Below are 72089 nucleotides of genomic sequence, written 5' to 3'. Positions count from 1 at the left end.
GGAAGTGACGATACTTTGCTTCCGGACCACACAATTTTGGGTACCATCAGGTACAACCTTCGACCACGGAAATAGAACTACGGCACGAGTGTCGTGTATCTGGAAAAGGAAGTGATTGGAAAAATTGTCTTGTTATGAGAAAGTTTTGTTGAACAAAAAGGGATTCTGCTGGCTAGGGTTGGGAAGGACTAAGAAATCACGCGACCGTAGTGTCGCCAGCAACGAACATTGGGGCCGTCGATCGAGGAACTATGATGCCTGCCAACTTCACCGCTGCTCCCCGCACTGGACTTTTAGATAAGGGGGTGACCAAATCGAACAATGAACAATGTGCCTGGGCCCCGAAAACGTACTGTTGTGTTTTGATAATGATTATTGTTATTTTTGCAACTGCTGCTGTAGGACTTTGGTATTTCGAAGAAATCTATCCTTTGAAACCTTTATTACCGACCAAGATCGTACCAACTGTTTTGACTCCCTCTGTACATCTTCACACTCTGTCCCCTAGAGACTCCCAACATAGACAGAAGTATCATAATAACACTCTGATGATAGTAATGAATGCTACTCATGCCATTTTTAACAAGAGTAATTGTTGGATTTGCACTCATTTACCGCAACATGGGAACAAGGGACTGGGATGGTATATACATCCTCTACCTTTAACGACTGCTTGCTATGCCTCTCTTAGAGCACTATTCTTTGGCCGATGGAATGATAGCATCTCAGGGAACTTTGATGGAACTAATTTAAATGATTTTGAGAAATGTGAATTGACTCCCCTGGGATGCTCGCTTTTCGCGAATAGAAGTAAACCTAACGTCGCTTCTATTAGGCCGTCTGACAAACTATCTCTTCCTTTTCAAACTCTGATCTCCTTTAAAATGGCTCCGATAGGCAATAAGGACGCTGTACCTCCTTCTTATTCTATAAATCACAGTCCTGACTCAGTTCCCTTCTGTGTACAGAGAAACGGCACTAGGCCAATGGGAGATTTTGAAGCTTGTAAAAACATTGTAAATTTGACTGGGGAAAACAGGCCTCTGTATGTAAGGGGGCCTGTTTATTTTGTTTGTGGTAGTTCTGCATTTGCCTGGTTGCCCAAGGATTGGCAGGGAACTTGTTATTTAGGAATATTATTACCCGGGGTATTTGTAGCAAGTACATTAGAGATTTCTAAGGCTCGCCCGCGGCGATACGGCAATGGAGATACCCCTGGGCAAGTATTGGGGGACATAGCGAAATCAGTTGTGCCCTTTTGGGGACAAATAGCAAACTCGGAGAACATTAGGGGATTAGCAAGGGTACTGGAGAGAATGATCAACCGGACCACGGACATACTCTACAATATGACCTTAGAGCAAAAGGCAATAAGATTGGTAGCACTCCAAAATCGGATGGCATTAGATGTCATATTGGCAGAACGAGGTGGAGTATGCAAATTAGTGGGGTCCGCTTGTTGTGTTTTCGTACCAGACTCCTCACCAACAATTTTTAAAGCAATTCAGAACTTGCATACTCTCAGTTCTGAAGTCCATATCCCTGTAGGAGACTGGAACCTTAGTACTTGGTTTTGGGATTCTTTGCGATCTTGGGGTTGGAAAGTGCTTTCCGTTGTTCTGGTTATTTTAGGGATCCTGTTATTCCTTTGTTGCTGTTTTCAATGCCTCCCAAGTATGTGTGGAATGATAGGAGGGTGTTGTGCTCAAGCAGTGAGCGCAATAGGGCATAAAATATATACCCCAGATACAGCATTTAAAGAATTCATGTTACAAGAGGTTCTTATGAACGACCTTATGGCTATAGACATTACGGACAATGATGCGGAATCTATGGATGATAATACATGGAGTTATGTTCGAAAGTATTAGGGAAGATGTTTAGCACTTGGCATAGGCCAAAAGGAGAGTCTGTGGAAATCGAAATAATATTGTACCTCCTATCGCATTGTTTGAATGTATGTTGGCCTACGCCAAGTTGTCTAAAAACATTGTGTACATAGATTCCGCGGCAAGGTCTTGACCTTAATGTATTGTGTAAATCGCCATCTTGGATTTAGCCGCCATTTTAGGTTCTCTTGTAGTGTGGAAGTCGCCCTGAACAACAAAATGGAGGCCGAATGACATTTCGAGTGGGATTCTGGCCGTTGTGACCTCCGCACACATGAATAAGTAATATGCCCGCAGGCCACTTGTTAGGGTCGCGAACTGAGACCTTGTCCTATCCCTGACCTATGTGTAAATAAACAACTGTATCAGCGGAACTGATCAAAAAATGCATACATTATGGTATTGACCTGGCAACGAACCCTAGGTCTGGTTCTGAGAATGGTTAACCCGCGAGGGGGGTTGGCCAGAGCTGGATAAAAATTATAAAAACCTGAGTATCCCAATGTTCGGTCTCTCACACTAACACGGCAAACTACCGTTGATGGTACATTCTGTTACTCTGAGGGCCGAATAGCTATCCGTATGTCAATTGACTTTTGGTAATAGTTGTATCTTTGAATAAAGTGCTTTGTATGTTCTTTGTAACCTGTGTTGGTGTGTTTCCTTTTGGGCTTCCCAGCCTCATATCAATTTTTCTGTTTCCACAATACCTTCTTATTTTTTTTCAACAGACCCCAAAGAATGCCTACCAAAAAGCGAGTCCGTAGAAAGCAACGCAGAAAAAGAACAAATGAAAATAAAAGTGTCCAAAATAAGCATTCATCTCTACCAGAGTTTGTACAAAACATTCAAACAAAACAGCTAATATCTCATCAAAATGTAAAGCGAAACAAAAAATGCTTAACAAGAATTCAGCTACCGCTACTGCAAAAACTGCTCCTATAAATCTTGATATACTAGCAAGTAACCATACCAAAAAAGTATTTTAGCAAAAATGTTCCACCACAGAGTCCTTCAGAATCTTATAAAAACAGGAGAGAAATCATGCACAACCCTTAAGACCTAACGTAGAAAATGTATCCTAGACGCTCTTGTAGACAGTGCAATCCTTCTCAAAAGGAAGTTATTTATTTTAGTTTTAAACAAGATTAAACCACTAACAAAACTAACTACTAAACTACAAAAAAAACTTCTCAATAAACGGAATGTCAACAAAAATAACTTCTTAAATATCTGTGGAGGTGAATGGAGTCACACCACGAGAACAGAACCATATTTTAATGAAGAAGCACACAAACAAAACCAAACAAACACAATTGCCATCCATAGCAGTGGGCAAGGTTATGAATTACCTCTCCATTCAACTGAACCAGAACATCCATTATACAAATGGCCATGCACGTCAATGTGTAACATTCCTAAAACCTAAAAAATCTTTCAAATCTTTACGCCAGTTCCTCAATCAGTATGTGAAAGGTAAAGACAAAATCAAAATGAAAGTGCTGCAACATATGGATACCTGTCCAGTGCGCAAATACACAGGACTACGAGGACATTCATTAGCCTGCATTTCAGGACCTATTTGCAAAAGCACCTTCCATCATATCAAAATGATATCAACACATCATTCAACTATAAGAAATCTAGTCTATAAACTGTACTATGCTAAAAGTCCTGCTTTAGAACTAGCCAATTTAAATAACACTCTTCTACATGGTACACTCAAAGACCTACAAGAAGAAATTTACCGTATCTAGAGAAAATATTTTGGAAGTGAAAGCCACTTACAAAATGCAATAGCTTTACAATAGACTAGCAACAATTCTGCACATGGCAACCTTCTACTACACACAAACAAAAAAGAAATACTAAAATTTAAAAATACATCCGCTGAAATACCAAACCATGTGTGTGTGTGTTGCCGCAGAACTTTTTACAAAAGTAACACAAAAACTATAGACGTAACATACAAAATAGAAGACAATGAAGATTCCAAATGGTTAGAATTAGCTCTCTACCGTGTAGCAGAAAACAAATACGAAATAACTGACCACTTAATATTTTGCAGTTACTGCACTACAAAACTTGACAACAACCAAACTGCTTCACGTGCTATCACAAATAACTTGGACTTATTCCCACTACCATAACCCCTGCAACAAATCAATTTATATGAGAGCATCATAATTCAAACAGTGCACCCATTTCAAGCAATAATACGCCTTCAACTAAAAACAGCAAAATTACCTCCCTCTGAATTGGTGAAAGGCATTTGTGTCAAAGGTGTTTATTTACCATTAGATCTGAAAGAAAATGTGCACACTCTAGGAGTGCAATGTCCAATAGAGCAATCATTAATTGTCTTAGTAAATGGTTAAAGACAAAACAATTTGGCAACAACTCGTGGACTTACATAAAGTTAGACAAGCCTTGCAATATCTAAAAGACAATAATGAATACAACAAAGAAATAAATATTGAAGAAAACCTAAGGGAAACAACTGAAATAATTCAAGAGTCACCAGAAACTGGTCAATTTGAACTTTTAGATCCTGCTATAGTATCCAATGTTTTAGACCATTATACAATTCATCCATCACACTCTAATGACACCATAGATGATGCACTAGAAACTTACCAAATGCGACAAACCAAAGGATCACCAATGAGCATATGGGAAAAAAGTATAGAAGCACATGCTTTTCCTCTACTCTTTCCTATTGGCCAAGGAGGAAGGTACGATGATAGACCCAATCAGATAACAGCATCAGAATACTGATCATTACGAATGTATTCTGAAGATCCCAGATATAGACAAAATGTGGAAAACATATTCCATCTACTCTTTGAAAGTGAACTAGCAACTCTATGTTACGGAGTTGCACACATATTGAAATCAGGAACCCACATTCTAAATATGTCAGCTACGCAATTAATACAAAAGGTGCAAGAAAAAGATGAGGTTTTACAATCAAGCATTACAAATCTGTTTGCAAACATGCCTGGTATGAAAGAGTACTGGTTCCGATGTCACAGAGATGTACGTTATATGATAAGAAACCTTGGCCCACCCACTTGGTTTGTTACATTAAGTTGTGCAGAATATGCATGGGAAGATTTACATGATTTCCTACGCATATCAAACAGAAACAAAACAAAAATAGATATACTAACACCGGGAGAACTTTGCTCTCTAGATCCTGTTAATGTTTCAAAATATTTTGAAAAACAATTTACTAGACACATACTACCCGAACAGGAGTACCACTTTGGAAACCATGTGTCTATACCACATAGCTCAAAACTTTGCATTCAAAAATAATATAAAACCTGATGAAAATAAAGGTAGATATAAAGTGACAGATTGTGAAGGCAGCTTAGTGAAACTTACCAAACGAAGCTTAATTAATCATATCAAATTGTCATTAAAAACTCCTCAACAGAAAGAACTATATTACATGTCCCTGCTACAACTTTTTTAAACCATGGAGAAAAGAAGAATAGATACTAGATTCAAAACAAATGAAAGCACTATCACCAATGTAAACTTAACGCAGTACAAAACAATGTTGCACAATGAACCGCAACACGAAGAAGAACTCCAGGCCCAACTAGATAAGGACACTCCCGACAGTAGTCAACCTTCTGAAGCCAAGAACCACTGGGACAGTCACTAATAGCAAATGAGGCAGACTTAGCTATGACAGAAGTAGAAAACACCATGTGTCACTATGAAGAAGATACAGAAGACTTAACTGTACTACAATCAAAACTGAACAAAGAGCAGTGCACCATTTTTGAAGAAGTAACAAAAGAAATTGCACATGGTGTACAACATGAAAATAAAGAATGTACCTGCCAAAATTACAAACATATACTACTGTACGTCAGTGGTGAAGCTGGGTCAGGCAAAACATTCTTAATCAAAATCATCAGCAAGTTCCTTCAACAATTGACAAACAACAAACTGTCAGCTGTTCTAACTGCCCCCACAGGTTTAGCTGCCTACAACATAGGCTTTGTCATTTTACACCGATTACTACTCCTTCCAGTAGAACACCAAAACAAATTAGACTATTACAAACTTTCTACAGAAGCTGCAATGGAACTACGCAGAGTGTTAAAACAAATGAAAATGCTACTAATAGATGAAGTGAGCATGGTCTCCAACCTAATGTTGGCTTTGATTCACCTCAGATTGCAAGAAGTACTTAAAACAAACTACGAAGAGCTCTTTGGAGGAAAACACAATATTGTATTCGGAGATCTTCTTCAATTGACACCAGTGAAAGGTGAACCTTTTTTTAAAACTTTAGGACACAAACTCTGCCGTAAAACTATTGGCAGCATAGGAAATGTCAACCTTTGGCAACATTTCCAATGCCGAGAATTAACAGAAAAAATGTGGCAATCTGCAGACCACACTTACGCCAACATTTTTAAAAGTATTAGAGTTGGTGTACTATCTCAAGAAGCACAAGCAATAATAAAAACCTGGCACATCCATGCACTTTATGGTGATAACTCATGTGCTACTGATGTTACGGAACAATTAGCGCACAAAAATGTAAATTGTATGTCCTTAATGCCAACTCTTGCAAGCTGTTCCAAATTCAATGAAACAATGTTGAAAAAAGAAAATTAACCAATAATTGAAATTTGTTCCACAGACAAACTGGACGTACATGGTTTGACACTACCCATGTGTCAACAAGCAACAACAAGACTTGACACAGCTGGTTTGGAGAAAATATTAAAATTATCCTTAAACTGTAGAGTAATGCTTAAACGACCTTGACGTGAAGCGAGTACTAGGTAATGGAGCACTGGGTACAGTTGTTGGCTTTCAAACATACCCACGTGACAACAACATTCAGTTTGTCAATATTCTCTTTGACAAACTTTCAGAAGTAAAAAGGACAGGGCACTCAACAGCTTGATTCCCTCTCTTCAAAGACATGTATGTTTGCAGAGGTCAATTTTCTCTAACTCTAGCATATTCAGTCACCATTCATAAATCACAAGGTTCTACCCTAGTCAAAGCATTGATAGATATTGGTAACACAGTCTTTAAAGAAGGCATGAGCTACGTAGCACTATCATGCCTATGTACACTTGACGATCTATTTCTAATCAACGTTGATGCAAGTAAAGTAAAAGCTGATATTCCTTGCATTTTAGAATACAATAGCCTACGTTCACTATATAGCCCCCATCTAAAAGCATATCCTGTTCCACAAAAAGGAAAACGTTGTAAAAGAAAACTAATTCAAAAAGAAATGCAACAGGATCTGACTGCAAATCCTCCAAAGAGATTAAAAGAAGCTAATACTTCATCAATTACCACAACCAAAGAAGAACCTATTACTCAAAGTAACTCAGGTAATTCTTCAAAGAAGCAACACACACTCCGAAAAAATGACTTGGACACACAACTATCTGGTCCATTCAATTTTCAAATATAACTGGTGTAAGTTGCTACGCAAATGTAGAAATGAATATTCTATTTCAATTGCCACCAATTGTTGACAACATTTACTTACACAGTACAGACCAATTGTGTTTACAAATGTTAGTCTTTCATAGAAACGCAACAAACAATCCTGATAACACGTATATTGTTCATGGAATAAGACAAGAATTGGACTACTCTGCTGGAATTATGAAATTCACCATGAACTCACAAGAAGATCCACAAGAATTTCTAATGTGGAAACATACATGCACTCTCTGCAACAATGTGACACAGGAACAAATCCCTAATGAGCGCTTCATGTATGTATCCATACCTAATTGTGAATCCATTCCATTTCAGCAACTTGTACAAAATGCAAACCATGGTAGATTATGTACTACCTGCAATTCAGATAATCGCTCCACCTTACTAATACAAACACATAGTAACTATGTAATACTAATGCTTCTACATTACAATGCAGATGGTACCAAAAACAACTGCAAGCTGACTGGATTCACACACGGTCAAGTATCACTTGATAAGAAAACCTTCACAATAATAGGTATAATCTACCACGCAGGAGCCACAACCAATGCAGGTCACTACACTGCATATATAAAAAGAAATGCGGATGGTTCAAATGTAATGATAGTACCATTACTCTAAAGCAGAGATTACCAGCAAATCTTACAAACACTTGTTTAATCTCCTTAAAACCAAAATTTAATAACTAATCTGTACTTAAACATTAACAAAACTTCAATTAAAAAACTATAAACTGTTAGAATACGCCAACAGGTATCTAACTGCCCCAAGATTCTATAACAACCAAACAGATAAATGAATACCACTAAATTATAACAAAAAATAAACAGTTAGAATATGCCAACAGGCATCTAACTGCTCCAAAAATCTGCAACAAACCAACAGATAGAACATTAGCCAGAAACAACAAGTGAACACTGAAAACAAACAAACAAATAGACTGTAGCATAACAAAAAAAGTTTTTTTTAATCCGACATGGATTTATTTTTCCACAGACCCAATGATTTGAAAAAAATGCCAGTGCACTTTTAAAAAACAAATGATCTTTTCACCTCATTTTTCACACAGAGACTACATTATAATGTTAAGGAGTTAGAATTAGTGATTAGTAATTGTTAATTAAGTCAGTCAGTTATATAAATAATGTAGTTTTCTATGTATGAGGTATTTAAAAAAAATTGTGCACTTTATTCTCTGCAGTTTCACATTGATCTTTTGCTGCGTTATGAATTCTGTACCTTGCATGCCACCAGCAACATATTCACATGTTATACTGGCAACATAAAATAACTTATGTGTGTGCCATATTATTGCTGGCAACAACAACAAAAATGCCATCACTTTTATTGAAGCGCTATACATTCTTATAAAGTGCTATATATAAAGCGCTGTATATATATTACTACAGTTCTGTCACTGAGCCAATTTCACAGTACATTGATAAACATTTACAGCTTCTAGTATCAGACTTGGCCTCCTATATAAAAGATACAAAACATGTAATCCAACAGTTAGAAGCAATAAGTTGGGAGAAAGACTACAGACTCATCAAATTAGATGTTTCTTCACAAGTATACTACATTCAAAAGGACTAGAAACAATTATCTATTTCCTTTAACCAAGATCAGACTCATATTACCGACACAATGAAATGATACTAGAAATGTTGGACTTTATATTGAATAACAGCATTTTGCATTCAATGAACAAATATACAGGCAGAATCAAGGAACGGCCATGGGCATCAAGTTTGCGACCGCTCATGCAAATCTCTACATGGGTCATTACGAGATCGAACATGCTTGGCAACACACAGCATTCACCACAAACAATAACATAATTTATTGGGGCCGCTACATTGATGATGTTTTGATAATATGGAATGGAAACTTAACAGCTTTACAAGATTACTACGAATATCTGAACAATAATTCATATAATTTGAAATTTACTCTCACTGAAAGTACATCATCTATCCATTTTCTGGACTTGGAACTTTATATAAAAAATGATACAATACACACAACTCTATTTGTCAAGCCTACAGCAGGTAATACAATTCTACATGCAAGCAGCAATCATCCCAACCATGTAATTCAAACCATCCTGTATAGTAAACTACTCCGCATAAAGAGGAACTGCACTGAGAACGAAGAGTATGAAAAACATGCTAAAGAATCAATCAATAAATTCAAAGCAAGAGGCTATGACCAGCGTCATCTTCACAAAACATTTCTAAAAACTAAAAATAGCACAAGAGCGGAACTACTCACCAGCAGATGCAATCCAGCATTTCATAATAATCGCTGCAAAGTAAGATGTATCACTGCGTAAAGCTCCAATACTAAAGACATCAGATTGTCCCTCAGGAAAAATTGGCATATCCTCAAATTGGATAATGATATCACAGACTACCTAGATGACCAGGTAAGCATAACCTTTCGCAAAGCATAAAGCCTGCAGGATGCTTTGAGTCATTCACACTTCTCTAACATAAAGAAGTCAACAGGCCTGTAACAATTATGGAACACAAAACCACTTAGAGGAAGTTTCAAGTGTGGAAAATGCATAATCTTCCCTAACTCAGCCAATGGCAAACACAAAATTGCACTACCCAATGGAACCACCTGAAAAATGAGGCACTTTATCAATTGTATCTCAAAATACGTGGTTTACAGCATTGAATGCACATGCAGCAAACTATATGTAGGATACACAATAAGAACATTACACATGAGAATTCAAGAACATTTTAGAACAATTACAAAGGAAGACACAAGATTTCCCATGGGATACCATCACCAACAAGAACACAGAGGAGTACCAAAGAACACCATAGAATTCTATGGCATAGAAGAAATAAGTTTGCCACCAAGAGGAGGCAAAATAGAGAACATTTTGAGATCCAGAGAGGCATTCTGGATATGCCTGCTGGACACGTGCCATAGCGGTCTCAATGATGATGCTGAGATGATTAATTTGCTTTAAAGAACTCTTATAATACCAAACAATCCACTGATAGACAGTTCAGCCTCTACTCACATCTATATAAACTGTTGTAAGAAATATTGTCAACTTTTGATTGCAATACAGTCTCACTGGATCCATTTTAACTAGCAATGCATATTATTTCTCGCACATAATGTGTATAAGTAACACTGCAAAATGCTGTTTATAAAAGAACTCTATTGGACTCTGGACTAACTGTCCCAAGCAGACTCAACAATTACGGATGTTATTCATGATGTAGTCGGCATTCTAGCCCAACAAAAGATGGTGGGTATGTGATGACATGATTACGCTTTATATGCGAACACGTCATCAAGCAGCTACAAATGAGCGCCAATCTTGCAAAAAATTGCAGGTTGTCATGCCGCGATCTGCTCCTGAAGTTAGAAGAAAATATATGTTGTAGTCACCTAAAGGTAAGCAAAGGGTTTGGGTAACCAATGCAATAAGCTGAGGCCATACTCCAAATGTAAAGACGCACATTTGGGTAAATTACAGCAAATCCGGTAAACTAACAACAGTCTTTACACACTTAACTTTAGAATAACTCCTTGCCGATATTGGAAAATTTGTCAGAAGTAAGAAAATCTGTTACAATCAAGCTCTTGCACCAAGAAATGTTGGGAAGCCACCAAATCACACAAAATAGTGAGTACCATTTTGATTATTTAATAAAAACAAAACAGTCCAGAGTCCAATAACATTTCAATAGCATTCATGTAATAGATCAGAAATAACAGATCATGTAGCAAAAACATGCTTATTTATTATTTCGTTCTCCATTTTTCAGGCTTTATTATGGATCATAGTCTGAACTTAGACATTACCTTCCTGAAGAACCGGTCGAGGGAAACAATTCTGTTAGTTACCCCAAAAGAAAAGGGCTACAATTTTGTTATTTACTGGTGTTAAAAAATGCTGAAATTAAAAAATTAAAATACTCAAGGAGAAATAAAATAAAGGTTTGGTGCAAACATACGGATCTCCAACCTTATTCTTTCACTGTACTTCTAAAGATTCTGATCAGCCTCAGAATTAGCATTCCATCTGCAGCCAGCCTAATATCATTTAACTGAACCTAAACACGAATATTGAGGGATTCAGGATTGCCACTAGTTGCTGTCAGGCTGACAAACCTACAAAGGTGCAGCACACTGCTGCATTTCTCATCCCATGGCATTAGTTTAATTGGTGAGGCGGTCCAACCACCAGTGGTCAGGTATTCCTTACGGTCGGCCGACAGCAGGTTGACCCTCAGGCAGAAGTCATCCCACCGCTTATGGCAGTCACGTACTGTGCAGGGTACGGGTCTCATGGCTGACACCTTCTGTGCCACCTCCTCCCAGATGGCATTTTTTCTGAGTTGGGTACTGCGCCGGTGATCCGTTGAAAACAGCTGTTCAGTATGTTCTGCAATTCTGTCTGTCAAGAAGGTTAGTCCCTACTCGGAAAAGAATGGCTTTTGCTGCCGTCTTTCAGGGATCCGAGATGCAATGCGTGCTAGTGAAATGACAGTGGGCCTCATTACGAGTCCGGCAGTAACCGCGGCGGTAAAACTGCCTGGTTACTGCCGGACTCGTATTACCATTCCGCCTCCGTGACTCCCGGAATTACCAGGGCATTACAGCCCTGGTGTCCCGGGAATTCCGGAGGCGGAATTTGGTAAATCCCCATTCCCATTGAGTCCCATAGGACTCAATGGGAATGGAGAAGTGGAAACACCATCACCATCTCGTGATGGTGCTGGTGTTTCCACGTCTGCCTGCAGGCGGGAGGTGTTCAACCCGCCAGGTCAGACCTGGCGGGAAGATCACCTCCCGCCTGCAGGACTCGGGATCTGGCAGTCCGGAATTAACAGTGGCGGCGGGTTTACCGCCACTGTTAATTCAGGACAGCCCGACCTGTAATGAAGCCCACTATCTGTGTGTCCGGATGGCAACAGGAACAGGGGGGTGATTTTAAAAGGATTGTGTTTTCCAAAATGGCCACCAGCGAATTTCTAGTTCCAGCAGTGACATTGTTTCCAGTGCCAGTTTTTCTGTGAGTGACATGCCGTAAATGGTGCGGCCGGCAATGTTGCTGGCAGTTCCACTGATTTCATCATGCGATGACGGTGTTTCTGTCACACTGGACGCACCATTTCCAGCATGCGGAAATGCGCCAACGGATCCACAGAATCAACGGCGAAATTCTGGCTCACTTGTAATGAAGGCACTAGTTATGGTTTCTATAGTATACTTTATTTTCCGCAAAACACCCTCAAAAATGTTGTGTGTGCAGTAACAGTGCTTACGCTGGCTTCATCAAGTGTGGATAATTATGTCCTTTTTTATCCTTGTTCTTGTACGCATTAAAATGTATGTTCATATTTTTAAGCATGTATTTTTATGGATGCAATCTATCTGTCTCTGCTAACTGTGCTTAGGTTATCAAATTGATCTGTTTCTGTGGGTGCTTTCTGTTTGAGAATGCAATTGCAATTATTTTTTTATACATTATGTACTTTTTGTCTAGAAAACGCTTTAACAGTATGTTTAATTTTGTACAAGATTTTCTGTATTGGAATTATAGAATGAAACCATGTGATGCATTGATTATATTTGTGGTAATAATTGACACTTGAATGCAATGCTTTGAACAGTTTATTATCAGAAATATAACATTAATTTCTGGCGATTTAGTGCACTTAAAGATGTTTTTACATCATGTGGTGTATTCAATGGATAGCAAGATATATTCATATGATTTTTTAAAAATGTTATTTAATACAGAGTCGCCATCTGTGCAAAGAAAAGAACCCACATTCAGGCACGGGTCTCTGGTGCATCCAATAACTCGGCTGAACTTTTTAAAATCTCCAGGGATCTAGCCAATTGCTCCGCAGTCTCCTCCTCCCCTTCTCCTTCCCAGACCCTCTGCAACACACTGGCCTCACACTTAGCCACCAAAACTCCAGACATTCTGACCACCCTCTACACTCTCTCACAACCATTTCCTACAACCCCCACCGCACTCCCACCTATATCCTCCTTTTCCTCTTTCTCTCCTGTCACACCTGAAGAAGTTATCAGAGTTGTCCGCTCGTTAAAGGTCTCTTCTAAACAGGTCTCCCCTTGCTCAACCAGGACCATCAAGGATAACATTGGCTCTCTTGCCCCTTCTCTCGCTGATTTCTGCAATCATTCTTTTATCATTGGATTTTCCCCCTCCCCCATAAAACCCCCCTTGTGTGCCCACTCCTGAAGAAAACATTCCTCTGACCCTACCTGCCTTGCCAGCTATCGCCCTATCTCCATCACCACCTTCCTGGCAAGCTACTTGAGAGTCAACTCTCACCGTGAACTTGCTGGTGGCCTCCATGTCTACTAAACTGCATTCCGAGCATACAGATGCACAGAAACTGCTCTTCTGAACACCTGTGAAGAACTGCTTGCATCTCTGGGCTCCAACACCCAACCTGTCCTTATCCTTCTTGATCTCTCCTCTGCATTTTATACAGTTAATCACTCCATCCTCATACAAAGGCTCCACGATACACTAGGTATCTCAGAAATGGGCACTGGATTGGCTGTCCTCTTTCCTCACTAAAAGCTCTTCCCAAGTCACCCTGGTCCCCTTCTCCGTATACTTCCATCTCTGCCTATGGTGTCCCACAGGACTCTATACTCTCCTCCTGGCTCTTTAACATCTACCTTGCTCTTCTTGCATGCCTCATCTCCTCTCTTTCCTCCAATTTCCAGTGTTATGCAGATGACAAACAGCTCTTCTTCAGATTCACTGCTGACCCTTTTGCACTTTCCATCATCCCTGAATGCCTAACTGCCATTCAGTCCTGGTGCGCCTCCAATGATCTCTGCCTCAATGCCTGTAAAACTGAGATCCTTCCCATTGGGACCCCTGCTCACTCCTTATTCCCCTCACTCTGGCCTTCCTCCTTGGACTCTCCCCCTGTACCTACAACTGAAGCCAGAAACATTGGAGTCATCTTCAACTCCTCTCTTTCCTTCCTCCCTCACACTGAGGACAAGAAGTCCAACTATCAGCTCTTAATTCTCAAAGGAATGTTACCTTTTTCTCACTTTCCCTCATAGGCTCAATGTGACTCAAGCCCTGGTTCTCTGTAGACTGGACTACTGTAATAGCCTCCTCCTGAATCTGCTTTCTTCCACTCTGCAACCCTTTCAGCTTATCCAGAAAAGGGCAGCAAGACTTATCCTTGGCCTTAAGCCCAGGGACGGCATCTCTCCTGCACTAAAAAGTCTTCACTGACTCCCGGTTGCTACACGGATTAATTTCAAATCCTTCTGCATCATCCACAAGGCTGGATGGGCCCTGGGACCACACTACCTTCAACTTTATCTCACTAAATCCTGTCCCTCTAGACCTCTTCACTCCTCTGGCACCAACTCTTTGTGTGTAAATCATTTTGCTAAACAGAGGGCAGGGGGCCGCTGACTTTCCTCTGTGGGCTCCCTCCTTTGGAATAACCTCCCCCTGTGCCTTAAGCAAGATCTTCTCAAATTCTGGAAGCTCCTTAAGACTTTCCTCTGTTCCTCCTCCTTCCATCCTTCTCTCCTCTGCTAATCCCACAGTTGCTGAATCGGTGTCCTTGGCCGTTATGCATCCTTGGGGCCTTGACCTCCCACACCAATTCTTCCCAGCTCCTGTCTTTCCACAGCACTTTGCATCTGTACACCCTTTGCTTTGGAAACTCGCACTTCAACCTCCTGCAGGTCAGGCTGTGTAGCACTCAACACTTGTAGCACTACGTACATGGCTCAGACTCCCCAGCACGTATGCCTTCTTCCCTCTTTCTTTCTGCACTTGCACAATCTGAATACTCACAAGGCATAGTAGGTTTGTCCCTCTTCCTCTACTCTCTATGCTCTTAAATATTTTCTCATAATGTATTTCCCACCCTCGCTCCCTCCCTCACCTGTGGGCACTTTGAAACAGTATACTCTTATTGTATTAGCGCCTAACAAGCATACAATAAATGAATAAATAAATACCTATGCTATTAAATCAGTGTCATTTGAGTGGGCGGTGCATTTCACAATTGCCAATGTCACTGGCATGCTGTCTGATCACTGAAACCCTCTTCCTTTCCAGTGAGACAGTCCTGAATGTACTTTCGAAGTTACATACCCTGAATCAGAGTAGATTCTCACCTCTCTGTAAATGTACATTTCTAGTGCTGTTATCAATTACACTAGTTCTGTCTCTTGCGTGGAATAGTGAGGCAGTGATCTTTTCCTTGCCACTACCTCGAGATCTCCATCTTCACTGTGTACAATGGATGCTATATTAATGTGTTCTTTTTTTATGTCTTGTGTAAAGTTTAGAATTTAAACTATATCACAATAAATAAATAAATAAAACAATGGATGCTCCTGAGTCTTAATCAAGTGCTCTGATCGATCATCGACGAACTGTCAATTAACACAATTTCTCCAACCTCAAGTTTATTCTCCTTAGCTTGGGGTATGTTATCATATATGTCTCTATATGTGGAGCACAACAACACATAAAGAGATAGAGGGTGGTTGTGAGGAGTCTCAGGTGGACCCTCATCAAAGGGGGCTAACCCTTTACATTTTGAAGAATGGAGCCTGTGAAAAAACTTTTTCTTGTGTACACTGGGGGGGGAGATGTATCAAGCCATCAGCATCTTACCAGGAGTGCAAAGAAAGTTAGAACATTACTTCATTTGATAAAGAAAATACATATTTTAATTGTTATTTTCATTAAGCAGTTGATGCAAACAGTTTTTTTTATAAAGTTATAATTTCGAGACTCATTCAAGAATATATTTACAGGACTAGTATGCTACTAGAAGTTCCTGTGAATATTTTGGATTTCAAATAGCAATGTGTATAACACCCATAATTGAGAGCCCACAACATTGTGGCTCAAAACATTAAAGTGACTTGTGTTGTTCAAAAATCACAAGGACATGCCAAAATTATTCACTCATCCACTTCAATCTCATTTATACCATTCTCATTCACCTATTAATTCAACCATTGTAGATAAAATCAAACTTAGTTAAAAATAGCCCAACATGTTTCTTTCCTAATACTTTCGGGGTTCAATTCCTCGGAAATTCATCAGGGGCAATGGAAGTTAAGGTTATTATACACAAGAAGATTTCTAGGGCTGCATTGGCTAGGCTGACATCATACAATGCCAAGAATAGTCCATTAATATTCGAGGCTATTTGAGTCTCCTGATTCTGGAAATGATGTGCCGTGGGCTACAAGAGGTATCTTCCCCTCGCAGCCATTTGGAAGGAACACCGTAGTTTGTCGGGCCAAGTTTTGCTCTGTTGTTGCTAACTGGTTGCTGTTTTCCGGGCATGTCCTGGACTGAGAATTTTCTTAAATGCCACGCGGCTATTTAAATTGTTGCGTGTTCATATCCCAGGATAGGTTGGTATAAGAAAGTGTCTGGCACCGTTATATCTCTAGTGCATGTGTTCCTCCGTTAGTAGATAAAATTCTCTCCACATCTAATGTTACAGAGCAATGGTGCTTCTGTATATGGAGCAGTCATGTACATAATCTCTTTCAGCTACTGACTTGGCGATGAAGGTTTCTGGAATCACTGTGTGTCACCTTACGACCTTAACTGCAGGCTAGGTATTATCAGTTCATATGCTCGCGGTGTCATTAGCATTTATTTCATGTTTTGCAAGATTGCGAATAGGGTGTGCTCCACATACAGCGTCACGGCACAACCCATCGTTATCATTGCTGTTTTCTCAATAGCAAAGACCGCTGCAGCCAATGCTTGTTCACATGGGAAATGTCCCTTCATCACTGGGTCCCAAAGGATCACTCTAATATGTAATATACAAGGTGTTGTACCCCAATAAAGTTTTCTGTGTGAGGACAGCCGTCACATGCCCATTTGAATGGGAAACTAAAAAGAACTCTTATTCATAATTCGGTATTGCTAGCAATGGGGCAGTAGTGATTGCATTTTTCAACTCAGCAAATGCCTTGAGTCCACTAAGGGTAACTTCATCTTTCTTTTCTTCCTTGAGTGCTTGCAACAGGGGGCCTGATGTGTGTAGTATAATTGGAGACCCACGATTTGGAAAAATTGCACAAACCCAGAAATGTTGCATTTCTTTTACTGTGGTTGTTGGGGCATATTGTGAAGTGTCTGTGCTCTTTCTGGCATCACCTTTCTCCCTTCTTATGATATTATTTGTCCCAAATAAATTACTTCTTTCTGGCATACTGCACTATCTCCTTGTCCAGATTGCATCCCTTTTCTGCTAGTAATGTTAGACGTAAATCTGAATCTTGCCTGCATTGCCCCTCTGTGTTACTGCACACCTATAAATCATCAACATTCTGTATGCAATTGCTTTATGTCTGTATATTAGCCAAATCAATTTGTAATACTCTGTTAAACACATTAGTGGATTCACAGTACCCGTGAGGTAATATTGTGTGTTGAAATCGTTGTATGGGATACATAAACGCAGTCAGATATTGTGAGCCTGTATGCAATGGAATGGAAAAGATTTTTTTTTAAGATCAATCACTGTAATATGTGGTGGTGATGGGTTTGCTAAACAAAATCGTAGCTGGGTTAGGGACCAATGGAAACTCAGCCTCCAAAATATTATTCTAAGTACATACATCTTGAATTCATCTCCACAACCTTCCCTTTGATTTTTTAACTGAGTACATGGGCATGTTGCATGGTATTCTGATGGGATTATAATGACTTGCTGAAATAGCGCAACAATGGTCTCATATGCTCCTGCATCTGCTTCTCTTGACATGGGGTATTGCTTTACTTGAGGTAATATCGCCCCTTTCTACAGAGTAATTTTGACTGCTGCTATGCTTTTGAGGAGTCCTACATCATGGGGATTGCTAATTTATAGCTTGTTTGGTACTTTCTCAAAATCTTCCAGAAAATGCAGCGACAATTTTTTGGCCAATAATATACTCTGCACAACCTCTCTGTGTTCTACTTTTAATTAACATGTGACATATATCTCAAATATGAATTCATTGTCATCGTCTTGATCCTGAAACATTTGTTTGTCAGTCACGTCAATCACAATGCTGGATCAATAGCTAAAACTACATGCCAATCAATGCCATCTTCGTCTGTCCCATGCAGTATTACTCTGTCCTCCCTTACCACTGCTGCTTCTAACTGCACTATAATCACTGTCCCATTTGCAATGTCTGTTGGTACGTTGGGTCTGAACTGAAACTCTGTTGGTAATCGTAAATATTTGTCTTGTATTCTGGGAACTCATCCTAATAACACATGTACTCCATAGGAGAACAAATCTTCATTGAGCGGCACACATTTTAAACCTCTTTGGCCACAAAATGTCTAAATGAATGGTATGGCCGGGATGTAGTGAACATCTGGTGTACAGCACACTATATGCTTTTCCGTGAATGAAATGGTCAAGTTCAATGTACTCATCAAATCTCTGCCTAATATATTCATTGGTGTATTTTGTGAATATAACAAGGGTGCTAGCATTGTGTGTGTTCCTACTGTGACCAATACATATTCTGTGAAAGGAACCGCCATCGTGGCCCCATGATCATATCCTACAACGGAAACCCCCCTTCTCTGACACAAGATATAGTCGCACCTGTGTGTACTAAGAAAGAAAATGTCCTGTTTCCTATTCTCACCCCCTCCCTGAGTTCCTCTTCCAGGCCTGGAGTTACTGATAGTACTGGACATGCAGGAGCCTTCTGTGGGTGACCCTATTATGGGTATATACTTGTACCTGTAGATAGAAAGGGGTTCCCTCCAGTAAAAGAAACACCACCAAAATGTAATGTAACACCCGCTGGTATTACATTCTTGTCCCATTGTTGTGTTGTTTTTGTGATTGTATTTTCAAGGCGTGTGGTTGCTATTGCTAAGCAGTGGCCAACTGCTAAGCTTGGAAATTTCTATTGCTGTGCATAATCAAAAGTGTTTGTCGGGGTGTATTGCATCTGAAGTGCTTATCTGCATTATAGAGATACTGATGTTCAAATCCTCCTCTGAATGCATGTCCAAATCCATTACCCTAGCGTCTTTGAGAATTCACCCTTCATCTGAGGTAGTACATCTGTTCTCCCCTCCCTGAATTATACCCCATTGGTCCTGCATGCTAGTAACCTTGAACATATTGTTCTTCTCCCACATTTGTAATCACTGCCCGTCTAATGCAATCTTTGTCAATTTGTTTTGCACCAATAAAGCTTCTTATTTTTCCCTCTCTTCTACTTTCTTCCTTTCCTTCTCTTCTTTCAGCCTACAAATATGGACAGTGTGTGATTGTATTTTGGGCCACTGTTTCATCTCAATCCCGACTACTTGTGCCTGTACATCTTCGGGAAGACCCTGGCATTTAATATTTCAAAAAACATGGCCATTTTTGTGTCCTATGCTTCTCTTTTTTCTAAGCGCCACTTTTCCTTCATCTCCTGAATATATTGTGTGGGGTCCTCATCTATTTGTATTTCCCACGTCATAATTGTGCTCATGTCTGATGTGTCTGGATACTTCACCCTTAATGCCTTCCACATATTCACCCTACAGTTATCAAATGATGAACGATTGTAATGGTTACTATTCATGAATCCACTTGCCTGCACCTGCTGTGAGGGACGGTAATGTATTAATTAAATTATGCCTATCCATCTGCGGCCACAGGACAAACTGTAATAATCCAGGAACCCTTTTGTAACAAGGGACATTGCATTCTCTTCTGTGTCTACCTTTACGTATCCTGTCACTCTATCCTTGTCTTCATCAGGGGGTATAAACTGGGGATTGGTATATCCCGCAGCGGGCAATGAAGTGTACTATCTGGGCACGGTCGATACTGGGGAGCATTGTGGAAATGGAGGAGTCGTAGGCAGCACACAAATGTAATTGTGTTTCTTTTCATTGCAATCAAACTTGCTTTCCTTCTCTTCCTCAAACATTTTCCAGAGTTTGAGAATGCTTAACCTATTTTTCAATTGTTTCCCTTTATATGTGGCTGTTAAATGTGTATACATGAGCAGTAGCACCTCCTTCATGTGTGTTCCCTCTATGGGCCATGGCCTAAACATCTTATCCGTGGTCTCACCTACCAATTCCTTATTATATTTTACTATTTTCTGCCGATATTGGGGGAGTGACTTACACATGTGTGCTAGTGGTGAATTCATCATACAACATATTTATCAACATAATATGTATTACTTATTGATTATAATGGACAATCACAGGCAGGCAGCCCATCACACCAGTCCATGCCCCGCAGGCAGCCCATCCACCCTCCCCTGCCCCGCAGGCAGCCCACATGGCACCATGCACTTGGGAGCCCTGACACATGGCCCCCCACCCCACCCCCAGTGATGGCAACAGAGCCACACAGTGGCAACACATGACTGAGGCAATGCTCATAGAGACATGCACAAAACCAATGAGAGTACACAACACAAATAATGAAGATATATGAAATGAATTCAAAAACGTAATGAAAAAAGATAATGAAAATTCAAACTTGCAAAATTAAGAAATAATGAAAGCAACAAAAAAAAAGGAGAAAAATCCAATGTAAAACAAAAATCCACAAAAGAGAAGTGGTTCATTGCCAATGTCCAAATAAAGTACATAATAAAGTACATAAAAAAATAAAATAAACCATTGATCCATGGGATGTCCAAAGAATGAAAGTATGTACAAGTCCGGAACTATATACAATGGAAGTCCAAAGGGTCCATGATCCCCAAACAAAAGGAAACCTACAAAAAAGCCCTATGAATAAAAAACTATATACATAAAGTGGAGCAAAGTCCATGAACTCCAAAAAAAAGATAAAACAAAGGAAACCTAACCCTAAAGAACTATGTACAAAGGAGGCGGGCAAGTCCTATGGCTCACTTTTTGATGTTCCAGGCCAGGGCATCCACGTCGATGTTCTGGAGGCGGCCCTCTTCCCTGGCCTTGAGGTCTCACAGGGATGGAGCATGCCCTCCTCCAACTCCCTGCGAGTTGCCTCGAGGCACTCAGCCCGCCTCAATGCCCTGCACATGGATTTCTCCACCCTGACTATAGTGAGCCATGCCTCCTCAGCCCGCCGCCACTCCGCATGTATCTGCTGGCCCAACCACTGCCACACGGAAGACACTCCCAATCCCTCTGGGGCCGATGCCTGCCCCTGTGATGTTGATGGCCCCGAGCGATCATCGCTCCCACCCTGAGCCTGCTGCTGCCGTGCATGTGCCCTGCCTGTCGATGCCTGCATGTCCTCCTCTTGCTGGGGTCCAGTTGGTGTGGTGGCCACCCCTGCTTGACCTCCGACTCCTGACTGTGGCAGGGATGTGTCCTCCACCAGCCTGGCCCCTGGCTCAGGGGCAGCTACACCAGGAGCCGAGGAAATACTTGGGCAGGAAGATGGCATGGGGGACGATTGGCGCATAGGGGTTCAGTTGAGGAGGGGGTCGCTAGAAGATCCAGCACACGGAGGAACCCAGCGCTGGTGACCTGTCCTAGTAGGCTGACGTGGTCAAAGAGGGATTTGAAATGACATGCATTGTCCAGACGAGAACCCTGCACGTCATCCCGAATACCAATTTGACGCAACGCCACCCCAGCTAGGACAGGCTCAATCCGGTCATGGATTGCAACGTCCCCAGGGAGAGGAAGGCCAGTTGTTGTTTGCGCATCCCCTCCCTGAAAACTGGTCTGGACGAAGGCATCCCTGCTGGTGCAGGATGATGCAGTCACAGGATCGGGGACAGGATTACACACAGGCACCTCCGCGGTGGCCTGTGCTGCCTCCTGTCCCGGCCCCTGGACTGCACCACTAGCACCACGAAATCCCCCCTCCAGCCCTATGCGTGGGCCTTCCACGGCCTCCTCCTCAACCAAACCCACCACCAACCTGGATGACTCCCCTTCTGCCATCTTCCTTCAAAGACCCTGTGTGGGCTCAGCTGCCCCTACTGCTGCGGCCATGGACGTGGCACCAAACTCCTCACTCCCGCAAGAGATGATTACTTGGGATGAGAGCTGGGCCTTGCGTCTCCGGATGGCGATGGGATCCCTGCCGCTGTGCTCCACAGCACCATCTCCACCCTCTTCATCAGTCGACGCTGCAGACAAAGAGAGACAGAACACAGGCATCAGGACACTGTACAATGGTCGGATACACACATGACAGTTGCACATGAGTGGCAGTGTCAAACTTCACAGATGGCATCACACTCCCCGACACTCATATCATTTGAACCCACACACATGCACAAATTAACAGGACATCATGCAGCAAGCAGCAGCATCCATACACACACAACAGCATGAACATCTGAAGGTTGGCATGACATCATAAGCAACATGGGGAGTGCCTAACACATGCACACACGCCAACAGACAGACATGCATCTGTACATATCCACCACCTGTCACAGTGCAATCATCGGCAACTACGTCACATCTGCCAATTGGGTTCCTACATGTCTGTGTCACATGCATCCATGGTGTATCACAGTTGCACACATGTCAAACACGCACATGTATGCTGTGCACATACATGAAGGTGGAACCAGCATCCATGTGTAACACCCCAACCATGCCATAGTACATACACAGAAATGCTAACATATGTGCATCTCCACATGCAGTTGTACATCATGCTTTGGAACACATACACCATTGATGTGCATCACACATGACAGGACTCACATACAGCACGGTCATGTCCCTGCACATGCACATCCATACATGGGCCTTTTCAGACAAATGTCCAAGCTGCACACTTCTGGCACACCTCAACATGCACTGCGTCCAATAAGTACGCATGGACACTTAACGCTCGACTCCGGACGGGTCTGCCTCTCGAGGACCTGGAGGAGAAGTGCTGGGTTAATACGTTCCAGGACACTCATGTCGTCGGTGGTAAGGTGGACCCGGCGCCTCACTGCACCCGCTGCTACCAAGTTGCGCCGGGCCTTCCTGAGGGTCCTGGAACTGATTCCTCGCAGCGCTTACGGACGTGTGGTAGGTCACAGGTTGCCACCCCCTCCACGTTGATGGCAACCACGGTGTCCTTCCAGATCCTCTCCGTCCATCCTTCTCGGCGCGTGTTCTTCTGTAGAGGGCATCAAAATGAACCAGGACTTGCTGCACTAGGATACCAACTTCTCCGGCAGTGAAGCTGGTAGCCCTCTGCCTCTCAGGCTGGGGGTCACCAGTGGTCTCCGATGGTGTTTGCCCCGACATTGGCAACCCCCGAAGTAGGTGTGGGTGGGCAACTGGGTCCTGGTGCTGGGCTGTGGAGTGATGGAACTGCAGTTGGGAGTCTTCTGTTCCAGCAGGGGTGGTCATAGCAACTGGACCCCTGCATATGGCCGACGTGCAGGCACCAAATAGCAGGGCACCTGGCCAGCAGGCAGGCAGGCAGCAGCAGATGGCTGGTCAGAGTCGGCTCAGGTCTCTGGGGGCCAGGAAAATGGCCTTCTGGGCAGGAGCATGGTCTTCCCTGTGTTGTCGCGTGGCCAGCTTGATACAGAGTGATTTGGCATGTGAAAAAACAGCACATCAGCGTGTAATTGGAGGAAAGGCTCTTAGCAGCGAGTAAGCGTGTAAGTGACGTGGCACGGATGGGCATTTCTGTGCGCAGTGTTTAAAGGTCCACATAGGACGCAATTTTCTTGTAGGGGCTTTTTGTGGAGAGCGAGCAGGTGATACTTGTACTTCTTGTCGGTTCACATGCAATTACTTTTCACACCGGTTGCAGTGCATACTCCTTGTTTACTGAGACAGCGTTCAATTCTTCTTTTGGCGGGGGTGTTGCCAATGCGCCCATGCGTGTCTTTTTCACGTTATTTTTCCAGGCAGACAGTGAGTCGCGCACGTATTTTTCAACTGTGGTTGCCCCCGTGTGTCGCGTACCCATTCAGAGGTCATTGTAGCTTGCATTTAACATGTTTATGCTTTTTTGTGTTTCTGGGTGCCACAGCGTACTGCGGGTCCTTAATTCCACGCACGTGGGCTACCGAGGGGTTGCGTGCACATTACATTTTGTTTTCAGTGTGCCTGAGCGTTGTGTGACCCGTCATCTTCCCGCAGTGGTCACAGACAGCCTTGCTAGAGCACAGGGGTACATATTCCATCTAGTACCTTGCCCCATTCACCCCAATTGCCAAGGACAATTGTTTACTGCACCTCCCATTCGCACAAGAACATCAGTGCTATGGTTGGGAGGCGACCAAGTGGTAAGGGAGGCAAAGGTGGCCGACCTCCAAGAGGTGTCCGCGATAGGATACATGGCCAGGATGAGCAGGGTGGCCCAAGAGGCCAGTGTGTGGAGGACCAATCAGGGACACCTATGCCCCCACCCCCAATGGGTCGGGGAGATGCAGCTGACAACATCCCAGCTCAGGCCCTGTTAACCCAACTCAGATTGGTCACGGAACTGGTACGTGATGACTCACAGGCCGGCTTCCGTGTCACAAAGTCAAAGCCACGTGTGGCAGTGAAAGTTGCTGTCAACAGACCACGTGGATCTGGGGCAGCAATGTCATCTGCTGCCCCAAGTAGCCAGGGTGAGGAGGCTGCAGGGGCAGCTGCAGCTCAATCCACCCTGGCTCTGAGTCACCCAGCCGGGACAGTGTTGGTCCCAGACCATCACACCAAGGCAGTTGTGCCGCTTGGTCCTGGCAACAGCACCCAGCAGCCAATGCCTGCAGTGAGACCTTTGGTCATCGTGCCATTGCCTGCTTCCAGTGCCCAGTCCACCTGCACTTCAGCCCCTACTGACCAGAGAGGTGTAAGCCACTCAGGGTCTGCACCACCTCTCAAGAGGAAGAAGCGTGCTCTTGCAGAACAGGCTGGGACCCCAGACACGGCTCACCCCTCCGGCTCATCAAGGAAGCATAGTTTCAATGATGTGGAACTAGACGCACTTGTGGGCTCCGTGTTGGCCATAGCCGCGAGATGCTGGTGACTGCAGGGTGCAAGACTATGACTGCTCAACGTAGGGGCCACTGGCAGTGCATCGCAGACCAGATTAGTGCCCTTGGATTTATGAAGCGCACAGCTGATGATTGCTCAAAGTGATGGAATGACCTCAAATGCCAGTCAAAAAACAAGCTGGCTTCCAATTATGCCTCTACTCTTGTGACTGGCAGTGGGTCTCCACCACAGGAGGATGAACTAACAGAACATGAGGCAATCGCTGGAGGGTTCAATGCAGAGGATCAGATCCAAGGCGTGGGAGACCTACAAGATCTTGAGGAAATGTCTGGTGAGTGGCCATGCGTGTGTGTGCAAACCATGTGTATGTTGCTTGGGTGACATATTCTGATTGAGTGCCAGGTCAGGCTGTGTAGTCATGACTGCTATAGGTCACCCATGTGGTGCCTCCAAACCATCCCCCGCCCTTGGGTTTGGATTTCACAGTATCCCTACTGACCGCAGAAAACACTTTGCACCTGATGACTGCACTTGCCCTTCAACTGGCATCATGCCACAATATTGATAATACTGTTTTTCTTATCATTCTGCCTGATTGATGGAATCATTTGCATGATAAACACACATTTTTGTGCCATTCTGGCACAAATTCACCATACTTCAGACATAGATTTCACCCCACAATGCATTTGTTGACTTTTTATGGAAATGATTTCATCAATCAGGCTGAATGACATTTGTGCACCTAAACATGCACTGCACACGGTCACTTTAGAGCCCTGTTTGATTGTTCAACATGACAATTGACTTGTGTCATGTCCAAGTGACCTACCATTGATGTATCCATGTGCCCAACTTCACTGTATTTGTAAACACTGGCGTAGTTGCAGCGTGTGACACATGTGTGTTTTGTCACACTCTTTTGCATGTTCTATTTCATGATGTGCGTCTCACATGGATGGGGGACAGTACTGATTTACTACCATCTGGGTGTCCTTGTCAATTCTGCCATGGCTATGCTGCGTGCCATCTGTGTGCTGGCATGTGTCAGGTTTGTGGATTGTCCATGCCATTCACAGACTAATGTGTGATGCAGGTGCTATGCCATATGCAGCACATGTGTTGCTTTTCAATTTTGGAGTCCTCAGTGTCTGGTTTTAGGGTCCCCTTCCACTTCATTGCCAGTGCATGCATGCCAGAGTTAGTATCATGTGTGACATGTCTCATTAATGTATTCGATGTGCACATTGTGATGCCTATGTGTATCGGCTATGCTGTTCATGCTTGTCTTCATTACTTTTGTTTTATTTTTGTTCAGGTGATGAGGCACTAGATGCTGTTGAGGAGGAGGAGATGGTGCAAGGGCAGGAGTACTCAGAGCACCAACCAGGCACCAGTGGAGGACGTGGGATGGTGGTGCAGGAAAATCCATTAGTCCTACAGACCATCCTGCCTGCGGGTGTCTCTGGGTACACCCCAGATGACCTCTATCGCTCAGGTGCTGAATCGGACATTGATACAAATGTCCCGTCACAGGTGAGTGTTTCTGGCAGGGATACTGTTCTGTCCAACTCACCTGCACTGGGGCTGGACCCCTCAATGGGGCATTCAGTGTTGGAATGTCCGCCTGTGGCGGTTACGGATGCAGGGTCACACTCCACTATATTTTCTCCTGTTCCTGGGCCAGCAGATCAAAGGAGGAATGCAGTCCTGCAGCCTCAGGCAGTGCCAGCACAGCAAAGTGCACATCACTTGGCCCAAACAGCTGTGGTGCTTGCCAACGCGGTGGCCGTGCGCCACCAGGCAATACTGTGCGGGAGAACTCCATGTATACTATTGCAGCACAACAGGGGGCATTGTGTGAGATGATGGCTCAGGCCGTGCATAGGGTGGCCACTTCCATTATCCCCCCTGAAAGGCAGGTGGAGCTCCAGCAGCAGGCAATGGAGTCCACGTGCCGCTCACACAGGGAGGACATGTTGGCATCCAACAGAGACTGATGGGCTGAACTGGAGGCTCTGCGCACAGCCATATCTGCAGAGTCACAGGCCCACAGGGATGCCCTGAGGTTAGAACACAGGTCCCTCAGGGTGCACTTGAGGTGTCCCAGAGTACAAGGTCAGAACAGCAGCTGGAGCAGCTAACACGCACAATCTCAGCTGAGCTCCAGGCAACCCGTGAGGAGATCCGGGCATCAAGTGAGGCCTTGCAGGCAGAAGTCCGTGCTACCCATGAAGTGCTGCATCGGGATCTCCGGACCATCATCCTGCAGAACCAAACCTTTCAGACCTGTATGCTTGCTGCCATAGATAAGCATGCCAGGGCTTTGCGTGGTCTGCCTCCCATACCACGCACAACTTATAATGTACCACCAGAGGGTGATGACAGTGACGGCATTTCTCCCACTATAGGGTAGCTGTGCAGGCCATGTGCCCATGGACGGTTATTTTTATTTTTTTCCTCAACATCCACGCATGTGGGTGTTGGGGTGCACCCTGTACCTCCTCCCTCCTGGGTGCCCCCCCCTGTCGACACATGGCCATTTATGATTATTTTTTTCATTTTTCTTTTTGATTTTTCATTTTAAATTAGTTTTTGATTTTTTAATTTTCATTTTTTCTTTTGAGTTTTTCAGTTGATAATTTTCATTTTCATTTTCTTTTCATATTTCATATTTTCATTTTAATTCGTATTTCACATTTTCATTTTTCATTTGATTTTTTTCATTTTACTTTTCATTTTATTTTAATTTTAATTTTAATTTCATTTTTTAGTTTACATATCCTTTTTTGTTGATAACTATTTTATTTCAGATTGTACATTCATGTTACAGTGTGTTGCTTTGTGTGGCTTCCGTAGGCATCCACTGTGTGTTCTAGCTGGACACATTTAGGCTTGTCCTGTGTTTGATTTCAAAACTTGGGTTCATGGCACATATGCCACTCCTGCTTTCCCTTTCCATGGGCTCGCAAGGTTGTGACCAAGTGACAGTAATTTACATAGAGGCATTGGGCTTCCATAAGTTGTGTGGGCAGTCTGTAGTCCAAACTGTGCATACACCCCTATTGTGGATTGGTGATGATTTCTCCACTGCATGGTTGATTTGTATATTGTATTCCATACAGGCCATTATGCATATTTGCATGTAGCTTCTTCATGTCTTAACTAGCCTGTCTCCATTGCAGATGCAGTTTATGTTGTATGCAGTACACTACCACATTTTCCTACCGGCAACACACTGGAGATGGAAGGGGTCGATGTGCTGCCTTTGTCAGGTTGTGACACTTGAACTGCTTTCATTTTTTACTGTCATGCGTTGCCAATGTTGGGTCCTGTATTAATGTTTTGTCTTGCTGGTAAGTATTTGTTCATGTGTGCTGTTTCTTTTTCATTGGTGAGAGGGAATTGTCTCTGGCCTGTTTCCATTTGGGACGGTGCACCTTGTGCATTCATTTGGTTGCTTTCACATTGCATGCCATGCCATGGTGTGTTGGGTAGCTGAGATGGGGTTAGGGAGGGGTTGGGTGACATGCCACTATTTGGGTGTACTATTTTGCAAGGGGGTAGTCCTTCATGCTGCATGAATCTGTGCCTTCTACTGAGACAGCATTGGGTCTGTTTAAGTAGCTAGGGATGCACACAATGTAGCACTTCCAGGAAAACAATCTCAGGGTGGTATGGTTGTGACAGTTGACTGTCCCTTTTGTCATCATCATCAATTGTGTGCTGATATCTGCCAGACCTGTGTGCACTCCGCAGGGGTGGGATTTTAGGTGAAGTAATTTGCCACAAGCTGGGTACGGGCTGCCTCACCACATGCCCTTTCTCATCCCATGCGCAGCAGCCATGCATGTGGTTGGGGATGTGGAGGCACCGCCATGTCCACCAGCACGCCCCACCGGTTTGCAATGTTGTGCAGGACACATGCTTCCACTATGATCCTGCACACCTCTGGGGGCGCATATAGCAGCTGCCTACCAGAGTGGTCAAGGGAGCGAAAGCATGACTTGAGCACTCCGAATGTGCGCTGTATTATGCCCCGGGTTGCAATATGGGCTGTGTTGTATCTTACCTGGGGTGGTGTGGTGGGGTTCCATATTGGCATCATCATGTAGGTGCTCAGAGGGTAGGCACTGTCCCCTGGGGAGGTGATAATGGTTGTCATTAGTTGGGTTTTCCCATTTCTCAGTGTCTGACATGCATGCATGTGCAGAGGCATTTTCACTCACCAATAAGCCATGTGTCGCCATGCCTCCCAGCTTCCAGTTCCCCGTTTAGGGGTGACATTCTGAATATAAAACTATCATGGCTGGACCCCAGACAGTTGCCATATACTGAGGTGATGATTCCCTTGGAATCACATGCAACCTGCATGTTGATGGAATGCCAGTGCTTGCGGTTTCGATAGATGTGCTCAGTGTCCCTGGGAGGACGTAGAGCCACATGGGTGCAATTAATGGCACCTAGCACTTTGGGGAAGTGTGCCACCCCATAAAAGTCCTGTACCACGGCCTGCCTTTCTGCAGGTGTTCTGGGCATGTATATGTGCCTGCGACTGAGGGGCGTGCAGTCATGATCGGCAACACCTGGCGTAGGCAGCGTGACTGCGTGGCCTGTGAGATGCCCCCAACTAAGGCACTTGTCTGCTGAAATTACCCAGTAGCCATGAAATGCAGTACATTGAGCACCTTTTCCAAGGGACTCAGTGCTTGGGAGCACAGGGTGGGTGATGTGAGTTCATCCTCCCACTCAGCAACCAGTTCTATGAGGATTTGGGGTGGAAACCTGTACCTCCCATACACCTGGTCATCAGGCATCCCAAAAAGGCTGGTCCTGGGTAAAGAAATGCAGGGCTTGGCTATACTCCTCCTCCTGCGGTGTCCCACGACCACTGCTGCGAGGAATGGTATATTCATCGTAGCGTATGAGCTTGTTTGTTGTTTGCGCGCACTTTTATGCTGCGTGGGGCCGCTTAACCCTGCTTCCTGCTGGCGTACGTGTTTCCGGATTAGCGCGTCTTTTGTTGTGCGCGGGTTTCCCCTGTTCGATTCCATGAATATGTGTTTTTAGTGCGCCTGTGGGCGTTGTGAGGATTTAGCAGCGGTACTTCCCCCGTAACGCCCACATTTTCACATGTTGTTCCCCATTCCGCATGTTCCGCCCCCTTTTTAGGTGTGTGTGCGCTGCCCTGTGTGCGCCTTCACTGGCCGTCTCTCGCACAGCCTTCGGGATGTCACAATGACGTGGGCGCCACATGTAGATTCAGCACATATCTCAGGTAAGCCACGCGCAGCGCATTCCATGAATCGACAAACGGATGCGTGCGCGGCTTTAGCACGCATGCACTGCGATTTTCACGATTGCGCTCCCCTTTTCAGCGCACATTAATTCCATGAATTACCCTGTACATGTATTCATCTACTAAGCAAGAGTTTGTGGAAACTTAACATTATTTTTATGAGTAATGAAACTTGTCTGACACTGGAACAATCCAAGTGCCAAGTGGAAAGCTCATGGAGGGAAGAAACTTTGTGTTGGCAGAAAAACCTGGCTACTGAGAGGAACTTAGTATTTTCTTTGAAACTGAACTGTAATACTGAATTACACTGTATTGACTAGTACTTTGAGTTGGGAAGTCCTGTTTTAATCCTGGGGAAGGGGAAACCAACCCTGCTTACAAGGATATACTGATCTAAAGTTCATGTGGTAATCTAACTATTATTCTGTTGAGTGTGAATGGCCAAATGATACCTGCATGATTTGTTGTATGTATAAGTATGAGGTTCAAAAAATGGGCTCCTGGTTATGGACCTATTCTACCCAGGAGGGTTACTTTAAGACAAAAATTACAATTGAATAGGTACAAAGAAGAGTGCTCTAATGAAAACACACTGTTTCACCCCTTATTACCCTCTGCATTAAAGGAGAAAAAGAAAGAAACTCACTTTTTTTGTTGTTTGGAGAAAATAATAGTTTGTTTATCTATGCAGTTGTAAAAATCAACATAGAGTGAACAGTTCTCCAAACAACATAACATCACACGGTATAATGAAACCAACCATACAGGCTTATAGGATATATTTACAAACACATGGGGTCACATAGTTTGACACAACAGTCGTGTAAGTAATACAAACTCAATCAAAATACATAGTTTGTTATGGTGATTCATATACTTCAGTATAAAACAACACAATTAGACAAAGTAAGCAACAACAGACAAAAAAAGGGGTTCGTGAATTGACAATTGGTAGTGGACAGTGACAATGCACTGTTGTTCGGGGTGCGTCTACACCAAGGTGTTTTGGCCGTTTAGGTGGACCAATTATGTCCCAGCATATGTACGGCCTTCATCAGGACGAAGTGCTGCACGGGGTGGAATAGGTGCTGTGGATAATTATTTCCACTGGCACGAATTTCTAGTATTACGCCAGGCGTGGGAAGGATCTTAGTGTAATCCTCACTTGTGAGGATCTTGGAGTGGGATGGACTCTGATTTAAATATGCGGTCCTCTCGCGGGAACCTTTGTGCATGAATCACGAATAGCGGGCCAGTGGAGAGCGCTGTAGGGATGTGCTGACTCACTCCGGGGCTCGAGCACATCCCTACAGCGCTCTCCACTGGCCCGCTATTCGTGATTCATGCACAAAGGTTCCCGCGCGAGGACCGCATATTTAAATCAGAGTCCATCCCACTCCAAGATCCTCACAAGTGAGGATTACACTAAGATCCTTCCCACGCCTGGCGTAATACTAGAAATTCGTGCCAGTGGAAATAATTATCCACAGCACCTATTCCACCCCGTGCAGCACTTCGTCCTGATGAAGGCCGTACATATGCTGGGACATAATTGGTCCACCTAAACGGCCGAAACACCTTGGTGTAGACGCACCCCGAATAACAGTGCATTGTCACTGTCCACTACCAATTGTCAATTCACGAACCCCTTTTTTTGTCTGTTCTTGCTTACTTTGTCTAATTGTGTTGTTTTATACTGAAGTATATGAATCACCATAACAAACTATGTATTTTGATTGAGTTTGTATTACTTACACGACTGTTGTGTCAAACTATGTGACCCCCATGTGTTTGTAAATATATCCTATAAGCCTGTACGGTTGGTTTCATTAAACCGTGTGATGTTATGTTGTTTGGAGAACTGTTCACTCTATGTTGATTTTTACAACTGCATAGATAAACAAACTATTATTTTCTCCAAACAACAAAAAAAGTGAGTTTCTTTCTTTTTCTCCTTTAATGCAGAGGGTAATAAGGGGTGAAACAGTGTGTTTTCATTAGAGCACTCTTCTTTGTACCTATTCAATTGTAATTTTTGTATAAGTATGAGGGACAGACACCTTTTGATGTTTTTACCGCTAGCCTTAGTTCAAAAGGTAGGGAAATTCTTGTTAGGTTAGGGAAAACAGGGCTTTTATCACTCCTCATACAAGCTGTTAAAATGGCTACTTGTGAAAAACCTCTATCCAGTTGTCCCGTGTGCATTTCTGGTCCCTCACAATTGTTAGGAGACCAAGCAAATGATATTTGGAGGAAAGTGGCACGCAGGGGTACAAATGAGCAATCATACTCATAACGGAACACACGGTAGCGAATGTCACACGAAGGTATGGACTGCCTTAAGGGTGGCGCATCCTGACACATCATATATAAATTCCATTATGGTGTGCAATATAAAATCAAATGAAAGAACCACCACAATATATAACCCAAATTCAGGAGCTGTGGATGGCCAGGACAGGGGGACAATGGGACAAAGACATAGCAATATTTCACCACATGCTAAAGATCGCAGTCCCAAAGGATGTACAGAATCATTTGGACAAAGTGGTGGAGAATGAGATTAAGGGATGGGCAGAGATTTAGGCAATAATAGTACACTTTTGTAGGCAAAGGCAACAGAAGGATAAGGAAGTGGTTGATAACACACAGAAGGCTGAAGCTAAGGTGGTGCATAAGAAAGTAGCAAAATGGAGTTAGAAGGCACAGTGATTACGAGCCCTCCTGTTGGGCAGGTGGACATGCGCGAGGCACCAGAGTGGAGGGAAGCGTACCAAGGTAATCCAGATCACAAAGGTAATCAGTGAGGTTATCAACCTAGGAAGAGGAGAGATTCAAGGAGGATGAGGAAGTGGGGGAGGAGGATATGGATGAATGAGGCTGGGATCTGGAGGGCTGGGACCATGTTGTTCATGAGGGAGAATAGGGGACGCGGGAAGGTAGGCCATGTGTTGTTGGCGGTGTTTTTCGATGGGTGACCAGAGAGAAATGTCTGAGAATTGTCTTTATTTCCAGCCAATTTCAGAGACATTTCCCTCTTTCCACTCACCGAAACACGTCGCCAACAACAGATGTCGTACCTTCCCGTGTTCCCACAGGTGTCCCGACGAAAACGGTACCTCACATGTGTGGGTGCACCTATCGGGGCGCAAAAGGAAAAGGGTAACCCACTGGTAATCCCAAGTCTTTCGGCACAGCACATTTTGTTCATGTGGGCAACCTACAGATTTGTGCCTAAGGTGTCAAAGCCAGCAAGGAAAACAGGGAACCCCATGCATTTCCCAAAAGAGGACACCCGTGGGAATCCACAGTGGTCTGACTTACGCAAATCGGCCTTGAATGTATTACCCAGAACCCCCGGCAAAGAACCACATGGGAGAAGGGTGCCCAAGGCCAGGGATATTACAGCCAACTTTTCTGGAGCTCTGTCTGCCCTACATTACAGCTTCTCCCCACCAGGGAGTCCCGGCAGTGTGCCAATATCTCCCCAAAGGGAAAACCTGTAATGCAGCCCAGCCGCAACTCCAGGACGGTTGGAGGTGATGTCCCTGGCCTGGGACATCCATGTACCACGTGGGTGTACCGTTCCCTAAGCACAGCGGCAGCTCCAGGGACCCCCGGCAGGATCCCCATTCCTCCCCGTAGGTGACATCTTTAATGTAGCACAGCCAGAGGTGGAGCCTGGACTTGCAAATGGACAACCCACATTGGAGGCATCCGCTCCCAGGGAAACACCAATGTTCTGCTGGCATGAGTGCAATTTTTGGCCTGCCCCTGCAATTGTGTCCCAGCCCACCAAACTGTCTGCCCAGATGGCCCATTCCCACCCACACCACCAACAATCCAGCCCCAGTCTCACGCACCCCACTGACAGTGGGCCCTAACCATAGAATAATAAAAAACAGTACTCACATAATGTTGCAGCTGCTCGCGTAGAAAAAGATGTAAACAAAACAAAAAAATGTGTTACCTACGGTCACCCCAGCAAAAACAAATCTACACTCATACTTTCCAAGCATGCCGTCCAACCTTGCAAGCCATCCCTGGTGGTCTACTGAACCTCATCCCCCAGTGGCAACACATTTGCCCCTTCCTATGGGAAAATATCTGCCCCAGGGAGGGCTGCATGAGGTGCCCCCCGATACTCCATTTGGGGTGGGGGGAGAAGCCCACCCCAAAACGTCAGCCATGCCCCACAATGGATGGAGCAGTAGGGATTAGGCACCCTGGGGCCAGATTGGCACACCAATGTGCCCCTCTGCAACCTTCCCTGGGGCAGATGATCAGCCATCTGCCCCAGGGTTCTGCACATATGTGCCCCCATGCTTTGGGGTTGGGGGAGAGGGCTCTCCCTGCTTCTCAGACAGATCCCTAGTGCCTAGTGGACATTGCTGGGCGCAGATTGAGCGCTCTGCGTCTGATCCATGCCCAGCAATGCTTTCACAAAAGGTGTCGTTGGAAAGGGGAGAATCTCCCCTTACCAACGACACCTCCCTCGATCTCCAGCATGAAATACAGCCGGAGACCGATGGGGAGAAAGGTGGAGACTCACCTTTCATTTTCACTGCGGCAGCCCGAAATGGCTGCTGCAGTGAAAATTACTTTCACTTTTGCGTCGGCATGCATTACGCATGCCGATGTGAAATTGAAGGTAATCCAGGCCCCTGACAGTGAGTGGGGACCTCCCCATCACATAGCCCGGGTGTTGGATTACGGTGCCAAAAAGGATGAGCTATCTCGTCCTTGCCACTATGGAGGTAATGTCAAGGACGAGAAATCTTGTCCTTGGCACTTAAGGGGTTAAATTCACATACCCATTACAAACTATCTTCCATAGAGTACTGGAAAGGGTTAATAGTTATCCCTTTTTGTCTGTTTCTCATGGAACATTATTTTGTCCCCCTTTCTTTAAGATTTGGCTATTGGCAGTGGTATCTACCATTTTTTCCCTACTGTGGACTATGAAAATAGCATTGGTACTGTTTTAGGCTAAGTTAGTACCCTCGAACTGTAATCCGCTGGACCCCTTTTAATTTAATTTGGTTCCGGCTGGTTTATTCGCCATTTCTTTTTGTAAAGGTCTTTCTCGTGTTTTTCTCTGCGCACCAAACCAGGTTTGGCTCCTTTGTTCACCGTCCTTTGGCGGGTTTCTGCACAGAAGCCCTTCTTAGGCGCCTGAGAGTCTAGGTAGACAGGATGTGAGTCGCACTCTTGTTTGATTGGCTAGTTGACTGTCCTGCCAGGACAGCCACCATGCTGTATTATCGACAGCCAGGCTGTGTGAATGGGGGAAAACTGCATAAAAAGCAGGTCTCTGGGACTTGGAAGGCAGAGTCGCCACTGGATCGAGAGAACCAAACAGAAGCTGAAGGAAGAAGACTACTGCAACTACTGAACCTCCCGGTGAAGCCCTGCTGTGGGTCCGAATCTTCTACACTTCCACGACAGAGAAGATCTGCAAGGAATCCTCTTCCCATGAGCTGGTGGGACCAACCAGTTCGCCAAACACCAAGCAAGGCCTCTCTCCCCTGGTCGAATTTGCTGTGCATCGCTGCAGTAAACCGGATAGCCAGGAGGACCGGACCCTGTTCGGGTTTTAAGCAGCGCACCTTTTATTCATTGCTTTGCTCTGCTGCTGGTTTCTTCCCTGGGCAGTGCAGGACCCTCTAGTCTTCCTCCTTCTTGTCAGTCCGACAGTTGCTTCCCGCTGACTGCGTTGGCATGGTGTGATTCCTGCATTAGCTTCACCCGGATATGTGTCTCCTAATCAGGTACAGGAGCGACAGTGCCTTGTGGAGGGCATGGGGAGCATGGACGTCAAAGGCTGCAGGTTGTCTCCCCCAGGACAGCAGTCACTGCCAGATCATGAATAACTGAAACAACATGGGAGAAGAAATTACAACAGGTATAGTGAAGTACCTTTCACACAGCACACATGTGTCATGGAACACAGAAACCATATTTACCTGCACATGCCATCCTGTGCACCACCATACAAACGTGCAAGTTGACCTCACTATGCTTGCCTGCATGTCCACCACTGCAAACCTCATGGCCTTAAGATGTTGACAGCACACCTCAAGGAATATATCAAATATAAATAAAAAACAGGAAAGGGCAACTCAAAAATAAAATGCCAAAATCCGTCCATGGGATGAACAAAAGTATCCAAAAATAAAATAAAATAAAAGATATTTAAAAAAAAATGTCCATCATGGACCAGGAGGGGATTTCCACCCAAGAGTTTGGAGGGGCAGGGTATAGGTCAACCTGCACATGGGTGGATGTTGAAAAGAAAAATGGAAAAACCTTTCATGGGCTCACAGACTGCATGGCTATGGTCTCTGTTGGCACCACCATCCAGGATTGGATAAGAAGGTGGTTGTGGTGCTGGAGGCTGACCACGCAGTGCCCTGGCCTGTTCCTCAGTGGCAGCGGCCATACGTGACACTACTGAATGAACCAGTACACGGAGGGCTTGGAGGTCACCATGCACAACGTCACAATGTGCACGGAGTTCCGCCAAGACATCCTGCCTCAATGTCAGCATCTCTGTTTGGAACAGTCTCCTGGTAGCTGCCTCATCCTCACAGACTGCACCTCTGTGGGCCAACAACTCTTGCCTCAGGGCTTCCTTGTATGCCCAACCCTCTGCAAGCTGGGCTGCCTAAAGAGACCTCAGATCTGCGGCATGTGGACCGCATTACCTGCAGCTGTTGCGCCGTCTGTGTTGCTGGTGGGATCATGGAACTGGCCACCCTATCCATGTCCTCAGCCAAACTCTCTAAGGCAGAACCCTGACGGTGTGCGGAACGCAACATCTGCTGCTCCCACTTGGTCTTGCCAGGATGCACAAGTGCCCCACGTGTGCGGGGCCCCCACCTGCCTGAGCCAAGGGAGTATGGCCCTTTCTGTGATGCTACTGTCTCTGGCTGCAGGACTACAACCTTCCTTGTACATCTGTCCCAGGACCGGAAACCAATACATAGGAGAATGGCCTTGCGCCCGCAACCACCACAGATGTCCCTGACACCACTGACTGCCCTTGTAAAGGCACCTGACCCCCTGCAGACTCACAGGCCACAACTGTTCCAACACTTTGTTCACTTACCTCTGCCAGCATTGTGGACTGCACAGACGGTTCAGCACCAGGGTTACTGGAGTCCAAAGAGTCAGTGTCATATGCCGTAAGTCCCAGGAAGTTCTGTAGCATCAGTGTATTCTCTTGGCCTGCCACGCCACAGCTGCCACTGGTCGTCTGGACCGGCACAGACTCTTCTTCCTCCTCTTCCTCCGCCTCTGCATCTGGTGCCTCCTCACCTGCAAAAGGACAGAAAAAGACATGAGGAGTCATGTGAACGTGTCTCCAGTAAACATGTGTATCACAATGAAGTCATGCAACAGAATGCAGGGGATGTCACCAGGAGAGAAGCAGCATACACAGACTATGTACAAGAAGCCATCTGATCATGGCATAGGCAGACTGGCAACAACATTACATGCTCAGACCCTTGCAGCAAATGGACACATTGACAACAAACATGGTTCTTAGCAAGCACCTTATGGCACACGGCACTGCAAAGTATTAATTAATACCTGTGAAATGGGCATGGTCATGTGGCTCAGTGGCATGCTATTAGATGACATGTCAACAAGCAGACACACATATTGACACCCAAGTACGAATCCATCACGCGCCACACCAGTGTTGCACTGGCACAGGGACTGCACACAATGGAAACATGCCCTAAGTGCTGAACAAAGGAAAAAGTCCAAGTTGAAGTATGACTGTAAGAGTAACACCTAGCCAAGGTCTGTGAAGTGGAGAGAGTAATTAAATCCAGTTTGAGATAGGAAGACAGTACAGTGACCCACAAAAGGGAGAGGGGCATGGACCCATGGAGTGTGTGATGAGTGTGGGAGGGTAACAGGGATCAGGCCTCACAGCAAATCTACTCCACAGTCATTGTCATAGCGGCAGCGTGGATGTGCACAGTCTAGAAATATGCACACTCATACATAGCACGCCGTGAGGCATGTTGCTAGTCTCCTTGAAAGGTCTATGTAGCATGGAAGCACCTAACTATATATGTGAATATAGAATCTACACCCTGCAGTGCTTGAAGTGTAACTTGTGCTTCAGACACAAGCACATGTCTAGCTGGGAAGAGTGACTGACATCACTGATACAACTAACAAGATGACACATTGTGGTATCATGTTGCAGATGTTGGCTGGCCATGCTTGTGGGGGATGAGTACTGTCACACGGCCATGTGCAACTGATGTAGAACACATGGGTTGTATCCACTCTTGAGTACACAGGACAGGAGTTGGTACATTAGGTAATGAGTAACCCATGGCCGTCATTCAAATACTGGTAGAATAGCAACACAATCATACTTCTTTTTTAACTTTCACCACACGTACTCAGGATGCACAGTCTTGGTAACTCACTGGACGTGCCCTCGTAATCTGGCAGGCATCTTCATGCAGGGTGAGCACCTCCTCCTCTGGTGTCCCCCCTACAGTTGCCATAGCAGAGGCGAGTTTGGCACCCATTTTGAACTTAGTGCGACGGGTGAGGTCATTCCAGCGCTTCATGACCTGAGCAGCAGTGCTCTTCTCATACCCTAAGGCGTTTATCACATCCGTGACATGCTGCCAATACACATATGCTGAGCTGGTGTATGTGTACTCCCTGGGTGCAGTCACATGTCATGGTGGTGCCCTGTCACATAATCCATGAGGATCTGGAGTTCTTCATCATCGAAGTACCTCTTCCTCAATGTGGCATTGTCCTTTGCCGTGCCATGGGGTTGAGCTTGTTCCTGCTGTGCAGGTTTTGCCTTCTTGGCACATGATATTGACGTTGACCCTGTGTGGCTGGGACCACTCAGGGCCCCACATGCTGGACCATTAGTGGCCTGGAGTATGGCATCACCCACTGGGGCTGGGCCAGCAGCTTTAGCTTCATGTCCCTTATCCTTCGGGGCTGGGACAGCTGCTTTAGCTGCATGACCCTTACCCTTTAGGGCTGGGATAGCAGCATCCACTGCACATCCCTGGACCCTTGGGGCTGAGACAGCAGCTTCCAGTGCATGTCCCTGGACCCTTGGGAATGGGACAGCAGCTTGCACGGCATGTCCCTGGCTCCTTGGGGCTGGGATAGCAGCTTCCGATGCAAATCCCTGGACCCTTGGGCCTGGGACAGCTGCTTCCCCTGCACGTCACTTGACCCTTGGGGCTGAGACAGCAGCTTTCGCTGCAGGCCCAAGGACCCTTGGGCCTGGGACAGCTGCTTCTGCTGCATGTCCCTGGACCCTTGGGGCTGGGGCAGCAGCTTCCACTGCATGTCCCTAGACCCTTCGGTCTGGGACAGCTGCTTCCGCTGCACATCCCTGGATCCTTGGGGCTGGGACAGCAGCTCCTGCTGCACATCCCTGGACCCTTTTGCCTGGAGCAGCTGCTTCCCCTGCATGTCCCTGGACCCTTGGGACTGGGACAGCAGCTTCCACTGCACGTCCCGGACCCCGGCCCCGGCTACCTCTGCCACCTTTCCCTCTTGGGGCCTTTCCACTCATGTTCCAGGTGTAAGTGAACGATGGAAGGCACACCAAGCAATTGTCCTGGGCAATTAGAGTGAGGGGGAAGTGTACGTGATGGTCCAGCAAGGCTCAAATGTACCCCAGGTGACAAAAATACAGGATGCGTAACGCACAGTTACCCAAAAAAGGGAAATAGTGTACGAGAGACCTCCTGCATAGCTTCCGAGAAAAAGAAAAGTGGTACGTGATACGCAGTGGCACCCAGCAACACAAATAAAGCATATGTGAACCCCCAAAAGTTACAGTTAAGGTTAGAATAGAGGTACATGACACACAGGGGCACCCAGAGTAGGAAAATTGCATATCAAATCACTGTTAGCTTCTGAAAAAACTAAAGCGGACTCACGTATGCGTGGAGGCAAATCATCCAGCAAAATAATAAGTTTGCATGGTCCCAGAAGTGAACGAATTGCGTGGCACCCCAAAAATAGCAGTATTCCACTCATCCGTCTACCCCATTTTGCATGTATGATCAGAGTTGTTTCTACACATACTTGTGCATCCCCAAATCTGGCGTGTTCAACACCAGTGCGCAGCGTGTGTCACATAAGTTACGCGCTGAGAGACTTCCTCGGATTTCACATGTCCACGTGAATTCCTTACGCGCAATGTCCTGTCACTCTGTTTACGGCTGTCCAAGCATTAATACACGAACAAGCCATGCTCCTGCCTCTGAGCCATTTAACTTGCCTCCTACTGCCCTGAGCTGCCTCCTACTGAGCCATCTGCTTCTGCCTGCCCAGTGTGTGTGCCTGCTGCCCACCTGTCCTGCGTTTTGAGTGCCTGCTGTCCAGACATTGCTAATGCTGCTGTCCTTGGCCCTGTGACCACCTCAGCTGCTTCACCGGACTCCCACTGTTCCATACCACCACCACCGCTCCACAGCTTATTTCAGGACCACCTTGCCCATCCACACCTACCTCAGGGGTTGCCATGTCTGCACCATCATCGTCAAACCAAAGTGGCAACCCCATGGCAGCGAAGCAGAGGGCTGTCAACTTCACTTACAGGGAAGTTGACATCCTGGTGGAGAAGGTCATAGAGAATTTTGATTCCCTCTTCAACCCACAGATGCAACGTGGCAAGGAAGGACATCAGCGCATCTGCAACGGGTTAACGGTTGCCATCAGTGCAGAGGGAGTGGCACCCCAGACCTTCAAGACTGTGCACAAGCGCTGGGAGGACCTGAAATCCAGGACTCACAGCAAGGCCATGCACTTCATCCAGGCCAGTGCCACCGCGGAGATGGACCGTGCATGCGGGTGCTGGCTGTCTATTACCAACATGCGGGTCCTGGAGTGGCACAAGTTTTACCCAGTGATGCACACCGAGGTCTGCAAGTTGCGTCAACATCTGGAGTCGACTGGTGAATATCCATGTTTTATGATGCTCTACAGTGCATGTGCATGTTGCTGAATGTTGTCAGTGAGCCCCTTAGGCTTGCAGCAAGTATGCCTCTGAGACGGATGTCTGCGTGCATGTCCCAGACAATGCTCTCCATGTGTGCACTGGAGCATATGTAATTTGAATGAGATATCAGTTGTATTGTGTGTTGTACTGCTGCCTTTGAGACTGTGCACATGTTTTGTTACTTGTGTCTGAGATGTGCCGGTGTGACAAGTGTGACAGTTGAGGTAGTGTTGCCCGCATCATGTGCATGGATGATGTTCATGTGTATGTGGCAAAGATGGGAATGTGTGACTGGCCATCACTCACGGCTGAATGTAACATGTGCATTTCGATGTCTGGCATAGTCGTATAGCGGGAGTACAGTTGACGGGACTCTGATGTGATTGATCATCACACTGCTTGTGGTCTCTGTTGATGTGTGTCCACGACATGTCTATGTGCACATGATTCATGTGTGTGTAGCATATACAATTGATTGGTCATGAGAGTGGCACGTAGCTTGATGTGAATGTCTGGAGTGATGGGCATGCATGCATGTGCATGGATGTGGATTGCATGGCCATGTGTTTGGGGGTGGAGGATGATGGTTGTTCCTTTGACTAGTCAAGTTCATGTGAATGTTGGTATTGCCACGCACACATTGGTGCGGTACACTGATATTTCTGTTCTGTGCCTCCTTTTCCCCAGTTGCATCTGATGAAGAGGGCGGAAGCAGTGCTTTTGGGCATGGCAGCAGGGATGCCTCCACCAGGCTGAGGCGCAAGGCCCAATCACGCCCCATGAAAGCACATCCTCAGGGAGCGAGGTGGCTGTGGCTGCACTGGTACCATCAGGAAATGCTGCTTGGGGTATGTCCAAGAGGGCGAAGGTGGGAGTGGACTCCTCAGCAGTGGGGGGGACAGGTGATGCCACACAGGGGCCATCGATTGCGGAAAACTCCCTGGAGGCATCCAGGTTGGTGGGAGGGGAGGTGGAGGAGGTGGCCATTGAAGCACAGCCCATGGGGTCAGGTGGGTGTGTTGATGTGGCCGTGACTACTGCAGTCCTGTCCCTGGGGCATGAGGCTGTGCAGGCCACCCTGGAGGTGCCTGTGCAAAATCTTGTCCGTGGGCCAGCAGATGCAGCTGTATGCACTTGCTATGATGCCTCCACCTAGGCTCAGCCCCTGGTGGCGGCTGTGTCCACACAGACTGACACCCCATTACCATCTGCTGTTGCCATGCAGGACTATGCGCTACCTGTGCAGGCCGGGTGGCGAGACATACAGCCATCATCTATGATGATGTGCAGGCTACACGTAGACTGCTTGCACATCATTACAATGAGGCATGATGCTTCATCGGCCGGCTTGCAACATGCCTGTTCTGGTTTGTGCTGCATTGGCTGTTCAGTAATGTGACCCCCTGGTCGTCTTCCTCTTCTGTGCGCCAGTAGTTCTCTGAGGTGCCTTCCGGCCCAGATACCGCCAGGGCCCCCTGTGCACAAGTCCCACCCACGTTGCCCAGTCGGATGGAGCCAACATCACAGCCCGAGCTGGGAGTAGAAGGTCAATCAGCTGAGGTAATCACTGTGCCTACCCAGGCACTGACAGGGTCACTAGCAATGGAGGGACAGCAAGCACCCAGAAGCATGGCACGGGCTGTACACCCCTGCATATTGTCATCAGCACGGAGGGTCTACACCCAAAGCAGGCACCGGGCACTGTGGCAGCAGCAGGCATTAAGGAGGAGGCTACCTATCTTAGGGTCCAAAATTGAAAGGGGGCAGGTACATGATGTGAGGCAGGAGGAACACGTGGACCTCAGGGAAAGGATGTCTTACGTGTTCCGGTGCTATTGGGCAACAAATCAGAGCAGAGAGGCAGCCAGCTCGGGAAGCAAGGATTGTGTTGGCCAGGGCTGTGGTTGTGCTGCGTCTGGCAAGGAGGCGGGCTGCCATCCCGGTGGCCACTTGCAGGGAAGCAGAGGTGGTAGAGACACATATGCTGGAGGCCCTGTAAGCCCTCTAGGCAACAACAGAGGCCTGCCTGGGGGATGAGGACATGGAGCTGGACTTAGCCCTGGTGGAGAGACTGAGCGAGATTGGGGATGAGGAAAGGGACTAGCCCACTGCCTGAGTATATAGTTATTTAGGTGGAGATTTCCTTTATTTATTTATTATTTTCTCCAGACTTTTCTGACATTCCTTCCCCTTTTTTTACTGCATATAGTTATCTAGGCATAAGGATTTTATTTTTTTAAATGTTTACATGGACATCATTAAGTTTCTTTTGTATATTTTTCCTGTAAATATTCATTGAATATATATCATTGTGTTTGTTAAATTCCACACTTTGTGCAGTTCATTTGTGTGTCGGCCTGTTTGCTAGTTCTATTTTGAGCTAGTGCATCTCTCCATTTCAAGTCATTTGTCTTGTTGCCTGCATGCTTGTGTATTGTTGTTGCTGGGATGTATGTGGTTGGCAGGATGCACATGTGCCTTACATGTGGGGGTATGTCAATCAGACAAATGGGTGTGCACTGTCTATTTGGATTTCCATTGACCTGTGCTGCCTCACTCCGTGTTTGGCATCACTGTGGTTGGGGTGGAGGGAGGTGGGCTCTACGTGGGAGTGTTCCATGGTCACAGTCATGGCACATTACTTTGTTATTGCTATGTAAAACACATGTTTTGCATACACCTTCACCAGCATGTGCAATCACACAATGCTTTTTCTCAGGTGTTGGTCAATTGCTACCACTGGAATGCAGTAGTGGCATATTTTTGATATTCCAGAGTGGCTGAACAATTCACCAGTCTCTGTGAGTCATGCTCTCTCTGAGTGCCCTAGCATCACCCATCAATGGACCGGTCATGTTATAGTTCCCTGACAGGTATTTTGCCACTCAGCTCACTCATGCTCAGGCTGTGACATGCCTGGCCATTGTTTGTGGGTCTTGAAACAAGTTTTGGTATGTTTGCTTCTCTTGTGGGCACACATTCTGTCCCTTTGCTTTGATGCCATGGCAATGTGGCATGGGCAGCATTCACATGTTATTGCACTCACTTGTCACATGTATATGTTGGGGGATGATTAAGGCCTGGAAGGGAGTGTGAGCAGATGCTACACTCATGGATGGGCCTCTGGTGATTGCAGTTGTTTGGATTTGCTGGATACATGTTCATGTTGCAATTCATGGTGTGGTCACACCACACAGGTTCAGGTGAGCAACAGACATTCATTGCAGTGTTGATGTGTCACACTGTCAGGGGTGTCACAAGTGAGGGTGGCCTGGGTGTGGTGTCCTGTCTGGAGGGGGGTGCCTGTGGGGGGTGTCCCTTCTGGAGGGGGCTGCCTGTAGGGGTGTCATAGGTGGTCATGCCCAGTCTGGAGGGGGCTGCCTTTGGGGGGTGTCCCTTCTGGAGGGTGCAGCCTGCGGGGGTGTCATAGGTGAGGGGGTCTGGGGGTGGTGTACAGTTTGGAAGGGGCTACCTGTGGGGTTGTCCCTTCTGGAGGAGTATGGCCGCAGCGGGTGTCACAGGTGAGGGGGGTTGGGTGCGTGTCCAGTCTGGAGGGGGATGACTTTTGGGGGTGTCCCTTCTGGGGGTGCTGCCTGCGGGGGGGTGTCACAGGTGAGGGGGCCTGGGGCTGATGTACAGTCTGGAGGGGGCTGCCTGTAGGGGTTGTCCCTTCTCGAGAGGGATGCCTGCAGGGGGTGTCACAGGTCAGGGGGGCTGGGGGTGGTGTCCAGTCTGGAAGGGGATACCTGTGGGGCTGTCCCTTCTGGAGGAGTATGGCGGCAGGGGCTGTCACAGGTGAGGGGGGTTAGGGGTGGTGTCCAGTCTGGAGGGGCATGCCTGTGGGGGGGTCCCTTCTGGAGGGAGCTGCCTGTGGGGGGTGTCACAGGTGAGGGGGGTTGTCCAGGATGGAGGGGGATACCTGTGAGGGGTGTCCCTTCTACAGGGGGCAGCCTGTGGGCGGTGTCCCTTCAGGTGGGTTCTGCCTGAGGTGGGTGTCACAGTTGAGGGGGGCTGGGGGATGGTGTGTGGATTACAGTGCTTCATGTGCAGTAGGGGGTATGTGGCCAGGTTGGGTGCTGAGGGTGTAGGGGGAACTCACATTTTTGTAAGGCGTGTAGCCTACACTTAGGTGGGGGGGGCCCGATTTCACTGCTGTACTGCCTGGGATTGTGAGGGTTTGTTGCGCGATTTTGATGGGGTACGGCCTGGGCTTGCGAGGGAGGGCACGCGTTTTTTCTGGGGTGCGGCCTGGGATTGAGAGGTTTTGTCACACAATTTTGCTGTGGTACGGCCTGGGATTGCTAGGAGTTTATTGCGCGATTTGGCTGGGGTACAGCATGGGATTGTGAGGATTTGTCATGCAATTTCGTTGGGGTATGGCCTGGGATTGAGAGGTTTTCTCACACGATTTTGCTGGGTTACGGCCTGGGATTGTGATGTTTTGTCACGCATTTTCTCTAAGATGCTGGATACTGGGCCAGGGATGGTGAGGAGGTTTGCGTCGTGTTAGTCCTTTAACTTGCTTTATGGTGTGTGTGGGGGCATTTTGGGGACATTCCTCGCGCCGCTTGTTGTTTCTTGCACGACAGCTAGTAATGCCTCTTGAAAACCATGAATACTTATGCCGTGCTATTATTTTTCTGCACCACTGCTCACGCAGGGTCCTTCTCGGCACGTGGCCCTGGCACCATTTCTGCGCCCGATTCCATGAATCGGGCCCTTAAAAGTTAAGTAAATATGCAAACACATTTTTTAAGAACAGTTTCATTTGGGGAGAATGTGGTTGCACAATTTCATTTTATTTTACTTTCTACACATCTTACATTGTTTTCATTAGCCCAATTGTCTGTATTATTAATGTAAATTATGTATGGAACACAACCCATGAAATGTTAGTTGCTGGGACGTTAAGGTAAGCAACACATTGTAAAAAGAAAACTTGAAATTCAAGGAAAAACCTTTAGTTGCAGAGACATTGACGCCAGACCTTAACGGAACAAAACCCCTGTAATTCAGATAGAGCCACCTTACCTGTGGGCCCCCTGTTGCGCATCTTATTACCACAATGATGACATCACAGAAAATATCACTGGTGACAACACTAATTACATTGTACATAACTGATTACATCAATAATGGAATTAGACATAACATAATTTATAAGTTAGCTCATGAAAACTTTGATTACCTTAACAACAATTTAGGCCGTGGACTTGGCCATGACAAAGGCTGGGGTCACTGACCAGCTCCTGGTAGCCCATCACTGTTTTGGAATATACATTGGCCAACGTTGAAAGCTGTAGTCAGTGGCCATAGCTAAAGGCCCATAGCTAGTGCCCATTCTTATGTTAGAATATACAGTCATCAGCCAAATGCTGTGGTCACTGGCTAGTATTGTGTTGAAGACCATGGCTAGTGGCTGGTTAGTGTATATTATAGATAGTGGGCACGGCCAAAGGCCATTGCTAATTGCATTTTATTATTTTAAAATATACAGTGGACATAGCCAAAAGATGTACAAACTGCTCATGGTCAAAGGCATGGCTAGTGAGGCCCATTTACATGTTAGAATATATAGCGGGCACAGACAAAGATTGGGCCACTGGCCAGTATTGTGCTAAAGTCCATGGCTAGTGACTGATCAGTGTATATAATAAACAGTGGGCACAACTGGTGAAATCCAAAGTCTATGGCTGTTGGCTTGTTAGTGTTTTAAAATATACAGTGCACATGGGTGAAAACTGTGGCAAGTGTCCATGACTGAAGGCCATAATTAGTACTCATTAATGTGTTAAAATATATTTGGCCATGCACACTGACTATGGCTGAAGGCCATCCTTAATGCTGGTTGCTGTTGTGATGTAACTAGTGATGACATCAGTGATGTGATCTGTGATGTCATAATTGTGGTCATAGGCTGTGCAACAGGAGGCGCGAAGTTAAGTGGCGTTAGCTGAATTTCAGGTTTTTTTTTAGTGTTAGTTCACACCTTAATGTCCCTGCAACTGAAGTTTTTGCCTTGAATTTCAAAGGTTTTGGTACAATGTATTGCTCACCTTAACGCCCATGCAACTAAAGTCTTGTCCTTGAAAACAAAAAATATATATACATAATATAGCTATAAAATACAAGGTCAGATGTATGTTTGTCCGATGCTATCATGTGCAGTAGAGGCTGCCAGACCGCACAGAATGCTCCACTAGAGGGAGCTGTTTCCTTGAGGTACACAGTGGTGAATGTGCATATCTTCACTTTTGTCACTGCTAGAGGGGGCAGCATTCAAAGAGAAGGGCACATATGTGGGTTACAAATGGATGAATTTGGTTCTTGAATAAGAGTGGCAGAACATTTCCATAATAGTGAATGTAGTATACGGACACACACACTGTGTCATGAAATCTGATAACACAGTGTTTGGAACAGATGAAGAGAGATGGTGTGAGGCGTGGAGTCGGAGAGAGAGGCGGTTGAAGGAAGACCTGAGTAGACATTGCGGAGCTCGCTTACTATGTGAGCTATTTATATAATACACTTGATAAACTGTGTACGTACAGTTAATAAATCTGTACACAGACAGCACCTCTGTTGTCAGCCTCCTTCCTTACACTACAGAGGTGGCGACAAAGAGAAGAGCTCACCTGATAGTGCGGCGAGCACAGTGAGCTCCAGCCAGGTATTGGCAACCGAAACTGACTCCAGGTGAGAAAGCAACGGCTAGCGGCGCTGCGTTCCCCTCATTAGAAAAAAAAAGAAGAAGGAAGTGGAAAAGGGCACCACCAGCACCCTTTAGAGGAAAGGAGGAAAGGACCTGCAAATTGCATGTGCGTTATGTCATGCGCAGGGCAGCCTATTGGGAAGTCAGGCATATTCCCAAGAATAACTGATCATAGTCCTACTTGTCTTAGTATACAAAAAAAAGAATAAATGAAATATAAATCTTTTTTTTTTCTTTCTTCTTTCTTCATCTCCTGCTGCCAGAGGTCAAAACATGATAGCATGACAATACTGAAGCAAGATAGTGCGTCAATTAATTGAACCATCTACAGAATTAGCAATAAAACAAGTGGTTTCAACATAAACAATAAGCACCAACCACCACGGCAATGCAGGGTTTACCTCCTCCCACAATGTTCTTACCAGAAATTGTTCAACCAAGAATTCCCTGGAAAAGATGGCTCAAAGGATTTGAGCATTATGCCAATGTAGTTTGTGGAATAAATTATAGTGTAGAACGGAATAAATCACTATTTCTACATTGTTTAGGGACAGGAGAAATTTGATGACCTACCAGAATTGACAGGTGAAGAGACTCAATATATAAATGAATATGAAAAAGCAGTAAAGAAGATGTTAAACCATTATGAAAAGAAACTTAGCATTATCTTGGAAAGATACAAGTTTGGAAAATGTGTACAAGAAGAAGGTGAAAATGTAGAGCAATATATCACAGCCTTAAGGACATTAGCAAGAACTTGCAATTTTAACCAACAATTGGAAGAAAGGTTCAGAGATCAATTTATGCTAGAGTGCAGTAGTAGCAAAATGAGAAAAAGATTATGGGCAGAGGGTGATCCACCACTTGAAACTGTTTAACGTATGGCAAAGGAAATTGAACACACAGAGAGGTGTGTAAGGACGCTAGAAGGAAGAGTAAAATACATTTCTGTGAATAATCCCTCCGTGGGCATGTCAACAATGAATCGATTACTGCGGTTGAGGGTCAAAATGTGAGAAGGAGATGGAACAACAACAGAGAAGGAGTTAATAGAGAAATCATAAGACATTCAACCATTGATTCGAGCAAGGAAGAGGGAGGCAAGGAGCAAGGGGAAGAATGTCTGTCAGAACATGCTACAGGTGTGACAGCCCCTCGCATTGGGCCAACAATCTGACCTGCCCTGGGCTGAGGATAATATGCAGAAATTGTGGCGGAAAGGGACATCTGGCCAAATTCTGCAGGAACAAGAATGAAAGCATGAACTGGATCGATGATGGAGGAAGTGATGATGGGGAAGAGTGCATACACACAGTGTGGAATGAGGAAGGGGAAACCACTGACAATCCCAAGGCTGTTGTGCATGTAAAGAGTGTTCCCATAGTGACGATGGCCAATTATGGGGCCAAGTATATGTTAATTCCGGAAGATATGTGGGAAAGAATGGGACCCAAGTATCTACATGAAGTAGGAATTAATCCAAAAGCCTATGGAGGGTGAAAATTGATCTGATTGGATGGTTTAAGACAGTCCTATGTTTCAGACGAAGAACAGCAGAAGGGCATATGTATGTATCAAAAAAAGATGCTTCTCCACTCCTGAGTTGGACGTATCAAGAACACCTAAAAGTAAAACTGGATCCAAATGCTGAGGAATCAGTGTCCAAGGTCCAAGGTGCGAATGGAGATGCTAAAGAAGTGAAGATATCAGAGGAAGTATTCAGGGAAAAATAGGTTGTTTGAGTCGTTTCACGCATCGTATATAGCTGAGAGAAGGCAGTAAACCAGTTGCCCAGAATCTCAGCAATGTTCCGTTGTCGGTGAGAGTGAAGTAAAGAAAGAACTGCAGAAGCTAGAGAAACAAGGAATTATAGAGAGTATTGCTGCGTCTGAATGGGTGTCACCACTAGTAGTGGTGAGGAAAAGCTCAGTGAAGGTCAGAGTTTGTGTAGATCTAAGGCAGCTCAACAAGTGTGTTATTCCTGAAAGACACCCACTGCCGAACATACATGAACTCATGTCAACGATGGCGCCAGCAAATGTGTTCTGCAGGATATCACCAGATCAAACTACATAAGGCGTCAAGGCATTTGACTGCTTTCATAACCCTGGAGGGGTTGTTTCAATACAAGAGAATGCTGTTTGGTCTTTTCTCTGCAGCTTTCTTTCTTTCAAAGAATAATGTACAGATTATTTGAAGGAGAAGAGGGAGTGATTTTTTTTGTTCTAGACGATTTGTTAGTATACGCTGAAAACAAAGAAAAGCATGATAAGAGATTAGGTACAGGTCTTGAGAAATTAAATAGTGTTGGAATGACGCTCAGCAAAGAGAAATCAAAGATGAACAGGAAGGAGATTGAGTTCCTGAGCCATGTGATTTCAGAAGGGGAGATATCCCCCAAGAAAGATTTGATTGATACGATAGAACACATGAGTACTCTGAATTGTAAAGAGCATCTTAGAACATTGTTAGTGATGGCTGAGTACTATTCTAAATTTTTGAGAGGATTTGATGATCATACAAGTGCCTTAAGGAGTGTACTAAAAATAAAAGGGACATTTGGATGGAATGATCAATGCGAGAGTGAGTTTAAATATAGAAAGGGAGCTTTGACAACAGCCTTGGCATTGCAGAATTATCAGAGAGGTTGACATACAATAATTACCATGGATGCATGCAACGTGCGATTGGGTGCTGTTCTCACACAAGTGAAAGAAGGGAAGGAAGTTGTAATATCCTTTGCCTCTCGGCTGTTGAAAAGCTCAGAGAAGGCCTATGCTACAACTGAAAAGAAGGCCCTAGCTATCATATCGGCTATGGACAAATTTAGAGGTTTCATGTGGGGCACCACCTTCCAGATGCACACTGATCACAAGCTGTTAGTTGAGGTGTTTTCCACAAAGGGTTTAGACAGGTTTCTAGGAAGGATAAGAAGGTGGGTATCTAAACTAAAGGAATTCAATTTCACAGTTTAATACATTCCTGGAGTAAGGAACTATGCTGCAGACTGTTTATTATGGATGACAATTAAGGTAGAACAAGAGGAGGAGGGAGAGGAGCAAGATGAAATATGTGAAATAGTGTAACCTTCAATATAAAAGCAGGAGTGGCTGGGGGCAAGTACAAGGATGTCAAATAGAGCATGGTCGTTAATGAATTGTTGGAGGGCAAATTGGACAAATAAGCTGCGCAGAAGGCAGGGGTGGAAGGATTTTAGAACGTTAAGTTGGAACTATGTGTGTTGGATGGAATTGTTATGAGAGGAGACAAGTTGGTTCCGCCTGAGGAGTTGAGAGAAAATATTGTGCGACTAGGACATTAAGGACATCAAGGGATAGTGAAAAGTAAACAATGAATAAGGAACAACTACTGGTGGCCGGCATATGATAGCCAAATAGAGAAGATCGTCAGATATTGTATCTTTTGCATCAATAGTGATAAAGGGTGTGTAGGGGTGAAGTGTTCCATGGCTCTCACAGACATCCCTGGGAGACCATGGGAGACGATTGCGATTGATGTGATGATAACACTGCATGTGTCTACCAAGTGGGTGACTTGAGTTTTTGAAGAATTTAAGTGAACGTGTGTGGTATCCAATCGAGATTCTCACTGATAATGGTCCGCAATTTTAATCAAATGAGATGGAGAAGTATTGTAAGGGGCGAGCTATCTTACACAAATCCAGCACCATTTACCACCCACAGACTAATGGAATTGTGGAAAGGTATAACAGAATAATTAAAGAAGCCATTAGATGGGCATGGGCAAATGGGAGAGATTGGAAGAGTGTCGTGAGGAAAACAATGATTGCACACAGATTCACACCACATGACACCACAGGCCTCTCACTATTTGAACTTAGTAGAGGAAGGAAGGGTATTGTCATGATGCCCGCTCCCCGGGAGCCGGTTCAAGCCCTGCGTCCCCGAAAGCGGACATCCAGTCCCCAAGTAAGGACCCAGCAACCCCATATAGGGGCCCTTTGGACAGTGTCCTGGTGCCTATGGTGCCAGGCTCATAAAAGACATCAGTCCTGGTGCTATAGGCGCCAGGCTCATTATGGGAGTGCTTGGGTGCACTTACCTGATGCAGACCATGCTGCAGGATCCCGGCCTCCTTGAGGCCTGAAAGGAACTACTTTACCTGTGGGACTAATTTACCATCCGGGCGTGGTCAGGGAAGGATACATACCTGATTGGAGGAAGGATACATACCTGGAACTTCTTCCAAGGCTATTTAAACCCCACCCGAACAGCCACACGTGCTTCGCGTTGTTCTGCATCTAGCAGCTGGACGCTCACCGTGTCTGCTCCTGCATCCTGACTTCTGCCACGCCTGCCAGCATCCTGGATCACCTGCAAAGGAAGAGAAGAAGAGAACAGAAGAAGGAAAAGTCCTTACCTGCTAAATCCGCATCCCGGAGACATCTCGCTGACAATCCTGAAAAGGAAGACTTTTATTTAAAAAGCTCATTGCGTTGATCGCTGCAGCGCCGCATTCCACTCACCTTTTCAGGGCGCCTCCATGCTCAGCAGCGATCATCCGGATTCGCAGTCACGCCCCAGCGCCTAGGGAGAAAAAGACCAGAACAAAGGTGAGAGAGAAGGGAATAAGGAAAGCTAAATCTCCATGTTAAGACTTACCAGTTGATTCATTCCCTCTTCATTTCGGGTCCGCGCCGCATCCTGGCATTTCCGGACCCCGGCCCCTAAGGGGAAAAAGAGACATCAGCGTTAATGAGCGAATGAAAAGACATTACCAAAAAACACTCATTAAAGACTTACCTGATTTCTACAAGGATTTCACCTCTCATCTCGGGTCGGTGCCTGTTCCCCGGCATTCCGTACCCCAGCCCCTATGGGGAAAAAGACACTAGCATTAGTACATTAATGCATGGACACAAGGGTAACCTCTTATCAAAAAACTTACCTGGAAGCCAAGCAAGTTTGGTTCTCACCAATCCGAAAATCCAGTGAAGTAACTGGATACCAACGCGCCCCTGCATCAGAAGCAGGATGGAGAGCTCGTCCTTCCAGACCCTAAGGTGTGACGCTACGAGGAATCACAGAAGGGTTTCGAGGAGGGTGAGAGGGGAAAGTGGGAGGCCGATTGCATTACCCCCGCAGACAGTTTATCCCCTATTTTCGCCTACAGAATGATACTTATGCGAGCCAGACAAGCCAGATTTGGGGGCCCGGTCCAGTCCGTCTTCCGAACGCTGCGCATCACCTTAGAAGAGGTCACAGCAGCGCGAACCAGGCCATCGCCTCCGTGGGAGTCAGGTGAGCGTTACAGAACGCGAAGCCTTCCTACAAATTCCCACCCAGGCGCTATGGAAAGTTCTGAGACTGATCAGTTGGCCCAATTACTGGGGGAATTACGGGCCGAAGTACATGCCGCTCGTGAAGAGACTAATGCCCTCAGGAGGGAATTAATAATATCAAAGGAAAGAACTGATGGCCTGGCCAGACAGCTTTTGCAAGGTCAAGCTGGGCAAGCTCCTCTACCCGGTTCCGGAGGGAACCCCGCTCCTGTCGTTTCCAGTAACCCTGTGCAGATTAATCTACCTGGAAACATGCCGCTGGCCCCACCCGAACGCTTTGCTGGGGACCCCAAACGATTCGCCGTATTCATAAATCAGTGTCGTTTGCACTTCCTATGCAGACCTGGGGCCTTCCCTAATGATCAGACCAAGGTAGCCTTTGTATTGTCATATCTCAGCGGCTGCGCTGCCGATTGGTCAGTTCCACTGGTTACTCAAGATGACCCGATTCTCCGTGATTTTGAAAGGTTTCAAGCAAGCATGGAAAGGTTATTTGCTCGACACTCTCAGGGGCAGGCTCTGGATGATGAACTTCTATCCCTGAGACAGGGCAATCAGGACCTCCTATCCTATATTGCAACCTTTAATAGACTAATTGTGGAAACGGGACGGCCAGAGGATAAAAGAGTCACGTTGTTTTATCAAGGCCTACGCGGAGAACTTAAAGATGTCTTGGCCCAAGTTGTAAATCCGCCCCAAGAATGCACAGAGTATATAGACTTAGTGGTCCAATTGGATCACAGACTTCAAAACAGAAAAGCAGATCGGTCCAGGTTTGAGACCCGGGTGTTGGTCAAGACCCATGCTAATACCAAGGGAGTTGATGTCTCTGAGCCTATGAAAATTGAAGGGGTTAAAGGATCCTTAACTCAAAAGGAACGTGAAAGGAGGCAGCAGTTAAAATGATGTCTTTATTGTGGGAATTCTGGACACTTTCTACGAGATTGCCCGGCAAAACCGCCCCGAAAGGTGGTAGGCGCCGCTGATAAAAACCATGAAGACTCTGTTTCGGGAAACGACTCTGCCCGACAAGTGTAGGGGTCCGCTTGCCGAGCTTGAAAACTAACTCTCAGACCTCGCATTTCATTGTGCCAATGGTTCTCGTAGATCCAGAACAGCCTAAGCGGTTGCATGCAATAAAGGCATACATCGATAGTGGGGCTATTGGAAACTATGTGGATCGTGAATTGGTCTCTAGGATTAACCTCCCTCTCCGTCCTAAAACCAGCAAAGATGTCATCACCACAGTCGATGGAGCTGAAATTGCCTCTGGACCGGTAACACATTCCACTACTGAGGTGACTCTTATTGGTCCCGACGGCCATCGGGAGGGTGTTGTGTTTGATGTAATCAAGGCTCCACAGTTTCAGGTTATTCTTGGAATCCCTTTGTTAGAGACACATAATCCTCGAATTGATTGGCGAGCTAAGAGAATAACCTTCCCGGATTGTACACAATCCTGCTACCCAGAAAACCTGACGATTAATCTAGCATCTGTAACCTCTGCCTCCATGCAACTACCACTGGAATACCAAGAATTTCAGGACGTCTTCCAAAAGGAACAGGCCAACACGTTACCTCCTCACAGATCGTACGATTGCCAAATCGATCTGGTGCCCGGTGCACAACCTCCTTGTAGCAGGATTTATGCCCTTATCGAACCTGAGAATCTGCATTTGAGAAAATATTTGGATCAATACCTAGCTAATGGTTTTATTCGCCCGTCAAAGTCCCCGGCATCCTCGGCTTTGTTCTTCGTGCCCAAAAAAGAAGGCAACCTTAGAACTTGTATCGATTACCGCGCATTGAACCAGATTACGGTTAAAAACCGTTATCCTCTGCCTCTGATCCCTGAACTCCTTGACCAGGTGAAGGACGCTTGCATATACACCAAGTTAGATCTCCGGGGGGCTTATCATCTGGTACGAGTTAAAGAAGGCGACGAATGGAAAACTGCCTTCCGTACTAAATACGGATTATTCGAGTACCAGGTGATGCCTTTCGGATTGTGTAACGCGCCGGCTGCCTTCCAATACTTCATGAATGATGTCCTTCGGGAACTCATCGATGTTTGTGTTGTCGTATATATCGATGACATTCTGGTGTACTCCTCTTTGGAATCTGATCACAGAAAACACGTCAGGGCAGTACTTGAAAAACTGCGCCAACACAAACTATTTGCTAAATTGGAGAAATGTGTTTTCCATACCACAGAAGTCGAGTTTCTAGGTTTCATCCTGACACCCAAAGGAGTCCGAATGGACTCAAGAAAAGTGGATGCCATCCTCAAATGGCCATCACCTAGCTCTGTAAAAGGGGTTCAAAGCATGCTCGGCTTTGCCGATTTCTATTGCAGGTTTATCCCGGAATTTTCACGCGTGGTACAACCCATTACTGCACTCTTGAGGAAAAATAAACATTTTGAATGGTCTGAAGAAGCCGAGCAGGCCTTTCAGGATTTAAAAGCTAAGTTTACCTACGCACCTATATTGAAACACCCGCGTCCAGATCTCCCTTATGTCGTCGAGACTGACGCATCCAGCCTAGCCATGGGAGCTGTCCTGTCCCAAAGAGATCCCGAAACCAACCAACTGCATCCCGTAGCATTTTGGTCCAGAAAATTCTCGGCACCTGAGGTTAATTATGCAATCACGGACAAAGAACTGTTAGCCATTAAGTCCGCTTTTAAAGCCTGGCGGCATTATCTGCTTGGAGCTCGACATACCATCACAGTGATCACTGATCACCGGAATTTACAGTATTTGAAAACCGCCAAGGCTCAGTCATCACGGCAGCTCCGATGGGCTTTGTTTTCCGCTGAATTTGATTTCGTGATTACCTATCGACCTGGCTGCAAGAATGGCAAAGCAGACGCCTTATCCCGAATTGGAATGGGGGAATCTGATACAAACTCAGAACCAGTACCGATAATTCCCGAACAGAGGATTCTAGGTATGACTTCGTTACAGACGCTTGAAGACATTCAAGCCAGAGTGAAACAACTCCTGGACCCTACAACCTTACAGGATCGGATACAAAAGGGATCAGACTTTACCATAGGTAATGGTTTACCTTATTTCCAAGGACGCTTATTCCTGCCACATAAGGAATTACACAAACTAGTTATTTCCAGTTATCATGATACATTAATAGAGGGATACCCCGGTATTGCCAAGACAGAGGAAAAGGTGAAACGACAATTTTGGTGGCCCTCTTGGCGAAAAGATGTTAAATCTTTTGTGATGTCCTGTGGTGTTTGCGCCCAAAATAAAAGTCAAAAGAAAAGACCAGCCGGTCTCCTTCAACCTCTAGACATACCGCCAGCACCCTGGCACACCCTATCAATGGATTTTATTACGGACCTGCCTCCTTGTTCGGGGTACAATAGTATTCTGGTAATTGTGGATTTGTTTTCCAAAATGGCCCACTTTATTCCTTTGAAAGGTTTACCTTCAGCTTCTGTCCTAGCCAAAGAATTCCTCGAAAATATTGTTCGGCTACATGGATTCCCATCTATACTAATCTCTGACCGGGGAAGCCAATTCATTTCCCACTTCTGGCGTAAATGTTGTCAAATGGTGCAGATCGACGTAAGATTATCGACCAGTCACCACCCTCAGACCGATGGTCAGACCGAGAGGACAAATCAGACCCTTGAGCAGTACTTACGGTGTATGTTACAGCAATCTGAAAGCAACTGGAAAGACATTCTTTGGATAGCCGAATACGCATATAATAATTTGGTACACTCTGAAACTGGCCACAGTCCTTTTTATACGTTGTTTGGGTATCACCCTCGAACCTCAAACCTTGACTCACCTCAGAACCTCGGAATGCCTGCAGTAGAACATTTACATTCTACAATTACCCAAGCCTTCAAAGAGGCAACTACGCATTTACAACAAGCCAAGAGAAAATACAAGGAGAATGCTGATCTACATCGGAGTGAAGCACCTCCGTATCAGATTGGGGATCAAGTGTGGTTAGCTACCAGACGTTTACCACTCAAAGGGCCTCGAACTTTTAATCCAAAATATCTGGGACCTTATTCTATTACGGCAATAATTAACCCAGTGGCTGTTAAACTTGATTTACCAGCTAGTATGCGAATTCACCCTGTTTTTCATGTGTCACTTCTGAAACCAGTGGTACCCGGAACCCGACTACTCAAACCTCCAGAACCTATTCTAATAGATGGGGAGCCCGAATTCGAAGTGAAGAACATTTTAGACTCAAAAATGTTTAGGTCAAAACTGTTCTACCTAATTGATTGGAAGGGGTACGGACCTCAGGAGAGGTCGTGGGAACCCAGCGACCATGTGCATGCACCTCGATTAGTCAGGAAATTCCACCGACTCTTCCCAGACAAACCAAAACCCCCGGAGGGAACAACCTTGGGAGGGGCCTTGGGGGGGGAGTGCTGTCATGATGCCCGCTCCCGGGGAGCCGGTTCAAGCCCTGCGTCCCCGAAAGCGGACATCCAGTCCCCAAGGAAGGACCCAGCAACCCCATATAGGGGCCCTTTGGACAGTGTCCTGGCGCCTATGGCGCCAGGCTCATAAAAGACATCAGTCCTGGCGCCATAGGCGCCAGGCTCATTATGGGAGTGCTTGGGTGCACTTACCTGATGCAGACCATGCTGCAGGATCCCGGCCTCCTTGAGGCCGGAAAGGAACTACTTTACCTGTGGGACTAATTTACCATCCGGGCGTGGTCGGGGAAGGATACATACCTGATTGGAGGAAGGATACATACCTGGAACTTCTTCCAAGGCTATTTAAACCCCACCCGAACAGCCACACGTGCTTCGCGTTGTTCTGCATCTAGCAGCTGGACGCTCACCGTGTCTGCTCCTGCATCCTGACTTCTGCCACGCCTGCCAGCATCCTGGATCACCTGCAAAGGAAGAGAAGAAGAGAACAGAAGAAGGAAAAGTCCTTACCTGCTAAATCCGCATCCCGGAGACATCTCGCCGACAATCCTGAAAAGGAAGACTTTTATTTAAAAGCTCATTGCGTCGATCGCTGCAGCGCCGCATTCCACTCACCTTTTCAGGGCGCCTCCATGTTCAGCAGCGATCATCCGGATTCGCAGTCACGCCCCAGCGCCTAGGGAGAAAAAGACCAGAACAAAGGTGAGAGAGAAGGGAATAAGGAAAGCTAAATCTCCATGTTAAGACTTACCAGTTGATTCATTCCCTCTTCATTTCGGGTCCGCGCCGCATCCTGGCATTTCCGGACCCCGGCCCCTAAGGGGAAAAAGAGACATCAGCGTTAATGAGCGAATGAAAAGACATTACCAAAAAACGCTCATTAAAGACTTACCTGATTTCTACAAGGATTTCACCTCTCATCTCGGGTCGGTGCCTGTCCGCGGCATTCCGTACCCCAGCCCCTATGGGGAAAAAGACACTAGCATTAGTACATTAATGCATGGACACAAGGGTAACCTCTTATCAAAAAACTTACCTGGAAGCCAAGCAAGTTTGGTTCTCACCAATCCGAAAATCCAGTGAAGTAACTGGATACCAACGCGCCCCTGCATCAGAAGCAGGATGGAGAGCTCGTCCTTCCAGACCCAAAGGTGAGACGCTACGAGGAATCACAGAAGGGTTTCGAGGAGGGTGAGAGGGGAAAGTGGGAGGCCGATTGCATTACCCCCGCAGACAGTTAATCCCTTATTTTCGCCTACAGAAGGATACTTCTGCGAGCCAGACAAGCTAGATTTGGGGGCCCGGTCCAGTCCGTCTTCCGAACCCTGCACATCACCTTAGAAGAGGTCACAGCAGCGCGAACCAGGCCAGCGCCTCCGTGGGAGTCAGGTGAGCGTTACAGGTATTACAAAGTTATTTCCGGGTTGGATGGGTGAGGTGGCTGGTACGGATGTAAGCTTGAAAGGTGTGGACGAGAACATCTGACGCAAACAAATGAGCAACAAAGAGTAGTATGATAACAGGAGATTTGTGAAGCGTTCTCCTGTGAATGTAGAAAATTGGGTGAGGATCAAAGTGCCCTCAGTGTTGAGGGGTGACGGATGTCATTGGTTGAAACCTACTGAAGTTGCAGAGGTATTCAAGAATGCTGTGAAAACAAACGAAGGGAGAGTGTGGAACCCGGAGACGGTTATGAGAGTAAGATCTTAAGGGGGAAGTTTAAGACCTGAAGACGGAAGTGAAAGGAATGAAAGGGCTGTCTATGGTGGTGTTTCCTTGTCTGGTACAGCAGATATGTCTTCGTCTACATCGCAATGTGGGAGAAGTTACCGAAGACCACGTTACCTCGATGAGTACACTCAGTAGAGGGAAGAAGACCTGTTGTAAAGAAAGGGGATGTGTAGTATGCGGACACACACAAAGTGCCATGGAATATGATGATACAGTGTGTGGAATGAGGGAGAGAGATGGCGCGAGGAATGAAGTCGGAGAGAGGCGGTTGAAGGAAGAGCTGAGCAGACGTGGTGGAACTCGCTTCCTTTATGAGCATATTTAAATAATACACTTGATAAACTGTATATGTACAGTAAATACATCTGTACACAGACAGCATCTCTGTTGACAGCCTCCTTCCTTACACTACAGTGAAGGCACAGGGATAGACAGTTAAAATGACGACCGATATGCTTGGTAGCTCAGTGCGTTGAATGCTTGTGATCTGCGCTCGGTAGCAATGGGTGAACAGATTATGAAAGAGCCAAGAGGGGGAGCTGGTGAAAGGAGGAGAAAAAGGATGGAGGGGGAAATTAGGGGGGAAGCGAATGGGGGATTAAGGGGAGGGGAAAGGAAAAAAGTATGACCATGCAAGCACACAAGTCGTAATCACACAGAAATGGTTGAGGCGGTCGATTGTGCAGTCAGTATATCATATAGTGAACAGGATTAGGAGGAATATCTTTCTCCATCGTGCATTGCATCTCTGCATTATTAAAGACATGTAGAAATCTGCAAATTATATATGTTAACTAAGTGTTACTTCTCTAAATATTGTTTCACTTAATGGCATGGTTGAATCACTAATCGGGGAACTATCCGTGGTAATAAACGTGGCAGCCTACTTTATTTGGAATCTGGTTTTGAATCTAGATCAAGCACAAGACACACTTTAGTAGATCTGTTTTGGTGACGCTAGGATGTCATTATGTTCCCGCTGTGTTATACAAATGTGTCAGGAGTCTTTTATATTTTATATAGTTATTATTTCTTTTGAGTAAATATTGAAAGGTGGATTTTAAATGTCAGGTTCTGACCTGTTAATGGTTTTTATTGTATTATAATGTGTGATGTATAGGATTTCGTTTTTATGAATTCTGTAATGTTTTTTTATAGCTATGTGTGATATTTGGTTTTATGTGCTTAAAGTTTAAATTTAACTAATGCACAATAAATAAAAATAAAAAAATGGTTGAGTCAGTAAGTGGTTATAATACCAAACACGCACAATAACAATGATGCCGCTTAGGTTTTGTCCTGTAATGTCAATGCTGAACGTGCCTCTGTTCCATCTGTGGCTATGTTTGCGTCAACGCAGAGCACAGGAACCATGGAGGGGTTGTAAGCGGCTAATGGGGCCCAGCATATGCAACAGACCACATTTGTCCGCATGTTTCAATGCAAGGTTAATAGTAACTCGGTTGCAGGGGATGAAAATGTCTCTCATTATATGATTTTAGAGAAATGGTTTAACAGCGCCTGTACGCGATGTACCGGGTTTGGCTGCACTTGCAATCGAATAATGTCCATTAGGTGAGGAAGACTATCCGTAAAAGACGCTAGTCCAATGAACACAAAAAAGAGGCCTGGTGTGGCGCTATCTGCTTATGTTTCCTAATCGCTTCTTCCGTTCGTCCCATTGGAATGTTCTACCTTCTGATGAGGTGCGATTAAAAAGGAAAATGATTAGCAGTGCCGAGGCACACCGCCATTCCTGTAAGGACGGGGAAGTAATTGAAACAATCAGGCCCGTTTTAATGGAGTGTCTGGCTCTTTGTTCAGGGAGACTGGCAAGAAATGTTTGCTAACAATGAACTGGGCCGACAGTGATAATCGCTGGAAGAGGTGTTAAGGGCCGATTTAAGGACGGTGGGGATTGCGGTTTCTGGTTTCTTAAATCCCTTTAAATTAGCGGCGATAAAAGAATACACTAAGGATCCATTCCCCTGCAAGCAGAAGTGAGTGCTTACAATGTTTTTAGTGATTGTCATTTTGTACTCTTTTCAGAAATGTGATTGTTTGTGTTTATACTGAGGGGTGTTATGTGTATTAAAATAAATCAAATAACTGGTGTCTTAACTTCTTTAGAAGAATTTAGATTGATTGTAATAATAATGTTATTTTAAGTTGATGTGTGCTGTATTTATCAAATGGAAACAAATACAATATTGTGATTATGTAAAATGTAGATGTTATTGCATTGCATTTGGGCAACAGTGACAGTGTTCGTCAATTCATTGGTCGTCCCCTAACCACATGTTGGGGGTAAGACCTAAAACTGCTTGAAAGGACATTAAGATAGTGCATCCAAATCTGGCCGTGGGTAGCAGAATGAGGCATGGGGTACACACCCTTTTAGCGTCCCAGTGACGCGCATTTGCAGGGACCACCTTCCTTGTATGTCTGCTCTTATACAAGTGACTACACCGGTCAAATGATAACCACAGGCCAGGTTATCGCACATTGCAACGCTGAGGTTAGATGCCTGGGGGGGTCCTTTGCACTTTACATACATGATGATCAAGTAATGCAGGCATCTTCCTCTAGTATACAGTCATGAACTAAGGGCAAGCTCGGCTATCTAGGAAGGTGAACTGAAGTCTGTTTGGCCTGCCTTATGCTGTCATATTAGCAAAAGGTACAGCTGGAGAGTGGAGCCTGTTCACATAGGCCAGGCGAGCAGGAATACCCCCAGACCAGAGCGTCTTATTTACAGTCAGCTGGGTGGCTGGTTTCCGAGGCCTATCCGTTCGGGAAGATTCTCTACGTGTCGACGTCACTGCAGCTTGGTTCATTGTAGAATAGATGGTATTAGGTCATGAGTGCACGTATAGTGAGTGTTGCATGCATGACACCTGTTTCGAAAGTCGAAGAAATAGGTGTTACTACAAAAAATGGATACATACATGTCGGACCTAATTTGTAGACCTAGTGGGAAGGAGTGGCTAATTGGGCCTGCTGAAATTTGAACTTGGAAAGAGCAGGGTGGCACATAGGCGTGTGAAATATCCAATGGCAGCTCTTTATTCTTGTCTGATTAATTGTGCGGTAGGAAAGCAACTTTTATTCTTGTGAGCCATAACATATTCCTCCTGCCTTTAAGCACAGTAATACGGATATGGACAAGTACATCATTTGTGTGACGCCAAACAAGGAATTACCAAAGAATGTTAACAGAGATACGGCCATGAGGCTTCGGAACAGTTTGGATGAGAACATTCAACAAAGCCTCTTTGCTGCTGTTTTTTTTTTCAACCTCTCCTCCAAAATGTCATTTTGGCAGGTGACGGCCCTTCCCGAACATTTCACAACAATCGTTCCCGACAAGTCGGCACCTGGCTGCACTCAGTCAGAATGAAAATATGTTGCGTCCACTTCTGACTCTTAAAAAGACTTCGAGTGAAAAGGCTGCCTTTTCAAGAACACTAAGGTTTTACAATGCAAGGATCCCAATGAGAGGCTCAAAGAAGTGTAACTTTATTTTCATTTCTGTCTTGGGTAATGTACAAACATTATTATGTCTCATAAGAAAATAGGCTATGTGGCAAAGTCCATACTGTTTCTTTTCTGATGTGAAGAGGTATGTGCGAATGAAATTTATAAAGCCCACACCTAGCTGGTAAGCAGCAGAGGCCTATACAAAGGGGGGCAAGGGGGATACCAGCCCTGGGTTTCAAGTAAGGTGTGGGCCAGGGATAGGAGAAGAGCTAGGAAGGCTGGAATTCTAGAGGGAGCGAAGAGGCTTGGGTGGAATGATCAGCAATTCATTAAAAAGAGCAATATGCATTGGTGAAGCCAGTCTCGAAATATTTTCTTACTTTGGCATGGCATTTTTTCCTGGGCATCAAGAGGAACAGCAAAGATATGAGGTATTAAGGCCCAGACTGGCTGAAATCGGTTCAGCCACTTGGGATCTAATTTCTTACTGCCTCATGGTATTTGTTGCATGTCATCCCTCCTGCGGAGCATGGTAGCTCCCAGGAACTGTGTCATGGTCACATGGTGGCAACCGTGTGACCAGGTCAATAAAAGAGATGAGCCGCTTCCGGCTCATCAGTTGATACGAAACTGACTCTGGTGTCGTTCCTTTGGGTGCACCCTGCTGGTGCAGCACTGTGGGACCCTCCACAAGGTCGGCCCCCTGCTGGGCAACGCCGCCCTCTCTCCTGCCTAGCCATGTGATCATGGCTGAATGCTTCAACTCCGGCCTGGGTGCCCCGAGAGCCGGGGCTGCCGTGTGCTGGGTGCCCCCAGCCACGTGGGTTGCTGCTGTGCTCCGAAGTGAGTGGTGTGATCCCCACTCCTTTGTCTGCTGTGTGAGCGCAGCACATATGGTCTGTGTCGGGTTCTCCCAGGACACTCCGGGGCCAGCCTGGTGATCCGAGGCTGTCCTACAACAAGGGTGATGAGGACATCCCACCCGCAGGCTGGAGCTTGAGGGCTGGGAGCCCACGTGTGTGGAGGTGGCGTTTGGCTGCTCTGCGGTGGCCCAGGGCCCCATGCTACCTTTGGGAATGGGCCACCTGGTGTCCGCAGGTCGGTGTGCGGCATCGGCCGCTGTGGAGGAGGCGCGGCGCGTGTTCCGCGAAGTGACAGTGCTGCTTGTGTGGCCTCAGCCATGCGGGTATGGAGGCGTGGCCGAGGGGAGCTCGCTCCGAGGAGCTGGTGATGGAGGAAGGTGCCAGGGGGGGCGCCAAACAGCTGCAGCGGCCTGAGGACCAGCGGCATCGGCTGCGGCACTGTAGAGGTGCAGGGGCCGCCAAACAGCTGAGGCGGCCCCCAAGGAGACAGCGGGCCCATCACCACCTTGGCCTGCAGAGAAAAAAAAACAGCAAAATGGAAGGCAAGCCCGCGGCAGCCCATCAAGAACCCGGGCCTGCAAAAAAATGAGACAATCGCTCCGCACCGGAGTGTTCACAAAGGAAAAGGGAATTGTATTCGAGGCCCGCAGCAGGCTCTACATGAACAAAGGAGGTGGGCGTGGCCCGGCTCTACATGAACAAAGGAGGTGGGCGTGGCCCGGCTCTACATGAACAAAGGAGGTGGGTGTGGCCCACGCAACCCGGGCCTGCAGCGGTGACCTGAAACATAAAAGATAAAGGCCCTCATTACGACCCTTGCGGAAAGCGAAAAACGATGGCGGAAATGCAATACCGCCATCGAATAGCGCTCGGTGCGACTATGACCCGTCACCGTAAAGTACGATGCCATTAGCGACACCGTAGTGAACGCCAACGCTAACTGCACCAAGTACGCGCGCGCGCGCCATGCCAAACCGTAATTAGCACCATGGCGCAAGGGTACGCGAATTCCGACCCTAGCGGACATGTACTTAACGCCATCAAGCACGGCGGAAAGTACCATTCCGCCATGGTGAGAAGTACGGCATCGCGAATCAACCGTAAACGGCCCCACTGAGTGCCTGTACACCGCTCCCTGGCCACATAGTACAACTCCCCGTAGGTGCAACGAAGTCACAATGCAACCAGTGAAATGTACAAGTCACCCATGCATGCCAACGAACAAAAGAATCACAAGAGGGGCCAATGGGAGCTGCAGGGCACAGATGGCACGAACACAGAAGCTATTCCAATGGACATGACCTCAGACTCCCACCAAGAAACGCACGCAAACACAGGCACCTGTGACCAGCAATATTCCGATAATCACATCATTCCACCAATCCACCTGGCTGACCGGCATCTGTCACACAAAACCTAATCCCCCGCCCCTGAGCATGACATCATCCAAACAGTCATATTGGCAGCCCTCACCCCTGACCTCACTGGGCTTCGTAGGCAAACGCGCCCAGCACAGTACCACGCAACTATACTCCGAAGCTGGAACCCAATGCAGATCTCCTCACAATACATCGCTCCCCAAATAGGAATATGCCACATCACTTGCAAAGAAGAACGCTACACGGCCCATATCAGAATAGAAATTTAATGCACAACAAATTCACCAAGCCCATACAGCCATTAGGCCATGAACTCCAAAACACATTTCACCATTGTGGGCTGCATCCGCAAGAAATGACCAGCTACTTCTTGTGTGACGCCCTGTTCCTTCATGGTACACAGGGGCTACATTCCGTACGAAAAGGCAACATGGAAGCGCCTAGAACCGCAGGGCCGTCCCAATAGGGAGGCACTAGTCCAGCTGAAAGGCCGAAATGTTGCTCCGAGCCACTAGTACTGCGTAAGGGCATGTGGCCCATTGGCGATCGTCCCATAAGATCGTAATGCTGCTCCACTGATTAACACGAAGCAGCAGGTGTCGGGAGTAAAACCCATCTGCAGGAGTGGCATACAGATGGCAGTGGCAAAAGGGGAGGAGATACCTGTCAACCAAAAGAAAAGAAAAAGAAAAGAATGGCCATCAGAACTACATCCGAACAACTCACCTCAATGATCACACTAAATCCACAGCCATATGCATGCTAGCCCACTCCAAAGGATCATCACCACCCCAAAACCACTTGCGACTCATAACTATCCATATCGATGTGAAAACACCATCACAAACGAGTGTACCTGTGCATGCGTCTGTGAAAACAGAATCCATCAGATGGGATTGGTAACGTGCATGGACACAAGTGTCTGAAGGCGCGTCGAGACAGGGAGGGCTCAACAAGGCCAGATAGACGATGGTCCCACTATGGCAGCCCTGCATCACATAGCGCAGGGGAGGCGGACAGATTCCAAGAAGCCCTGTACATGGCAAACACCGTATCAAATTATCTGCCCATGCATCCATTCATCATTCCCTCATCCCGTAATGAGAACGCCTGTTACCATACTCACATAACATGTGAGAATTCCATTGAGTCTGTGCGTTATGCAGCCTGCAAAATCCACTGTGCCCCAGCCCGTAATTCCAGTGTTGTGAAGTAACATGTATTTGGGAACGTCCGGCCTCATCATCCACTTCGCTATTGCGCATCCCAAACTATTCATATCAATCATTGCATCCTCGCCATGGCCCCTGTCCCAAGGACACTGAACAATAGAACGTTATATTTGCAGTCAGACCTGTGGGCATCTCCTCGCCGCTAGCTGAAGACCGAAAGCGCCGCCCTTCGAATTCCTCATTTGCAACATCACGTCGAAAAGGCATCTGTGGCCGCTTGAAATCACAAATTAATCCATCTAGTGCGGCTGTGTGTGAAAATGGCAACTGCCTTCACTCACAAATGGGAGGCCCCGCCCGTCGGTGAACCTCGGTACAGTGATGCATGAGGGTCCACCGTTACTCGAGTACTACGTTCCACTGACCCTTCACAAGTCTGTTCGCGACTGCAAAGAATGCATGTGAAACAATGGGACCATAGCCGAATGAACATATCAACCAATGTTACACGGCCATCGGGTACTAATACATGATTGTAATAGCAAGATGCCATTCCTCGAATTGCAGCGTTGTGTGCGGGACGTGCTCGCCCAAAGGGGAGAGCAGCTTGCACAGGTGGAATGAATCACCACAGGTGGAGGCCATACAGCCTGAAAACACATAAATTGCACGCCCAGTCTCCTCCCACAACCACTCCGAAATGCTACCGGCAGGACTCGCGATGTTGGCCCTGGGGGACCTGATAGCAATGCAAGTACTCCAACTCCAAGAAGAAGACGAACACCAACTACAACCGGCCGCACGGAGGAGACGCAGGAGGAGGAGGAGGGCAAGGCAGGGCCAGCAAGGGCTGCCAGCACAGCCACTACCACCACGCAGGCAGCCCGCAATCCCACGCCTCCGAGCACATCCGTTCAACCTCACTGATGAGCAGATCCACACCCTCTACCGTTTGGACCGGGACACCATAGCCGCCATTGTGGACATGACACAGGCTGACCTTGTCAGCATGATAGATAGCCCAACCGCCATCCCACCCCTACTGAAGGTGGTGTCTGTACTCCACTTCCTGGCCACAGGCACCTACCAGCACACAGTCGGACAGTTGCATGGCATTTCTCAGCCACTGTTCTCACGGACACTATTGCAAGTGCTCGATGCCCTCCTGCAGCACGCAGACGACTACATCTCTCTACCACGCTCGGAGCAGGAAATTACCAACACGAAAGTGGGATTCCATGCACTTGGCGGCATACCGGGTTGCATTGGTGCCATCGACTGCACCCATGTGGAATTGGTCGTCCCACATGCCATGGAGGCCCAGTACCGCAACCGAAAACAATTTCATTCACTGAATGTACAAATGGTGTGTGACTCCAACAGGATCATTACACATTGTTGTGCCCGATTCCCTGGATCAACCCATGATTCTATGGTCATGAGGAACTCTACAATACCACGCTACATGGAGCGACACGCAGGGAACAGATCCTGGCTACTCGGTGAGTCTCATTTCATGCATGATGATGTGGGGTATGTGATGCGGCAATGACCTGGCAGGAAGGGGGGGGTGCGTACGTAGCAATGGCATTCCACATAATTCGTTTATCGTCCACATACAGGTGATGCCGGATATCCACTGAAGAGATGGCTCCTCACACCAGTCCGGAACCCACGGGACCAGCATGAGGAGGACTACAACCATGCCCACTCACGTACCCGTGTAGTCATTGAACAGGCATTCGGCCTACTGAAGACTCGTTTCCGGTGCCTCAGCAGGTCTGGCGGGGCACTCCTGTACCGCCATGAGAAGGTTGCAAAGATGGTGATGGCATGTGTCATGCTCCACAACATGTGCGTACGTAGAAATGTGCCCATGCCCCCTGACGCAGAACTGCAAGCACCTGAAGATGGTCATGATGAGGGTGGGGATGTGGCAGCACCTCAAGGAGTCTGCGAGGCACAGGAGGGCCGTGAAATTCGTCAGCATCTCATAGATGCATGCTTCTAGCACTCACGCCTGGTGGCTGATACATGGACACGGGACTCGTGGCACTGTGTGTGTCTGGTACATGCACAATATGGACTGTACGCCTATGATGGCCTAGTACACAAAGATCATTGTCCACACATCTCATTGTTTGATCGTGCATTGTTTATGGCATATGTGATATCATGTTGAACACCCTATCGACCCGCCACCCAAGTGAGCCCAACACACCCCCTCCACCCTCCTACCTCCCCCCCGAACACCAGTGTCCAAAGATGCTCATTGTCAGTGGGCAGTCGCTATTGCAAGCCCCCTCTGCGGGTATCAGGGGCACCCCTGCCTGTGGAGCGCAGGTTCCTCCCAGATCTACGTTGGGGGCTGCCCTGGACGGAACTTGCAACGGATGATGTCTCTGCCTGCTCACGTCCATGCATGTCCCTAAGGGTTTGGGAGAGCTCAGTGAGCACACGGCGCACTGCGGCAAGTTCGGCACATACGTCTTTGGACGTCGCATGCAGTTCCCCCCTGAGGCTCTCGGTGCTTCTCTCCATTTGGACTCTCAGGCTCTCGGTGCTACTCTCCATTTGGACTCTCAGGCTCTCGGTGCTACTCTCCATTTGGACTCTCAGGCTCTCGGTGCTACTCTCCATTTGTGCCCTAAGTGTCTCAGTTGATGTTTCTATGTCTGCCTTAGTGCCCCCACATCCATCGGCATGGTCCTTGAGGAGCGTGGCCAGTTGCTGCTGTTGCACGATTAACTGGTCGAGGGACTGTTGCCTCTGCTGGGCCATGGCCATTTGCGGTGGTGTCACAGAGGGGCTGTTCGCCTCATGTTGCCCTGCCACAGGGCTTGTGGGGGATGGCCAGTCGTCGTCTTGTGGGTGCCCCTGCGTGGCATCCTCATGGTGTATGGGATGGAACAGACAGGGGGATTGGGACAGGTCATGGATGGATCTGACTTCGACATCCCCGTCTTCTGTGTCGGAGCATGCTGCCATTAATGGGGTGTCACCTATGGTGCTGCTGCCACCAGAGGCAGTACCTTCTGTGGCATCCATTGGGGGGACCTGTGGTGGTGCTGTTGTGGGCATGCTGGCTGCTGGGGTGCCTGTTGATGTTCCCTCCTGTGTGCTGCCACTTGATATGTGCTGCTGCCGTGTCTTGATGCGTGCAGCTGAGGTGGAGGGTCTTTGGCCGTCGGTCTTGGCCCTCTTTGCAGGTGTGCTGGCAGGGGTGTCCTGGAGCTCGTCGTTTGGATCGGACCCTGTGGTGGAGTAAAGGAGGGCGAGCGTTATTAATGGGTCTGTGGGAATTGGAATGGCAATGTATCACATGCATTGGGGTGGTACCTGAGGGTGATTTGGGTCGGGGCCTTGGAGGTGCTTTCATTTGTGTGTGGAGTGAGGGTGCAGTTGTTTGGCAGCCTGCAGTTAGGGTGTGCCTGCTGCACGTGTAGTGGGTGTTTTTGGGGTTTTTAATTATTTATGTATTTATTGTGGTTTTAAAGTGCGCTATCAGGCCAATGTGTGTGGACGTTCTCCTGGCCATGTGTTGCTGTTGCGCTATGTGGACACATGTGAGTCACATGATTGGACATTGTGGATTTGGCATGGTTTTATTTGGGCCACCTACCTGATTCTCCGGATGTCTGCACTCCTTTCTCCATCCCTCCGACTCCCTCTATGCTCTCCATTCCAATGGTGGAGGCACAGATTTCTTCCCAGGGGGTCAACTTGATGGGTGATTCCGACCCTCCCCCGGTGGCTGTGGCAATGTTGCGGTTGGCAGAAAGTATGCTACGGACGCGTATCTGCAGGTCGTCCCACCGCTTCCTGCATTGCTGTGGGTTGCGGGGTGCGGTCCCCACCGCACTTACCCGCTGTGCCACCAGGGCCCATATGGCCTTCTTGTTCGCTAGTGCCGTCCTGGTCATTTGCGTGGAGAAGACGGCGGCGGCATTCTCCTGGAGGGTCTCTGTTAGCACGGTGAGTTCCTCACGGGAGAAGTGGACCTGCCGCTTGCGGTCGCACGCTTTCTTCGCTACTTTTCCCATTTTTCTTGGTTTCACTAGGGTGGATGACGGGTTGGGATGTGTCTCAGGGTGGTGTTTTTAGTGGTTGTGTGTATTTTGTGGTTTTATAGGTGTACGGGGTGTTGTTTCCCGTTCCGGGCCCATGTTTTTACTTCCGTTTCCGTATATTTACGGTCGCCGTACTTTCCGGTTGGCGCTCACTGCGGTGTCCGCTATGATGGGTGGCGGTATTGCACCTAGGGCGCCGTACGGCGGCGGTGTGGGCCGTTTTGGGGTCATTTCCGCCATCGCGGACTTTGCACTTCCGCCATGGCGTGGTGCTCGTGCCCGATGGGTCGGAATGGGCCGCACTTTGCTCCATCGTGCAATGGCGGAAACGCTATTTACGCTGTGGCGGTCCGGTCAGTCGCTTTCCGCCAGGGTCGTAATGAGGGCCAAAGTCTGGAAGGGAACAATGAGCGGGCCCATTACCACCGGGGTCCGTAAGAAAAAAAAGGGGGAGGAAATATGTGTAAACGGAGGCCCGGCTGAACAGGCCAATAAGGGGGCGTGGCCGCAACATCAAAGGCCTGTAATAATGAAGGAGTGCTCGCTCCAAGGAGCGGACGATGGTGGTGGGGCATCAGAAGGGGATGCCAAAGCACCTCAGGTGGCCCCCAGAGGAGGTGGGCCCATCACCACCTGGGCCTGCTGTCAAAGAAAGACCGCCAGGCTGGAGGGAGCATAAAGGGGCGTGGCCACTCAACTCCCAGGCAGGTGATGAATAAAGGATACGCCCCACCACAGCGCAGGGATGGCCGCTCCAAGCCCTGCGGGAGGCGGGTGCAGGTAACTCTCCCAGTGTGAAAAAATAGAGGAGCTGCAAGGAAGAAGGTGGGTGCAGTGCATGGTTGCCAGCCGACAACGAGGAGCAGAGAAGACAAGAGAGCACATGGCCCGGTGGGACAAGAAGGTGCTACAGACGGCGCAGGGCTCCCGACTCCGCCGGAAGGCACAGGCAATGAGGAGGGTGCAAGTGGCCCTCCCAACATCCGGGGCTGTTCCCAGAGGGCCTCAGCATCGCGGCCTGTAGGCATGTGGCCTTGGTTTATAGTGACTATTTCGAATTAAATAATTTCGAATGCCAAAATGTGGAAAAAATGATACCTAAAAAAAAAAATTCGAATGTCTTTTTTTTTTTAATGGTTAATGGAGGGGTTCCCCCCAACCCCAATTTTTTTTGTTAACCCTTTTTTCTACTCGCAAAAAAAAAAAATGTACATTAAATTAAAAAAGAAGACATTCTAAAAAAAATGTAGGT

General features: G+C 46.5%; 1 protein-coding gene across 1 annotated transcript; it reads right to left on the bottom strand.

The window, feature by feature from the left end:
* Positions 1-39685: 39685 nt before the first annotated feature.
* Positions 39686-40135, bottom strand: LOC138559779 (M-zodatoxin-Lt4a-like). Its single transcript, XM_069642741.1, has one exon. It carries the CDS (start codon positions 40133-40135, stop codon positions 39686-39688), a length of 450 nt encoding a protein of 149 aa, XP_069498842.1.
* Positions 40136-72089: the final 31954 nt, after the last annotated feature.

This window comes from Ambystoma mexicanum, chromosome 1q (genome assembly GCF_040938575.1).
Source record: "Ambystoma mexicanum isolate Mex_15411 chromosome 1q, UKY_AmexF1_1, whole genome shotgun sequence".
Classification (NCBI taxonomy): Eukaryota; Metazoa; Chordata; class Amphibia; order Caudata; family Ambystomatidae; genus Ambystoma; species Ambystoma mexicanum.
Note: the sequence above shows the minus strand (reverse complement) of the source record. Positions and strands in the feature narration are given on the sequence as shown.

Coding starts and splice junctions, on each gene's coding strand:
- LOC138559779 (XM_069642741.1), bottom strand. CDS start 40,135: ATGCAGGGGAAGCAGCTGCTCCAGGCAAAAGGGTCCAGGGATGTGCAG.